The sequence below is a fragment of the Pararge aegeria genome, chromosome 14 (assembly GCF_905163445.1).
Source record: "Pararge aegeria chromosome 14, ilParAegt1.1, whole genome shotgun sequence".
NCBI classification, from domain to species: domain Eukaryota; kingdom Metazoa; phylum Arthropoda; class Insecta; order Lepidoptera; family Nymphalidae; genus Pararge; species Pararge aegeria.
In genome coordinates, this window is record NC_053193.1 from 1,974,415 (window position 1) to 2,046,503 (window position 72,089).

The window sequence follows — 72,089 nt, forward strand, 5'->3', positions numbered from 1 at the left end:
TTACGTATTTTACATAATATAACAATTTTTTATTATACCTATATGTATTCCCAGATATTGGTTATGTATATTAATGGATAAATCTATTGTTATTTGTGTTAACTTTTCGTGTTTCTTTTCCTTGCTTATTTTTTTTGGTGTACAGGGTGTAACCCTATACTTTGGAAATGAAGGCTTCTAACTTCTCTTGGACCACGCTTAAGTCCGCAGCTCGGGTTTTTTTTATCATAATACTCGTGCTAAAGATATAGTTTACTATTTTAATTTACAAATGTTTGCGCCTCGTGGTTCTCCTCGCGACGTACAATTTTGTTACGTAAAAAAATTAAAAGAATAAAGTAATAAAAATAAATGTAGATTTATTCGACGCGGCTGACACCTCAGGGTTACTAAGCTAATACTTGTTAACCTGCTTATGAATTCATTCATTATTGTGAGAAATATCGAACAATAACTAATATTATCGTACGACATTAGAATACACCACTCAACTAATATTGGATAAGTTAGTTTTTCGCCTGATTGGTGTACAGACGGGCCCCAATATATTGCATTGTTGGCCCGAATACTAATAGTACAGTGCGATTAAATATATGTTGCTATGACGGCAATCTTTCCCAATTCGGGGATGAAGCTATTCGTGACTTACAACATAATCAGACGGACCTTTTGTTTGCGATGAATGATAAATGTATCGGGCTTTAGTTTCTCTGTACGTAGTTTTAGTTACAGAAGACGGGAGAAAGTTTAAGGACTTCAGACAGGCAGGGACTACCCTTCCCTAGGGTGAAAGAAAGTTCTGACCGATGGTTCTGCGTTTAATTCCTACTTCAATCCTAATACTTGGAAGCACTCACTAATATTATAAATTATAAACTGTGTTTTTTTTATGTTTATAGACGAGCGCTTGACTGCAATAACACCTGATGTAAGCGAAGATGCAGCCTAAGGTGGAGCGCGCTTGCCTAGAATATGCCTATTCACTCTTGATTTGAAGGTACTCATATTGTAGGCGCGGGGGCAAATGGAAGCTGGAAGGGCATTCCAGATCCTAGCGGTGCGGATCAGAAACGAAGTTGCGAAGCGCTTCGTACGCGTCCGCGGTTTTCAACCACGTAGGGATGCAGATCCTTACGGTGCCTCGCGGTTCGATGGTAAAAAGGGGGAAACTAGATCAAACACCTCTTGAGCACACTCTCCGAAATATATCCTATGGAATACCGAAAGGTAGGCAACCTTGCGAAGATGTTCCAAGCTCTGCAGTTTTTTATTAGATAGGTCACCGATGAGCCTTCTAGCACGACGATCCACCGAATCTAAGGCATCAAGCTAGTGGGAACAGTGTTTATTTGCGTCTTTTTCCTGAGTAAATAATAATTCATGCCTTGTCTATCATTTGCCTTGTTACTTGCAGTTGTATACAATTTTGCCTATGTAGGACTTTAAAATGAACGATTGCTAAGGGACTTGCTGTTAGTACATTGCGAAGATCTGTTTGGTGTGGAGAATAAGTATTCAATTATAAATTACACCGTACAAATTCTCCTGCTTTTCGCGGAGTATACGTAATTAAGCTTTGAATTTATTGTGTATCATGGAATTCCGCAAAGCATTGCCTGCTTCTATCCAATAATTCCGTAAGGCTAAGTTAATCTAAATTAATGTAAACCTAACATGTTATTACAAATGATAATGTAAGCGTGCAGCTAAGTACAACACTAAAATGATTACCCAATTAACTACGAGATTAGGCTAACTAATTACAGAGACAAATGGAAATTAAATGGCCTCACAATTTGCTATAATATTGGATATTAGACCTTTATCTAGTTAATTATATTACAAAGCACAGATTACTTGGGTATGTTACCAGTTTCATAACCTAATTCAACAATATTAGTTAGCGCAGATAAAAGTTATTTAACCACAGAATTAGGAGCATACAGAATCCTCATTCAGTCATTTTTTGCAAGAAGCACATTGTGTCCAAAAACAGAGAAGATACCCCGAGAACGTCTCACTTTACAACCGCGGAATGTTACTAGCTCACAAACTTTTCCCATTTTCTCCATTTTATGGTAAACGCTTAGAATTCAACTTATATATGGAATTAAGTAACTAGCCGCCAGTTCGAGAACACTACTGAAGTGCAGTGGCTTTTGGTGCTTCAATATTCGTTAATATTCATAATTCGTGTACACAGTTTCTGTATATTCTTAATTCTGTGTAATATTTATAAGCTTCGGTTACCAAGTGGAATACTGTTCCCATAAATATAATATACAGCGTTCTTTTCTTAACTGCGGATTATTGTGCATAGTTTCTAACTTGTTGCAACAAGTTACGATGTAACTTTTGATTAAGTGCAGTTGAGTTTTATGGTAAAATAATTAATGTCAACTAAATATCAGCTAAATGAATGAACCGCTTATTCGAGAAACACCAATAAAGTGGATTAGTTTTTGATGCTTCTATATTAGTCGTATACACGGATTCTGTATGTTCTTAATTCTGTGAATTTAACTTATTTTAAAAACCGATTGTAAACGTTAGTTGTAGGCATACCAGTTGCTTTACATTTAGTTGCAGTTAAACACGTTTATTATCTAAAAAAATGAAATAAAAATCAAAATTATAACTTCATTTAATGAAAATATTTACAACAAATTTTTTTTTAGTTGGTAATATTTAAAGTCCTTCTGCTTTTATAGAGAAATAAACTGCAGAAGATTGTGATAAAAATATACCTATTCACTACTATAACATCGGGTTTCTTTACATTTTAGGTCAGGATTACTAGGACATCAGAAAAATCGGTATCCTAGATCTTATCCCTCCTAGATAATATATTCCATCATCATATCGACCCATTACCGGCCCATTACAGAGCACAGGTCTACTCCCACAATGATAAGGGGTTAAGGCCGTAGTCCACCACACTGGCCGATTGCGAAGTGGTACTGCTAAGGGTATACCCTCCTATTTTTCTATTTTCCGTTTGATTTTTCGGAGTTATGGTATTACGTTTTTATTTTAATTCGACGGCCGACTGGCGCAGTGGGCAGCGACCCTGCTTTCTGAGTCCAAGGCTGTGGGTTCGATTCCCACAACTGGAAAATGTTTGTGTGATGAGCATGAATGTTTTTCAGTGTCTGGGTGTTAATATGTATACTATAAGTATTTATGTATTATATTCATAAAAATATTCAACAGCTAACTTAGTACCCATAACACAAGCTACGCTTACTTTGGGGCTAGATGGCGATGTGTGTATTGTCGTAGTATATATTTTTTTTTTAAATTAAATATCGGATGATTTAACTGTGAAGGAAAACATCGTGAGGAAAGCTGCATGCCTGAGAGTTTTCCATTATTTTCTCAGGAGCGTGTGAAGTCTACAAATCTGCACTTGGCCAGCGTTGTGTCAGCGATTACAGCCTTAAACCTCCTTATTCTGCGAGGAGAACCGTGCCCAGCAGTGGGCCGGTAATAAGGCAATGATGATGATAATTAAAGTCACACACACACTTTTTAAATATTTTTTAAGAACTTTTGTGTGGGTTGCCAGGTTTATAAATTCGATTATATTTTTCAAATTACGATTTTTGAAAATTGAATTTATATTCATCGCTCTAAATAGAGTATTTGTTATTGCTGGTTTCCTAGTACTTATAATCGTAACTACGGTAAAAGCTTATTGAATTACTCCCTGCAAACTCATAACTGCTTTCAGGTCGGACGTACAAAGGGCTTTAAAACTTTCATTACTTTGACAAAACCGCAGCTTTACTACACAAAATGTACTCGGAGATATCACGGCAGTTAATTTCGCGGTTCGAATAGGGGGACCAACATTATGAGTTTTATCGAAAAGTTTAAACACTCGTTAGTTCAAATAACAACACTAAAATTACAACGTAAAATTTAGCACTGAAATTCATTAGCTTTCAGGCAAAAACTAACCGAAAAATTATCGGTGAATTTTTCTCCATAGTAATGTTTAAATTCAAATTCAAATTCAAATTCATTTATTGCATATTACAGGTCAGGTTGGATAGAATTATAAGTATGAAGTCCCAATGTATATTGCCTCTTTGGGCGTGCAACAATTACAGAGTAGGTATTATATTTTACAGACTAAAGTAAATTATTTAGAACTAGTACATTAAATGTCATATTTAAACTAATAATAAAATTCATTAATTTTATAAAATGTATTGTTAACTAAAAATTTAAAACACTCTTTTTTAAAATTAATTAAATTATTTTCCCTTACGATCTTTGGTAACTTATTATATATTTGTATAGCCATCACACAGACACTTTTGTTAAAGAACGCGGTTTTGTGAGGGGGTTCTTGGAAATAAAGCAAGTTGAAATATATATAAGGATGGGACAGTGAGAATATTAAGTTTCTTAATTGTTTAGTTATTTAATTGTCTTAGTGACTTATTGACTTTAAGCTTCATAAGCATACTTCCAAAGAAAGTTTAAACGCTAATATTATGCCTATCATCTTTTAATGTGTTAATTATTTTTATGTTTTTTTTTTTTACTTAATTTTTTTTGTCAAATTAAGTTTATATGACGTTTTGTCTATGCTATCTATACTTGTAAATGACGTGCGTCTCAGTATTTAAGTAGGCACCGATTAAGGGTATGGACTTAATTTATGTTGTAGGAAAAGAGCAACTGCTGAGTTTATTAATTGTATATAAATATTCTATTATATTTTGTTTCAATGAAGTATGTATATTTTTGTAATTTATGTTTATTATTTAAGTATTATTTTGTATACACCCTAACCCTTCTTCTAAACTTCATGTACTCAATTTGATTTCGTAGATCGCTTTTAAGCGATAAGGCCGCCTATTGTACCTTTTTTCTTTTTTTTTTTCCTCATGCTTGTTTTTTTTTATTTATTTTTTATTTGGTGTACAATAAAGTGTATTTCATTCATTCATTCATTCATTTCTTGCCGGCTTCTTCTCGGTAGAATCTGCCTTCCGAACCGGTGGTAGAGTCACTACAAACAGACATACTTGACGTTTCAAAAGTGCTTATATTAGGCCTACTAATGAAATAAATGAATTTTGATTTTTTTTTTAATTGCCATCCCACTATAAGGTTAGTGAGATTGCAGTCAAGGGCTAACTTGCACCGGAAAAAAAAGGCATTAATACTATGTCCCGATTTTCAATTGAACCTGATGGCGATCACACGTTCACACGAGTCCCAGTAGACGGAACGATGTAACAAGTTCATTCGAGTTATGATAACAGTAAGACCATCAGAAAGTATAAAGCAAACCAAACTTCCTACTTCTGCTTAAGGCTAACATAGGCTAAGAGTCAAAAATATATATTTTTAATTTGTGTGATAAATACATAATAATAATAGTAGTTTACTTTATAACGCGCAAAGAAACATGTACAACTATATTGGTATCCAAAATAACACATTTGTTATCTGTTAGGTAAATGAGCTTAACATTTACAGCAATCTGTAGTTATATCAAATTCCACCGAGACATGTTAGGTGAATAAATTCTGCCCCTATACTAGGGTTCAACCTGAATATACAGATTACAGACATCCATGCACATTACACAAAAAAATTCCCATAGTGGGAATCGAACTCAGGGCCCTGGACTCAGAAAGCAGAGTGGCTGTCCACTGCACCAATCAATGATACTCAAAAAATTATTTAGAAAAATAAGTTGGTCAGACTTGAAATATTAAGCTTTACACAAATAAGGATTTCAAAGCGATAAAGGTGTTTGTTTTTATGTTATTGTTACAATGAAATGACTTTATACAATTTGATGACTGCCTCGTTTGTCTAGTGGTTAGCATGTTCAACTACAGATCACAAAATCCTGGGTTGAAATCCCGGTTGATGCCAAAATGTATAGGTTTTGTTTATTTTATGTCAAAAAAATTACAGTACCAGCCCGAAGTAAGGAAATTGGCGGAGCAAACCCCCTTAGCCTCGGGGAGCACGTTAAGCTGTCGGTCCCGGCTATTATCATTTGTGATAATAGTTGCAAAACCCCACCAACCCGCATTGTAGCAGCGTAGTGAGTTTATGATCTACAAACGTATCTCGTTGGCCCAGAAGTGAGACGTTAATATGTTGTATATTGCTAATGAATGAATGAATGAATACACTTTTATTGTACACCAAAGAAAAAAGTAGTTACAGAGATATAAATACATATCAAGAGAGTAAAATTTGGTGGCCTTATCGCTACATAGCGATTTCTTCCAGGCAACCAATGGCGTAAAAGGAAAAAACAATAAATAATATTTAAAATTATACAAATATATAAATAAAATATATATATATATATATATAACATAAATACATAGATAATTAAAATTACACACTTAAAATGATCCGCTTCAGCGATGTTCGGCTGATAGAGACAAATAATGATCCTTCACTAGTTTCTTGAAGGTCCCAATCGATTAGTGATTAATATGAGTATATCTCGCATTAAACACCACTAGCTCCTAGACTATGAAGTATCGGTGTCCCGGGAAATCTTTTATCGAGTTGCTCCATTATCCCGACTCCCGCGAGTTCCAGCGAGTGTACTGTGAATATGAAAAGAATTTTTCGTCTCTACAATCATACAGGAAATTGATTTAGTTTTCTATTCATTTTCATTTGGCACTGACCTCGATTCAGTTGCTTTTGTAAGTTAAACTAAAATTGGCACACCTAACAGCTATGTGAAAGCCAAAACGTGTATATAATGGAAAAGAAGAGTACCTATCTATTATTATATATCTATTTCCTATTGCTATTATTTATTTCTTCGTCTCCTTGCAGTTTTGTCTCCTATCGGCGGTTGGCAACTATTAAGGCTACCCGGACTTAAGACGCACCGAACAACGATCGGGTACTTTTTCCGAACCTCGGACTTCTTTGGCCAGGAAGTCTTTTGCCGCCTATTTTCCACTGGATGAGGAGCTGACGGAGGTCATATTTCTTATTTCTCATAATATGACCAAAATACCAATATGATAATTTATTTATCATTAATTAATTTATCGACGTCAAAGTCAAAAAAAAAACTTTATTCAAGTAGGCCCGACCCATAGGTAGCACATATGTGGTGGCGATAACCAAATTCGTAATTTTAAGACTAAAGCTTCGAGGGTTCCAAACGCGTCCTGGTCTAAGAAAAAGCCCACAACAAACTTAGCCGAGTGTTTTTTTTTTATATCTCCATCTCACATTGTCATTTCAAATTATTAGAAGAACAACCTGGCTAGAGCAATAATTCACACCCAAACTTTCTTATCAATTACGTAGTCCTTTATACTATAATAGGACTTTTCTATAAGCTTACGTTTAATACGAACTTTGAACTTTTTAAAAGACGTCTACGAGATGTCGATGGGTAGTTTATTGAATTAATTATATTCATGAGCCGTGTGGTGATGGCGGATCAGAATACAGTTGACACCACCTCTCCTGTACCCGCGGGTCTCGTACGAGGCGACTAAGGGCATGCTATAACAGAGAATTAGCAGCATTATCCCCAGTGCTAATACCATCATCTATTGTGATCACAAGCCTCTCCGCCCAAGGTGGTGATTAAAGGCAAACTCTTCTGTTTGGTAGGACTTTAGTCCAGGAGGCTTTTACAGGCTCACTTTAGATTCACAGCTATTTGAAAATTTAGATATTCTGTTTCCTTTACATATTTCCTTATAAGTATTTTTACCTACGAGTCAATATCAAATTTATAAATTTTTAAAATGCATACAAATAGCAGAAGCTTCATATAAATTAAAAAAAATTTATCACTCCAATTGAAGGTAAAATACTAATAAGGAAATGTGGTAGAGAGCTAGAGTCACCAAAATAGCAAATTTTTTTAAAGAGTTGTGAATCTAACGTGGCTATTGGCGAGGCACATAGCTCTGAGAACCGTTGACGTTGGGGTCCTAAGATAATGGAATGGAGACCTACCAAACTACCAACCTACCAACTTTACGTTTACCGCTGTAAATGTAAAGTTGGTAGACCCCACGAGGTGGACGGATGACATCAGGCAAGTCGCGGGGAGCCGCTGGACTCAAAGCACAAGACCGTGACATATGGAACTTCCTACAAAAGACATTTTTCAACATGGTGATGATGATGATGATGATGAAAGAAGGACAAACAAACAAGCAAACATACATTCATTTATAATATTACTAAATGTAACCTGTAACACTATAATGAATAAAATTGTATTAGCGCTTCAAAAGAGTCCATGATTGGTTTGTTTAAATAAAGAAGTTTCAAGTTTGCGTTTGAGGTTCGTCGAAAATTTTCGATGTCACGCAATTATCGGTCGATATTTTTAATCTCCAATCCCAATTTACCGCAAATTTAATCCAGCGTCACTAGCCGGAAATTCGATTGACAGGCAAGAATTGAAAAACCGGCGGATTTTTCTAACCGAGTTTCGCAATATCACCCTTTGGCGTTTCGCTGGAAGTGAACATTTCGCAGGTAGTAACGTCCGAAATTATTTCAATAGACCTCCACTTTTTCACCTCTTGACGTCCTCCGATGAATTTTAAGCGGCTTAAAATGGAGACCTGCGCAACGTATATATTCTGTATATCTAGCTTCTGCGACTTCGTCTGCGTGGACTTCAGAATTGTTTCTAAAGCTGCGTTCATTAAGAATCTTTAATCCTACTACGGGAACTATTTGAGATATCGGTATAGAAAGTACATGTTCTTTTCCATACCATAGGTGACATGCATACCAAATTTCAAAGCTGTCTGCCCGCGGTTTAAACCATTTTCAATTTCTCCTCGGGAACTACTTAAGGAATTGGAATGAAAGATAGCCTGTTCTTTTCCATGTCAAAGGCTGCATGCATAAAATTTCATCCAAACCCGTTCAGCCGTTTTTGCGTGATTGAGTAACAATCATCCACACTTTCACATTTATAATATACTAGCTGTTGCCCGTGACTTCGTCTGCGTTTGATTTTATTTTTAAAGCATTCAGTATCGCTAAGCCAAAGGGTTTGCTGCCGTCCGCTGATGGGTTCTGTCCTCTATCTCCAACCACATTCATCAGATCTACACAAAGTTTGGGAAAATTAAACACATATTATAACCTCTATAATACAAAAATAATTATTTAAATCGGTTATGATTTGTCGGAGTTATGGTGAAAAAAGGAACCGAGCTTAATGTCGGGATAAAAAGTATCCTATATTACTTCTAACACTTCCAAGAATATGTGTACAAAGTTTAATGAGGATCGGTTAAGTAGTTTTTGCGTGAAAGCGTAACAAACAAACTTACATTGGCATTTATAATATTCAAAGGGCATGCATGGAGTACGTCCTGCAACATGCTGCCGATGTGCTAGTGCCTGTAATTACACCGGCAACCACGCCCGCACGCTCAGCGGCAGAAATAAGTATGGCGATAGTACTTCCCAGGACGAGGTCTGTCACAATAAGCTGTACTACTAATTTATTGTGGTTTTAGTCTTCATGAACCAATTTATGCCACAGCTTGAAATACATTATCCCAAATATTTAAAAACGCATTAACCAAAAGTATAAATAACGGTAACAGATGTTACCCACTGAATTTAGCGCCAGAGAATAAAAACTCAACTGCACTTTATCAAAAGTTACATCGTAACTTGTCGCAACAAGTTAGAAACTTTGCACAATGGATATTGGAATTTTACACGGGTAATCCGCAGTTAAGAAAAGAACGCTGTATATTATTTTTATGGGTACAGTATTCCACTTGGTAACCGAAGCTTTTATGTATATTACACAGAATTATGAACATACAAAAACCGTGTACACGAATAATATTGAAGCATCAAAAACCACACAACTTTAGTAGTGTTTATCGAACTGGCGGTTAGTCACCCTAATCCATATACCCAGTAGTTGACAGTAATTATCTTACCATAAAATGGTGAAAATGGGAAATGTTTGTGAGCTAACATTCCGCCGGTTTGAAGAGAGAATTGTTCGGGACTTTTTCACTGCTTTTGGACACAATTAACTGCATGCATTAAGAGCTGAATGAGGGTGCTGAATCTTCTTAACTCTGTGGTATAGAATTATCTTAATAAGATAATTTTGCGACTCATATATGCTACTAGCCCTGCGATGACCAACCCGCCTGCCCAGCGTGGTCATTATCGGGCATATCTTTAATGGGAAGGAGAAAAAAACCAACTTGGAACTCCCTACAAAAGACCTATGTCCAGCAGTGGACGTCTATCGGTTGATGTGATGATGATGATGATATGCTACTAGATATAAACAGTTTCTCTGACGCATATTCGGCCAGGGTAGTCCGTCTCCGGTATTTTCCATCTATGCGGGAGACGTTAGTGCAGCGTGAGCGCCAATAGAGGTGCGTTTCTATACCCCCAATCTCATAGTCCGATGACACATACTCATAACTCCGGATCGAACTCGGTCTCCACGAAAAGAAAGCCGAAGCTTTACCCACTAGGCTATTACCGTTTTTTTAGTATAGTACCGCAATTATAAGTATTCATGAATATTATTGATAAAAAAATATTGATCAGTTATCTTAGGAGCCATAGCTTAAGCTACGCTTACTTTACGCTACACTACTTACGTTCCTATTTGATTTCATAGATAGTTTATGAAGAAAAATAATAAGAAAAGAAGAAGAAGAAGAAGAAGAATAAAAGCTACTTTTTATAGTTTGAAAACAGTACCATGTCAAAATAATCTCGTGCAGCAGCTAAATATTAGTAACATTACAAACGGATGACATTGTAGCGAAATTTATATTCAAAAGTACTTGAATATACGTTATTACATATCAAATAACATTTAAGTTAGCATAACTCCTCAAACGAGGAAACTATTCTAACCGAAACTTAACCAAGTAGCTCGCGTCAAACGAATGTCGCCGGAGTTCGCGCTCGTATTTACTGCAACTGCGACTAACAACTTACAACTCATGTACGTTATGAAACTGCACAATGTGTTTATGGCTTTGTTGTTTACATAACCACCCGTTTATATATAATCGGCATTATCATCGTTATTAAACCATTACTAGTCCACTACAAGGCACGTGAACTCTTTTATAATAATTATAATAATAAAGCTTCATTTACATTCCTTACAACTAAGTACCTTACTGGCTAAACAACGGAGAAGCTCTCCAATATGAACATTGTACATCAAAATATACAGAGCTTAACCGGCAAAGAAATTGAAATAGAACTGTTTGTGGAAAAACTCAATATACACATTCTGTGTATTACTGAGCATTGGCTCACTGGTGCACATCCAGCAGTTATCTTAAGGAATTTCAAAATGTCAAGTGTGTTCTTCAGAAGGACTGCAATTCATGGTGGGTCCTTAATTTTTGTACACAATAATATAACTTGTAAGGAGCGAAAAGACATAGTTAGTCTTTCTGTTGAACGCACTGTAGAACTATCTTGTGTGGAGCTGGAGCGATTTATAATAGTGTGTGTATATCGTCCCCCCTCAGGTGATTTTAGCCTTTTTGAGGATGTAATGGAAGATGTGCTTAAGCGATTGTCTGTATCCACAAAAAAAGCAATAGTATGCGGGGATTTTAATGTTGATATTTTACTTAGTAATGCAACTACGACTAGGTTGCTAAACTTATTTAAATGTTTTAATTTAAATTATGCTTTTAGTGAACCTACTAGAATCACAGCAACCTCAGCATCGTGTTTAGATAATATTTTTCTCAACTGTGATATCTTAGGTAAATCGATAATAACCAACTTAAGATCAGATCATTGTGGCCAACAAATTACTTTTTTGAATAATATAAACAAAGATAAACATATCGTCAAGTGTAGGCCGATAACTAAGAGCAAATTGACGCGATTCAAAGGTGAAATATCATCCAAAATTCCTGCCCTTGTCTTTAAGAACGGTCATCCTGACAGCATTTATGGTACGCTCTTTAATATTATAGAAAATGAATTTAACAAAATATTCAATTTCAAACATATAGATTTCAATAAAAAAATAAAGTTTAGCGATTGGGCAACTATTGGCATATACAAAAGTAGAGATAATTTGTATGAGCTCTATGGTGAAAAACAATATAACCATACTCCAGCTTTCCTACAACACGTAAAAATGTACTCTAAAACGTTTAAGAACGTTTGCTTTCATGCTAAGTCGCTATACTTTAAGGATCAAATCATAAAATCGGATAACAAAGTACAAACAACCTGGAAAATTGTTAATAATGAAACTGGGAAAGCTAAATCTCGCAACGTAAACTTTGAATTAATTATTAATGATAATAAAGTTACCGCTGACAGTGAGGTTGCAAGTACCTTTGAAAACTTTTTTCAGAGTGTTCCTATTTTGTTGACTGATTCACTTAATTCTTCACCTACTGCAGCTCAGAGTTTATTGAGGAACAACGTTAATGAGTGCAACGTTTTATTTAATTTTAAACATATATCTGCATATGATATAATAAAGAATTTTAAGTTGTTGAAACAGAAAAAAACCGGTGATTTATGAGGTATGTCTGTAATGGTAATATCTAACATTATAGACGTTATTGCCCCTTACTTAGCCATACTTTTTAATGAATGTGTTGATAGAGGTACTTTTCCAAATTTAATGAAACATAGTAAACTTATACCTCTATTTAAATCTGGCAATAAAAACGACATTAACAATTACAGACCCATTTAAATCTTACCAGCTCTTAGTAAGGTCTTTGAAAAAATTATATTAAATCAACTTTTGAATCACTTCAATGTAAATAACTTACTACATCCGGAGCAGTACGGTTTTACTAAAGGTCGTAGCACCACGGATGCAGGCGCTAAACTTTTAAAACATGTGTACGATGCCTGGGAACGTTCGCAGAATGCCATTGGTGTTTTTTGTGATCTATCCAAAGCATTCGATTGTGTCGATCATAAAACCTTGCTTCTTAAACTAGCCCATTATGGTATCAAAAACGTTGCACTAAATTTGGTTGCCTCTTATCTCAGTGACAGAACCCAAAGGGTTTGCATAAAAGACATTAAGTCGCAGGGGTCGGCTACGTCAATGGGTGTCCCACAGGGTTCAATCTTGGGTCCCTTTCTATTTTTGGTGTATATAAATGATCTACCACACCATGTCAGTGAAACCTGTGACATTGTACTGTTTGCTGATGATACATCTCTAATTTTTAAAACTGATAGAGGTAGAGACAACTCTGGCGATGTAAGCCGTGCTATGTCGCATGTGTCGCACTGGTTTACTGTCAATAATTTACTTTTAAATGCAAAAAAAACTAAGTGTGTGGAATTTATTTTACCAAATGTAAAGAAAGTTAATAAAAATATAATAATAAATGGAGAATCACTAAAAATGGAAGATTCCACAGTTTTTCTGGGCATGACCTTGGATTGTAAGCTTCAGTGGGGTACCCATATAGATACATGGCTGCCTACGCCGTCAGGAAAATTAGACAGATTACTGACGTAGAAACAGCAAGACTTGTTTACTTCGCGTACTTTCATAGTGTAATGTCTTACGGGATCTTATTATGGGGCAAAGCTGCTGATATTGAAACTATATTCATATTGCAGAAAAGAGCTGTACGGTCAATATATAAACTTAAATCACGTGAATCCCTCCGTGAAAAATTTAAAGAAATTGGTATACTTACGGTAGCCTCACAATACATTTATAACAATATAGTATTTGTAAGACAACATATTAGTCTTTATAAACAAAAAGTGGATATAAACAGTCGACTTACAAGAAATGGTCATATTAGTGACATCTGCATATCGTCTGCGAAAGGTGCAGAAGTCATTTGTGGGATTGAGTATACGCTTTTATAATATGATTCCTAAGGTAATTTTGGACCTACCAATCCATAAGTTTAAAGAATGTGTTAAAACACATTTATTACAGCGAGGTTATTATACAATTGATGAGTTTCTTAATGACAAGGTTGCTTGGAAGCATCCGGCTCCGCTTTCATCTCTCACAAGATAGAAAAATGAATGTTAAAATATAAAATGTAAATTTTTGATGTTGGAAAAGAGCAACTGCTGAGTTTCTTGCCGGCTTCTTCTCGGTAGAATCTGCCTTCCGAACCGGTGGTAGAGTCACTACACACGGACAGACTTGACGTTTCAAAAGTGCTTGTATTAGGTCTACTTGAAATAAATGAATTTTTATTTTTGAATTTGAATTTTGAATTTAAATGTAATAGTTAAATACAATTTTTCTTAATCCTAATTTCTTATTTTCTATTTATAATGTTTTCTTAACTATGTTATATATTGCCCTCATTGTTCTTATACTATCTAATTTAGAATAATTATGTAAGGATCACCAGTGGCGGTAAAAGCCTCCTCCATATTTTTCCATTTGCACCTGTCCCTTGCAAGAGTACTCCATGTCTTACCCGCAACTTTCGCGATGTCGTCCTCCCATCTTTTCAATGGCCTACCGGGTCTTCTTTTCCAATCCATGGGACACTATCGTGCACTCTTTTACTTACAATTAATGTATAATGTACATAATTAAACTGCACAATGTGTTTATGGCTTTGTTTTTTACATAAACGCCCGTTTATATTCGATCAATATCAATTCATTACCGGCCCACTACAGGACACGGGTCTCCTCTTACTTACAACAAATTTACGTTTTGAAACTGCACAATGTTTTTATGGCTTTGCTGTTTACATTACTGCCTACTTATATTTCATTATCATCCCATTACTAGTCCACAGCAAAGCACATGTGTCTTCTTACTTACAATTAATGTACGTGTTTACATGACTTTGCTTACATAACCACCTATTTATATTCCATCGTCATCATCGTTATTAAATCGTTACTAGCCCTATATAAGACACGTGTACTCTCTTACTTACATTAAATGTACATAATTAAACTACACAATGTGTTCATGGCTTTGTTGTTTACATAACCACCCATTTATATTTGATCGTCATCATCGTTATTAAATCGTTACTAGCCCTATATAAGACACGTGTACTCTCTTATATACAATTAATGTACGTTATGAAACTGCACAATGTTTTTATGGCATTGCTGTTTACATTACTGCCTACTTGTATTTCATTATCATCCCATTACTAGTCCACAGCAAATCACGTGTGTCTTCTTACTTACAATTAATGTACGTGTTTACATGTTTTTTGTTTACATAACCACCTATTTATATTCCATCGTCATCATCGTTATTAAATCATTACTAGCCCTATATAAGACACGTGAACTCTCTTACAATTAATGTACGTTATGAAACTGCACAATGTTTTTATGGCATTGCTGTTTACATTACTGCCTACTTGTATTTCATTATTATCTTCCTTTTACTGGCTCACCGCAGGGCAAAGATTTCCTCTTACTTACAAATTATGTTAGCTATGAAACTGTAGAATGTGTTCATTCATGGTTTTGCTGCTTACATAAACGCCGGTTCCATCATTATCAATTAGTTACCTGCCAACTACACGGTACGGGTCTCCTCTTACGTACAACTAATGAACGTCATGAAACTGTAAAACTTATTACTTTGCTGTTTACATTACTACCTACTTATATTTCATTATCATCATCAGTATCATCCCATTCCTGGCCCACTACAGGGCACAGATTTCCTCTTACTTACAAATTATGTATGTTATAAAACTGTACAGTATGTTCAGGCTTTGCTGTTTACATAAACGCCCGTTTATATTCGATCAATATCAATTAATTACCGGCCTTCTACAGGGCACGGGTCTCTCTTACTTACAACAAATGTACGTTATGAAACTGCACAACGTATTTATAGCTGTTTACGTAATCGCCCATTTATTATTCGCCATTATCATCTTTATCCAACATGAATAGCCCACTACTTACTCAGAACTTATGTAGGTTATAAAACTGTAAAATGTGTTTATGGCTTTGGCGTTTACATAACTACGAGTAGCTATTTATGTTTCATATCAATCGCTATAATCGTATTGCATCACTATTAATGTTATGTCAAAATTGCTGCGAGAAAGAAAGGCGACGAAATAACTTTCAAAATAAGAGAGAAAGTGTGCGTGCCTTAACAATAAGGATGGTTAATCGAATCCATAGTATGTTAACAGAGAAACATTTCGCAGGGCATTCAAGCAACACGTCCTAAAAAGTCCTGTACTGTGTCCATCTATCTTCGTATCGGAATAAATCAATGCTGCTTGGCGAATGCTAATCCCTACCCCTATCCCTACTAAACTAATATTTTATTGTTGTATGTACATATTATATTTGTATATATAGGTTTATGCATGTTTATTTGCAACATAGTACAGTTAAATGCACCACCTACCTCTCTTCTTGAGCTGTTTTTAACGCCTTTGGTTGCCTGGAAGAGATCGCTATGTAGCGATAAGGCCGCCAAATTGTATACCTTTTGTTAAATTTTTACTGTTAATTTGTTATGGTTATGTGGTGTACAATAAAAGTGTATTCATTCATTCATTCATTCATTCATTTTATAAATGTCAACGTAAGTTTGCTTGTTACGCTTTCACGCAAAAACTACTAAACCGATCCTCATGAAACTTTGTACACATATTATTGGAAGTGTTAGAAATAATATAGGATACTTTTTATACCGACATTAAGCTCGGTTCCTTTGGGAGGGAGATGAAAGTGTTTGACGATTTTCACCATAACTCCGACAAATTATAACCGATTTAAATAATTATTTTTGAACTATAGAGGTTATAACATGTGTTTAATTTTGCCCAAACTTTGTGTAGATCTGATGAATGTGGTTGGAGATAGAGGACAGAACTCCTCAGCGGACAGCAGCAAGCCCCTCATTTAAGGCTTAGCGATACTGAATACTTTACATTTTTTAGAACTACAACTAAATTGAATACCACATCAAAAAACAAAACCAAACACAGACAAAGTCGCGGGCAACAGCTAGTATGATATATATAAATAAATAAACAATAAATACAGTTACAGTTACCTTGTTGTTACAGGGCAGTTACCTTGGCCAACGAATTAGTTTGGCCATCCAGAGGGGCAATGCTGACAGCATCTTAGGAACTGTGCCTCGCTGCGGTGGTTTCGAGGACGTTTTAGATTTTATTTAGTTTTTAAATAGTTTATTTTAGGTTATAGTTATGTATTAATAAAAATTATATTTTAGTGATAATCAAATAAATATACTACATAAAAAAAAAAATATATATATATATAGTTACTACAACAATACACACATCGCAATGAAGCCCCAAAGTAAGCGGTAATAAGATGACTGATGAATAATTTACATAAATACCTATAATATACATATGAACACACAGACGCTGAAAATCAGTCATGTTCATCACACACACACACATTTTCCAGTTGTAGGAATCGAACCCACGAGGACGGCAGACTGCCAATCGGCAGTTATATGTATATTAGCCTAAATGTATATGATATCATTTTTATGTATTTTGAATTTCAAAAACTTCAATGTAAAATTTGCGTCCAGTTCCATAAAGTGCGATCAGCAACATTCAAAATTTCATAAATATAAACCTTTAGATCTGCACTACTGGCGAACATCAAAATGGATTATTAAGTGCTTGCCAACTAGAAAGTTCAAAGGGGCAAAATAATTCGGATTCAAAAGTGTACGGCCTAATGTCGTGAGAGTTGGTGGCCATACTCTCTTCTGACCTTTCAGTAGCTTTTGGGAATAATTATTCCTTTAAACGAAGTAGAGGTGGTGCACAAGTCGACTCCTATTTTTTGGCGGTTATATTTATTTCCGTTTTCGCTATATTTTAATATACCCAGCTGTATCTCTTAAATACCCAAGTCTGCATTTCTTAACAGCTGTTAAAAAATCCATCTTCTAATTCATCGCAATAAAAATCTACGGCTGTTTAACCCGCATATTATTTTAATCTCATGAATGAATTATGAAGAATAATTATTATAAAACTGTTTAGCTGAAGTAAAAATTATCATGACTTTTTTTTGATTAAATTCCCGTGGTACGAACTAGTTTAGATGAAACGCGTGTGTTAGACCGACTCGCATTTAACCGGTTTTTTTTATCAAAAAGAGTACTATTAATAATAATATATATATTAAATGTTTTTGGGGAAACAATGTAATACGCCATTTTATGGTGGCGGCTATGGGACTCAATATTTCTTATAGTGAATAGTATTGTACTAGTCAATCCTTTTTATTTGATATCCATATTGAGTTGTAAAAAAAATTACCGAGGTCCGATTTTCATCAAACATAGCTAAAAACACTTCCGAACAATAATTCACCTTTCGGTTAATCCTTGTGGAAAATACGATATTACAGACAAACACGTTAAACCGAAGAAAAAATTGTTACAGAGCCCATCAATAGAGAAAAGTACAGAAATCCTTTCCTTTGTTCCCAGGAAAGGATTTCTGTACTTTTCTCAGACGATATGCAGATATCCCTAATTTACGTCCACTTCAAGTAGGTAAGTCTTGTTTTATAAAGATTATGTTATTATAACTAGACTATTTTTATACGCATCTTGTATAAAAAAATTACGAAATGGTTTTTATTGAGGTTTTAAAGAAAATCACGTCAGATGTAGGGATTACTTGTTATTTATACTTTGGAGACTATTCTCAGAAATTATACGATCTCGTACCATCTACAATTTGGTGGCCTTATCGATAAATAAATAAATATGTAGCGATAAGGCCACCAAATTGTACTCTCTTGACCTGTGTGTATATCTCTGTAACTAATTTTTTCTTCGGGGTACACTAAAATTGTATTCATTCATTCATTCGCGGTGAATGTATAAATGAATACAATTTTAGTGTACCTGTCGTGTTTGCGTCTAAGAACACGTTAACTGAAAATGGTTGGCCCAGGTAGCTACTGGTAATTTAAAAAGAATGATAGTCGAATATGAAGTCAATTATATCGTTTCGTTGAACCTTTTATTTAGAAGCGGTGATAGCCCAGTAGAGCTCGACTTCACTTTCGGGGGGCCGAGTTCGAATCTCGCACGCACCTTCAGTTTATCTAAGTTATGTGCGTTTTAATTAATTAAAATATCACGCTTCAACGGTGAAGGAAAACATCGTGAGGAAACCTGCATGCCTGAGAGTTCTACATAATATTCTCAAAGGTGTATGGAGTCCACCAATCCGCACGGGGCCAGCGTGGACTATGGCCTTAACCCCTTCTCATTATGGAAGGAGACCCGTGCCCTGTAGTGGGCCGGTAATAGTTTAAAATGAAGATGTTGATGAAATTGTAAAGTTTACTAAGCTGTGTGATTCTGAATCGTCCGACTTCAACAAATGTCCTGGATCGAAATCCGAACCCTTCAAATTCCGGCTCCGAACAACTATAATACATCAAAATGCGAATATAAAGTGCCCAAGTCGAGTTGGAAGTTGAGAGGATAAATTTTAGTTTAAAAGACTATTTATTATTCTAAAGTCATCACAGGGCGGTGCGCCGAAAACATGAGTTATGATGTACTGTTTAAGAGAATGAAATATTTTTAAAGTTTTCCTTTTAAGTTTTATTCTTATTTTAGTACTAATAATTGAGGTACCCCACAGATGGCCGATTGGCGCAGTGGGCAGCGGCCCTGCTTTCTGAGTCCAAGGCCGTGGGTTCGATTCCCACAGCTGGACAATGTTTGTTTGATGAACATGAATGTTTTTCAGTGTCTCGGTGTTTATCTATATATTATAAGTATTTATGTATATTGTCCATAAAAAAATTCATCAGTTATTTTAGTACCTATAACACAAGCTACGCTTATTTTGGGACTAGATGTCGATGTGTGTATTGGCGTAGTATATTAATATTTTATTATATTATTATTTTACATGGCCCAATTGATGGTATTTTAGTAGAAATAGGCATGGCGGTAGTCTCCAGGACGAGCTCCGTCACAAAAAGCTACCTACTACTGAAGATTTTCCTGACCGGATGTTTTTGTTAACCTCCCTGACGCAGCAGTGAGCACTTTTCAAGTTGGAGGTCCCGAGTTCGGTTCCCGGTAGGGGAGATTTAGGAATTTATTATATCCGAATTTTCTCTGGTCTAGTCTAGTGGGAGGCTTCGGCCGTGGCCAGTCACCACCCTACCAAAGACGTGCCGCTGTCTAAAATGATGCTGATTATAAGAGAGCTGATCCCGTAAACAACTGTTCCACATTTTAACGGAATATTTAATATAATATAATCTAAATCATTATGACCAAGGGTCACAAAATTCAAATACTTTACTTTATATAATGCTAAGCTAAATCAATAAAATATTGTCTTAGCAATTGTGTACAATGTAGTTTGAAATCTGATGTGACTTTCTGAGAATGCTCCGGTTTCAGAGCGTATTCGAATATCTATGGGGTCCCGGCTATTATCACTCAGGTATATGTATAAACTTTAAAGCCCACCACCCCTCATTTGAGCAGCGTGGTGGGTCTACGAGACCTGTGCCCAGCATTACGTTACTAGTCTTATAATGAAGAGGATGATGATACAACTACAACGCTACCGCAAGATGAAACAAAAAACCGCCATCTAACGGTAGGAAAGTGAAACACATACTTAAGATTGATTGAGTTGCTTGGGTATCATGTAACAGACGCATCAAAACACATACATAGCGGTCTAACTTACGAGTATGACACCCTCTTTTTGCGTAGGGGGTCAAAAACAATAGTTTCCCACTCGCTCACCATCATAACGCCATAAAAGCACAACCGACGTACAACCCTTAAAAGTTTGATATGCATCTAATTATAATTTAATACATATGACTACGACTTTCCTATACGATATGAAATCTTAACACAATTTAGTAAAATCCATTTTCCTTTGTCGATATCATTATTAAGTTTAAATTCGATGGAGTTGCAGCCGAATAAACATGAATCTTGTTAAAACGGGATAAGGTGTAAATTGGTTTGAGGTTTGTGTGCGGGGATTATAAATCGTGTGCGTCGCCGCTGGACGCCAGTTTCCAGTTCATTTCCAAATAAACTCTGGTAAAGTAATAACAAAGTTTGCTCCGAGTAATATTGGGAGCTGCGAGATAAGAATCGCATTGTGTGGATGTGGCAAACTGTGTTTAAAAGCTTCGGTGGGAAGTTTTGGCATTTTTGCTATAACATAACATAAAAGTTTAATACTAAGGTACCATCGCTTAAAAGCGTGGCGATTTCAGAACGAACTAAATGCTACGTAGCTGCTCTGTGGACATTTATTTTATTTTGCATTTTAAGTTAGTACTCAAGCAAACGAAAAAAAAGTACTCCCTACATATTACAAAATGCCCTCTCTGCATTTAATACGGTATTTTTTTTCACTTATAATAGTGGGGAGTTGAGTATTATAGTTTATATCAATAATTAAAAAACTTTTTTATAGGAGCGACAGGATCCTAAGGACCACCATGCTACGGCTCTCCGATGCCGAAATTAGTATATGCATTTATAGCAGTCTTATAGCGACTGTTACGCCATCTAGTAGGAAACATTTTAAATCAATTTAAAAAAAATTAAATTTACTTTTCAAAAGTCCATACCTATTACAATAAGACACTTTAAAACAAAGATGCGATATTGTTATTTGACAATGTCTCAGACAATGCGACTCTAAATATGAAAAAAGAATCAAAGGATTTCGTCATTTACGTAAAAAATAATCTCACTTAACGGTGAACTATAATGAAAGGTTGCAGATAATATATTATATCTTTAAAAAGTCTCACAGTAAATTTAATTTTTTAATGAAAAATACTTTTTGAACAAAATATAAAGGACAAACCAGCAACTTCGTTTGCGTAGAATTTCTCATGTCCCGTAAATGTGCAGAAAACAAACTACAAGCAAAGCTAAAAGCTAATAAATGTTAGCTTTTAAATTGTTTTTTTGAGCTAATAAATGTTAAATTTTATAGTTATCCTTATTTAGTTTATAATAATGTAATTGACTTAGCGCGACCGTTATTATCAGGTATATAAGTAAGTAATGCTGAAGTCTATGGTGATAGCTTTTCAATTTCTACGTGCTACGGACGGGGAACGAACCCGGCACCTCCCAACTAAATGACCACATCGCTTATCACTGTGCCAGAGAGGTCACCAAATACTATTTAATGTAAAATCATACCACATCCAATTCTAAATCCCTCAATTCTCATCAAACGTTATAACAAAAGATGGAGCATTGCAAAATTTTATACACGTAGATACCAAGGCTACGAGGTCTTGCCGTATACATTGAACGGATCATAATTCATGAACGATCTTCATTATAAAGTTAGCCCGCCTTCTTGACACAGAAAATTAAAAAGTTTCATAAGGTAGAAGACACACTGTTACGGAAAATTTCATCTTGTCAACGTAATAGCAATCATGCTCAGATTTTTTATCCCCTATCTACCCTCTCTCTTAACTTAACGCAAACGTAACCGAACATGTCATAATTTTATATTTTTTATTTTTATTCAACTTTCCATGTACATGAAAACCCCGTTGGGTTTTAACATTAGAATTATCGAAATATTATTATTAATTACTGAAACATGAAAAAACTAATTAATTATAATAACAATAGAAGACTATTATTATTATATTTTTTATGTATCGAAAAAAAGAATGAAGTATTATAGGTTTAGACAAGGGTCCTACCAAAGGCAGGTACGAACTCACATCCCGTACGAAAACTAATTTGTTGAAGCATAAAAAACCTCTCCACTTTAGTACTGCTTCTCGAACAGGCGTCACAGAGTAAATTTATGCCACTTAGCAGTTGACAGTAATAATTTTACCTCTAATGTTCTAAACATTTATTATATAATGGGGAAAACGGGATAAGTTTGTGGAGCTAGCAACATTCTGCGGATGTGAAGTGAGACGTAAGCGGGGCGTTTTCACTGTTTTTGGACACAATGCAATTAAAAAAGCTTGGGTGTGAATGATTCTCTAACCAGGTTGCTTTTCTAATATTTCTAAATGACATTGTAAGATGGTGATACCAAAAAAAAAAAAAAGACCCGGCTAAGTTTGTTGTCGGATTCTTCTTAGACCAGGACGCGTTTGGAACCCTCGTAGCTTTAGTTTTAAGTTCACGAATATGGTTATCGCCATCATCTCACTACCGTGTAATTCTCGTGTAATGTACGCATCAAAAGTGCCACCTATGGGCCTACTTGAAAAAAGACATTTTTGACTTTGACTTTGACTTATAAAATAATGCTTGAATCTGTATGCTCTTAATTGTGTGTACGAATTATACAAAATTAAACAAAAAACATCTTACAGCAAATGAAGTTACGTACTATAGAATCGAACTAAGAATCTTATATACTAGTAGTATTAGTAGATTGTTAGTTCGATTTTCATAAATATTTTTAAACCTCTATTTCACCCCTTTTGCGGTTAAAATTTGAAAAATAATGGAGAAGGGATATTTACTTTATCGAATTCACGAGGAAAGCAGTTAATAATATAATTTTTATAGTAAGAAAGCTTGTTTATCAGTTATGGCCACAAACAAATCTCTCCTTAATACGTTTTTACAGTTATCTACATATTATTTCTCTCTATTTACTAGTAGGTAATGGTAACTGGAGTTTCATAATAGTTCAGATACGACTTAGTTCGCGAACAAAGTTGCGGGCATCTGTTAATGCGCAACAAACAATAGGTATAATGAAACTATTTTCCTGAGATATCTCAGATATTACACAATTTTCTCGCTTAGGATGCTTTAGTTCCCTAATGAATTGGATGGAATTTTTCTTTTGCTTTTTATTGCTTAACGCAAATAGAACTTTGCCTGCATGTTTGTTATCATAATAATAAATAATAGTAATAAATCTTTATTTGGAACATTTAAAATGGCACTTAAAATACTAGAAAGTGTGTACTGTACTACTATAGTAAAAACTGTGCTGCATGTACCACCACCCACCTCCGAGTTACAGTACACCAATAATACAAATGTTCCACTACTTTTTTTTAAATATATAGACAAGTGCTTGACTGCAATCACACCTGATGGTAAGTGATGATGCAGCCTAAGATGAAGCGCGCTTGCTAGAAAATGCCTATTCATTCTTGATTTCAAGGTACCCAGATTATAGGTATCGGGGAAGTCGGAAGATGGGAGGGCATTCCAGGCCTTTGCGGTGCGGATCAGAAAGGAAGAAGCAAAACGCTTCGTACGTGTTGATGGTATTTCAACCACCATATATGTGAGTTGTTGTGTGTGTGTGTGTGTGTGTGTTTATATTATATATTACGTATATATAATATAAACACAACATGGCTAACTACAGGATGGCTGGGGATGTCTTATACTTGATTGAATAAACTCTTCCGTGTGATCATAGCTTATTTGCAGTAACAGTAGTAATTTTCGTTTTAGCTAGGTATTTAGTCATGGGATAGATATTTATTTTTTTATTGAACTAGTTATATATATATATATATAATAAGTTAAAACCAGTGATATAAATAAGAGCGGTGTCTGCCTAATCATAAGGACTTCAGCCGTCTTATCTGTGGGGACTAAATTAGATCCCGCATTTCGGGAATTTAAGCGGTGATTTTGAATCCCAGCACGTACCTCTAACTTTTCTAAGTTGTGTACGTTTTTTAAGCAACTAAAATATAATTTGCTTCAACGGTAAAGGAAAACCTCGTGAGGAAACCTGCATGCCTGGGAGTTCTACATAATGTTCTTAAAGGCGTGTGGAGTCCACCAATTCACACTAAGCCAGCGTAGTGGACTACGGCCTTACCCCCTTCTCATTGTGGGAGGAGACGCGTGCCCTGTTGTGGGCTTGTAGTGAGTTGATATATTGATGATGATGCACATATTACTTTTGGCGCTATGCGCGTTTTAAGCAGCTTTTTATGACATAATTTTTATGGCGAAGCTGAAGTGGCAAAGGGCAGGGCAGATTGCTCGGAGAACCGATGGGTGTGGGGGTCTTAACGTGCTGGATTGGCGACCGATAAACATAGCGTAGGTCGGCCTTCAACGCGGTGGACAGATGACAACAGGCGAGTCGCTGGGAGCCGCTGGAGGCAAGCGGCCCAGGACCGTGGATTGTGGAACTCCCTACAAAAGACCTATGTGCAGCAGTGGACGTCCATTGGTTGAAATAATGATGATGATGACGAAACCAAAGTAAATGTAATTTTAATGGGATTTCGTCGAGGGCATTTGCCACTATAATAACAGACTACAAAGGAACTTTAGTAAATCACCCAAGAAACTGTGAAAAAGTTGGCATGCTATACGCTTCCATAAAAGCGCACCGTTTTAAGGAGATCCGCCTATCTTGCAATTTAGTTGAAAAATTACTTTATGACTTATTTTATTTATTTATCTGCGAACGGATTAAAAATCGCAAGTAAAACATCATTTGAGCATGAAAAATAGAGTACATTAGTTCACAAACGGGTACCAGGGAGGTATGCGTCAACCGAAAGCAATATTTTAAACCCGACCGAGCAGAAACGTGACCGTCCTTTTTAATGTAAGCACAGATGATAAACGCGGGTAGTGAGAATTTATCTATAGTACCTTACAACTAAATAATAAAAAAAAAATTTTAGAAGCATTTGTTATGAAAATTATGATAAAAAAAATGTATAAGTAACATAATTTATTAATCCATGATAAAATATTGCATTTTTGTTATAGATAAATGCATTTTTTTTTGATTAATATTCGTCCAATGAGAATACAAACATTATCAACCGTCTGTAGAAATATAATGTAGGTATGATTCCGAGATTATAACGAATGTAGTGCTCCGACCCGGGAATCGAAACCAGGACCTCGTGTTTTATAGTAGGTTAGGATCTGTTACATACCAGAAAAAAAAGAAAATTCAATGATGCCGTATTATTTATAGATCCAACAACGGAACAGTTTGTTTAAAACTGTATTTTCAGTTAATAAAAGACAGAAAAGTACATAGCTACGTCATGTTCAAGAAAATTCATAGCTCGTTTTACTAAGCCATATTTACAGCGTCAATAAAGGCAACTTCTAAAGAATAATAAAACAGGATAAATACAAGAGATAAACGTAAAACATGATATATACAGGTATGAAAGAGCTATAAAACGTAGTAGGCATTAAGGTCACCTGTCCCACGTATATGAAAATAAAATGTCATATTTGTGCTCATATAAAATTGCAGTTCTCTTGTACGTTGGGGGTGATATTTCAACTTGTTTTTTTTGCTTTTGTTCGTGATTTATGAAGGGGGATGATGTGCTGTGGTTTAAAAAGCGTATGCCCGCGTGGACTGAAAATAATTTTCATTTAAACCACGCAAGTAAAGGTTGCCTTATTTAGAGCTTACTGCCAATCATTTTTCACGTGCAGTCTGTGGACACACTATACGCAGCGAACATACAGCGCCCTGCGAGTTCACTACTACAATGTGCTAAGGGCGGTGTTGAAGAAGCCACGACGCTGAAGCGCGTCAGAGATGTTTGCGGAAGCGCGGGTAGATGATTTCTACGCGATCATCCGCAAGCGTGCTGCTTCAATGATGAGCAGGCTCGTGAGCAGCACCAACACCCTCCTCAGTACACTGGCATTCAGGCTGGACAGCTCTCTCTGGGGAAGCTGGGATGGTGTGCACACGCGCTATAGGGGGGGCTCAGTTAGACTATAAGGAATTTTGTCTATAGAATGAGGTTGTTTTTAGTTGTTAAGTACTAACATAGTTTTAACTACATTGTTTTACTAACACGATATGGACAAATGTCCGAAATAAAGATAATTATTATTAAACAAGTGCATGTCGTGTACGTGAAGTATATTTTGGTGCCTTATGGTGTGGTTGATAGGAATACAGTTGTTACCACCCATCTTCTTCCCACGAGTGCTTTACGAGGCGACTAGGGGAATATAAATGAAAATAGGCAGAAGCGTCCTGCGTGCTACTACTACCACCATCTACTGCGATCTGCGATTAATTTATGCAGGAGGTCCCAGGTTCGATTTCCGGCAGGGGCAATTTGGGAATGATTTCACTCAACGGTTAATTTGTAGTGGATTAAAAAAAACTCGTCCGCCCAAAGTGGCGATTATGGGCAAAAGCTCCCGCTGAATATTGAAGGCTATTGATGATGTTATGGACATCGGGGTGCCTTACGATTTTCTAAAAATGGCGTTACTGAGACAGTAAAATAAAATTATAAGATTTTTTAAATTAAATAGATTTCTCTCTCTTTAGTGGGTCCCTCATGACTGAGGATCGTGAACACTGGTATGGCGAGTAATCTTGTCATATAAGATCTCTTTCCATCGGGTCCTCTCTTTGGCCATTTGTATCGCTACATAGAAGGTACGGGCACCAGTTTCTCTTAGTTGGTCTGACCACCGGGTCGGAGATCTGCCACGGGGACGTTTGCCTTCTACATTTCCAACCACTATCAACTTTTCAATGCTCTCCTTTCCGCGTCGTGTGATATGTCCAAAATAACTAAGAATGCGCTGAAGGCAGATGGTAGAAAGACGTGTTTTAATTTTGAGTTGTGAAAGAATTAATACATTTGTGCGCTTGGCAGTCCACGGTATGCGTCGCGTTCGCCTAATAAATTAAATAGATTTATGACATTCCATATTATTTCCCTTGTATTATAATTTTGATTTGATAATAGCATAGTTGGAAGCGGTGATAGCCTAATCATAAGGGCTGCGGTTTCACTTTAAGGGGACCGAGTTCGAATCCCAGCACGTTCCTCTAACTTTTCTACGTTATTTGTATTTTTAAGCAATTAAAATGTCACCTGCTTCAATGCCAGAGAATTCTCCATAATGTCTTAAAGGCGTGTGGAAACGAATTTGATATTTAAAATTAACAATTATTTTATTTAAAGTAAAAAAAATTCAATTACAAAAATATTGGAGGACGCCCGGATGTCTGTCGTATGGATTTGGCACTCTCACGACGACTCAAGAATTAACATACTAAAGTTTTTTTTTTTATAGCTCCATTAAACTAAAAAAATTAATCAGTCTCTCTTTAGTGTGTCTCTTATGAAAATTGGGTTCGTTCACAATGTTTGCGAGCTATTGTGTTGCTTTACGTCGAGAACGGCGCGAAATGTTGTAGGTTTTTTTTTTTTTAATTCCATTTACGTCATTAATTAATAGTAAATAATAAAAATAATAAAATAAAAAAGAATAGATGACTTGAAGCACCCACATACCTACGGTGAAAAGTTTAAGGTATTTTTTTAGTGAAAAATGAGATTATGAGGCGTGCACATTTGGATTTTTCGAACTTTTTGATAATTGTTTATGATAGCAATGCTGGTCTAAGAAGGAGCCCATAACAAACTTAGCCAGGTTTTCCTTTCTTTTTTTATCATCATCTCACATTGTCATTTATAATTATTAGAAGAGCAACCTGGTTGCTTCACATCCAAGCTTTTTTATCGGTTACGTAGTCCTTTACACTATTATAGGACTTCCTATAAGCTTACGTTTGATTCTATTATTTTTAATTTAAAGAGTTTTGCTAAAAAGTCGTACAGATAAATAATAATCCCAATTACTTCCGTTTCTTAGATGTTGCTCTAAAATAAGGTGCTTATGTCCAGCCAGAATAATAACGAAATATCCCATTCAATTCCACAAACAATCGCAACAATATGAAAAGGTAATTTATTCGCCGGGAGGAGCGAAGTGAGTTATTGTAATAAAACAATATCCCAGTTCCCGCAGACTAAATAATGGAACTCCTCTACTCATTAGGCGACGCAATAAAATACTGAATGCTGTAGCAATCTGTGAGAGGCCGGTGGCACAAGATTTTTAATAACTGCTGATTAAAAACTAGCTTTTACTGCCGCTTTTTCTGATTTTTTTAATACAGTGATAAATTACAGACCAAGCAGATGCAATGATGGCTGGTGGCCATTGTTTATAAACAGAGCAACACTTCGCAGGACATGCATAAATGCTAAATAAATAATATGGAACTGAAGAATCAATTTGACGTTGTCATTAATTAAATTAGTAGTCATCAAATCTGTCACTAAATCGTCTGATAATGCAAGTAACGTTTAAAGTACGCTTCAAACTCGTGGCTTTAATTTACGAATTAAAATATAGTTATTGTATTAAACATAAGCTTATAGAAAACTAAACGACAAAAAGCTTGAGCGTAAATTATTAAATGTCAATTTCAAATTCTGGAAAGGCTCCTTCGTAGGCATGCATGTTTCCTCATTAAGTTTTCCTTCGCTATAAAATAAATTAATATTTTAATTTATAAATTGAAAAAAACGCACATAACTATGGATCAAATTCCAGCCGCCAAAAAGGAAGTTGAAGCCCTAACCTAGGCTATCACTGCTTTGTATAAGAAACAGTATTAAAAAAAAACATTATTAAAAAAACTTTTTGTAAACGTATCACATTTATCTTATTTTTAAATCAAAGATTATTCTAGCGAAACTGTGAAACCGGGCCTTAAAATAGCGGTAATGAGAAGCCGAGTTAACCTCGCTACATTGAAAATATTATTTGGAAGAATATAATTTAAAAACGAGACGACAGTTCCTTGTATAAGGGCAAAGCTCCACCGAATAATGACCATTGTATTTAGCTGACTATTTTTGTTTTCATTAATAAACGTGAAGTTTTCTTTATTTCACCACAGGTTAGCCCTTGACTGCAGTCTCACCTGCTGTTATGCGATGATGCAGTCTAAGATGGTATAGGGCCAACCGGTTAGGGGTATAGCAGTTATATCAAATCCATACTTTTATGTTTATTGTTTTTATTTACCTGCCTATACTACTCTATCCGCCTAATAATAGGTAGAAATAATTTAAAATAAAAGAAAATGATAACTACGTTATTCCGTAAGCTGATCCCATCATCAAACTTTTATTTATCAAACTGTAATTAATGATTAATTAATCGGTTTCTAAGCGTACCGGTACGCAAAATGACGACACCTCTTTATCGATATGGTGTCGATAAAGAGGTGTCAGCTGTAGCTAGCTACAGCTGAGGCCTCCCACCAGACAAATGATTGTGATGAAATCCCTGATGGTAATTGAAAAACCATCGCCCGTAAACATTTCGCAGTTCATACAAGGAACCAAATAATTAAGAATATACAGAAACCGTACCGTACACGACTTATATTGAAGCATCCAGAACCACTCTACTTTAGAATGGTTTGAAAAAACGGTGAGTCACTTCATACCATGTAGCACATATCAGTAATTATTTCACCTTTAACGTTCTAAGCGTTCATAAAATATGAAAATGGGAAAAAGTTTGTGAGCCGGCATCATTCTGCAGGTGTAAAGTGAGACGTGCGCGGGGGGATGTTTTAACCACCTTTAGTTCAGCAGTGGACTGTTACAGGCTATTTACAAAATTATTTTATACAGCTGTACCCTGCCACGCTTCGCTGTGGCACATTGTGATTGAATGGTTGAGAAAAATAGATAAAAACAATCCTTGATGTGTATTATAAATCGTGCTAAAATTTCAGCTCGATCGGTGCAGAACTTTTTGAGTTTTTGAAGCGTACACAAACCAACATAACATTTTTATATATATAGACTAATTCTTGTCAACAACTTCGTTCGCGTAGAAATTTTCATGTGTATGCCCATATTATTCTCTGACCACTGAACTACCACTATGTTAAAAAACAACAAAAAAGCAGAATTTACTTCTATTCCAGACTATTATATTTCTTTCTGCAAAATTTAATCATTTAACGAGTGTTTAAGTAGGTGGATATGATATTTAAAAAGTGGCAGGAACAATTTGGAAGAGGAAAGCAAGGGATAGATCTTTGTGGAGAACGCTTGGGGAGGCCTATGCTGGACCAAGACATTCAAATAACCGGTGTCTAGTATACAACGTAATTTTGTACCAAAACAGTTGTTACTTTGGAAATACTAAGTTGAAATGTAATTTATAAAATTGTTAATAAAGGCATTTATTATTATTATTAGTTGGTATGGCGGTCCGCATAGCTAGGTTAACCATAGAGAACCACATAGAGTGGTAAACGCAGGGTTGGTAGACCCCGACAAGGTGTACAGATAAAATAAATAAAGTATAAATAAATATACTACGACAATACACACATCAGATAAAATGAAAACACCGTATCCAATACCAGTAAATAATATATATTTTAGTTCACTTTACAGACAAGCTAAATTAATATACAACTCATTAACACCACCTCTCGGTTCCGAAGTTCCAATCAAAGTGTTTTCAAAATAAGGAAGCCGCTTCGAACATCGCGTTCTCCGCTCGGTCTCTCTAATCCCTCCCCAGCACTGACCCGAATGAATACCGAACAAACCACGCGAACTCAGACGAAATCCTTTTATTTTTAAAAGTCAATATACAAATATTTTTAATCAAACTACTTACTTAATCATTTTAAAATTACAATAACATCTTAATATATTTGAAACCAGACAAACTTAATAATATATTTAAAATCATGACACCATCTAGCCCCAAAGTAAGCGTAGCTTGTGTTATGGGTACTGATATAGCACTGAAAAACATTTCATGTTCATCACACAAACATTTTCCAGTTGTGGGAATCGAACCCACGACCAAGATGACATTAAACGAGTCGCAGGGATCAAGAAGCACGATTTTGTTACTAATAAAAATATAATATTATGTCAGCTTGTCCCCACAGGACGTGTAGCCTTAGATTTGATTGTTTTATTTAGAGTCAAGTATTTTATTTCGACCATTATGTTTTTGGTTTTGTTGTTGAGTTAGAATTACGAATTCTTGACTCCATCTTGTTTCCCTTTGTAATGAAACCTTTCTTTGAACAATAGGTTTACTTTTAATAAAGTTCTATTTATGAAATGAAAACGTCAGTACCTACCAATAAGTACCCACTGTAAACAAAAACTTTTGTTATTTTTAATTCCTCCGAATTAAAATCACTTCAAATCGAGTTTCCTGCTATTAGGTACCTACCAGATGCTTCTCGTGACTTTCTCCACTCATAACGTCTGGCATGTTATTATTTTCCATACAATCTTTCACTCGCTATTCTACTCATTTTACACCGACCGACCGTGTCACATCACTCGCCTGCATTATAGCGGTGATCGTATATAACCTATAGCCGTCCTTAGGAATATCAAAAAAGTTTTTCAGATATACACTTTCAGGCATAAAAAGGAAGAACTATAATTTTAGGATTATTAATTGTTTACAGACTGATAAAAGTACAGAAAAATATAGATACAATTTTATTGCAATATTTTCTCAGTACGGGCCACATCAAAAAATAAAAAACATTTTCTGCTACTACACTTACGAGTGCATATCTACCAAAGACATAATAAACAAGTTCATTTTTTTTACTTAAATCTTTTCTGAAAGAGATCTCTCATTGATCTAAGCTTTCCTTTTTCTTACTTCATGTTTTTATGTTTGTAATCACAATTGTCGGTACATAAATTCTTCTTCTACTGTTCGAAATACCAGATCATTTCTACCGCGCACTTGCAAACTGTGGAACAATCTCCCATCTGATGTGTTTCCTCAAAAATACAATCTAGGGTTATTCAAGGGGCGGATAAACAAATTCCTTTAAAGCCGGCAACGCACCGGTGGCTCCTCTGGTGCTGCGGATGTTTATGGGCGGCGGTGATCACTTACCATCAGGTGACCCACTTGCTCGTTTGCCCGCTATTAATATATAAAAAAAAACATTAAATAAATGTAAAACGAAAACTGCCTTTATCGTGAGAGATCTTGAAATAAAATTAACAGATTCTAAATGAGGTACGTAAAAACAACAGCCAAAAGCCAGTTGGTATTAATATAACAAGATGACATAGATCAAATTTTCATCTTAGCAATAACAAAGTTACGAAGTAAACCCCTTTGTGAATACATAATAATAGAAGCTTAATATTCCTCAATTCAGGGCAAATAGTGATCAAGCAGATTAGCGGGGTACCGTCAAAACTCGGTAGAATAGCTACAATCAGTGGCGTGAACTTCATACAAGAACAAAAGCAATGCCTACTCTTGATTTTTTGTATATTACTCGTATAGGAGGAGAATTTTTATATTTTATACCACGTACCCGCTTTATGTCTACCCTGGTCTTTAAGACCAGACCAGAGTAAGAGCCAGTGAGGAGCACTGAGTTAAAAACCCAGTGGAAGTCACTGGCTACAATATTACATAAAAATAGAAGTTGTGGGAGCCAAGCAGATGTGTATGCGAGTTATAGTAGGATTCATTAAAACTAATAAAATAAACTCTCTAATTCCAGAGTCCGCGTTTTTCGCCTAGAAACCGTAAACTTGGCCAATTTATTAATTCTATGTCATCTGTCACGCACCTCTTACTTTACTAAGTTATGTGCGTTCCAAGTAATTAAAATATCACTTGCTTCAACGGTGAAGGAAAATGTGAAGAAATCTGCATGCCTGAGAGTTCTACATAATGTTCTCTAAGGTGTGTGGAGTCCACCAACCCGCACTGTGCCAGCGTGGTGGACTACGGCTTTAACCCCTTCTCACTGTGGGAGACCCGTGCTCTGTAGTGGGCCGCTAAAGGGTTGATGTGTCAAAGTGCTCATTCCGGTGATTTAATTGATTCCATTGTACAAAAATCTCAAATTCTAATGTTCAGTGAAACTTGGTGGTCACATGAGATAACTAGATAATGGATTATAATAAAACTTTCAATGTATTAAATATCTTTTTTCTATTGTTAGCGTCGTTTTCTCTACAAACGTAGTACTAGGCGATAATATATTGAAAATATCTTGTTACGCCAAAGAAGTATAATTTCTAATGCATTGACTTTCATAAGTACACACACTTTTTATTTCTTTTCTTATTTATTCTTAATTCTTATGGGCTAATGATATGGTTCCGGTACGATGTTGCGTAAGAACGATAAGGTTTATAACTTCCAAAGTTAACGTTAGCCCGCTACCATCTTAGACTGCATTATTAACTATAAGGTGAGATCGCAGTGAAGGGCTAACTTGTAGTGGATTAATAAAAATTGAATGAGTTTCGAGTTTTAGTTAAACTTTAGTTCGGAAAGATCGGAAGTGATGTAATTCTATATATAGCAGCCATATATAAAGCTCCTTAAAACTCCCTGACTTATATTCAATTTGAAATCCAGCTAACTGCATTACAGCTGCATAACCAACGATGTATGCTTCCCTCCGTTTAGTTTCCAGAACTTTGAAACTTCATGTATCGGTTGTGGCGAATGCAAAGTTTATTAGAATATATCACAAAGAGATCTCAGCGTAAAACATGATGCCAATAAAGTTGTTATCTTCTTATACTAACAATAATAATGAACTAAGGCTAATATATATAAGGCTATGATAACATACTTATATACTGTTTTTTTTATTGCACAACAAGTTAGCCCTAGACAGCAATCTAACCTGGTAGTAAGTTATGATTTAGTCTACGATGGTAGCGGGCTAACCTGTTAGGGAGTATGGTAGTCATACCAATCCCCGAAATCGCTAAGCGGCACATAGTTGGTTGGTGGGGTGGTAACTAGCCACGGGCAAAGCCCCCCACCAGACCAGAGCAGAGAAAATTCAGAAATTATAAATTCCTAAATTACCCCTGTCGGGAATATAGTAATATAATAAATATACTACGACAATACACACGTCGCGATCTAGTCTCAAAGTAAGCGTAGCTGGTGATATGGGTACTAAGATTACTGATGAATAATTTTATGAATAATATACATAAATACTTATAATAACCAGACACTGAAAAATATTGATGTTCATCTCACAAACATTCTCCAGTTGTGGGAATCGCATCCACGGCTTTTGACTCAGAAAGGAGGATCACTGCCCACTGCGCCAGTCGGCCGTCACTAGAACCCGGGACCTCCTGTTTAAATTCATAGCGCTCACCGTTGCGCCAGGGAGTTGAGTACTTAACTTGTTTATCTATTTTAAATATTTTTTTTTTTTTTTTTTATTAACGATAGGCCAGCGTTTGACGACAATCATGCCCGTTAGAAAGCAATGATGAGGTCTAGGTTGGAGCACGCTTGCCTAGAAAAAGCCTATTCACTCTAGCCTTGAAGGTACTTAAATTATACGTGGCAGGAAACACAGTTACCGGGAGGGCGTTCCACATCTTAGCGGCACGTATCAGAAACGTGGATAAAAACGTTTCGTGCGTGTTGATGGGATATCAACCACATAAGGATGCCACCGCTCTCGGTTTCTCGCTGTTCTGTGGTAAAACGGGGAAGGGGGAACAAGATTGTGAAGTTCCTGAGCACACTCACCGAAGTATATCCGGTAAAAAACCGATAAACAGGCAACATTGCGTCGGTGCTGGAGACTATATAGGTCATAGCTTAACCATTACTTTTAAAAAAGCGCGTCAATGACTCACGTATGTGTCCAACCTGCTTAAAGTCAATTTCAGGCTGTCGTTGCTACTCCGAAGTCTACGCGTTAGCGATCTACATCCTTTTCGCATTGTGGCATAGAAGCAGCCCACTCGCACCTTCATGAACAACATGCTTAAATAACAGGGCAGCCACAATACCAACCTAAAAGCGTTATAAAATTGCAGACAGCGGTTTCAGATTTTCGAGATTATTAAGGTTGCATGTATAGGGTTGTTCTTCAACAAATACATTTTACTATCACAAAAACTGAAGAGAAAATCACAAAAGGTTTATAAGTGGAGCCTAAATACTGTCCGCCATTTAAAAAACCGCAGAATTTCGACGGGTATAAAACAGAAGCTGATATTACTAAATAAGTATTAAGTACTAGGGTCAGATATTCGGGTAGAGATCTCATGAAAAGATAAGTGTTTTCACATCTTTGTCTGAATCTTTCTTGTTTATGATCATGTCACCTCCTTTAGTACCAATTGAAATTAATAAAAATTTTATGTGTAAAACGAAATCTTCTAAAGTATTATCCAGAATTATTAATCGCTTATATTAGTTAAAATGAAAATGAAACTTAACAATTGGCTCTAAAATACTGTTGTACCGATCATAAAGATATCGACCATTTTCCCCTACCTGTTAAAGCTTTAAGTTGTTATCATTTAGACAGATTTTCGTTTCGCCAGATTTTTGTTCCGACAGCGTGTCACTTGGTTATCTCAAACGTACCCACAGATATGTGCAAAAAAAATACTTTGTAGGCCATCATTTTGTTTTCATTTTAGTTATTATGTTAGTTTTAATAAGACACTAATGGTGCTACCAGTTTTGATAGTTTAGAATTCATAAACCTGCCAGTCTATGTTATATTTGCTTCTGCAATTTTTGTCTGTTTTGAGTCCGGTCGGCCATTTTTTTTACCTGATTTGTATTTCGCGTTAGCGCTATATTGGAAAAAAAGAAAGTAATGGTCCTAAAGACTCGCAAAACTATATACAAGATTTGATCCGGTCGATTTTGATCGATGTTGCATATAAATATAATCAGATATGCAGTAACATCTTATATATAAGCTCTCCTTTTCTAAGTAAGCTATGAATACCGTAATGTCGTGGCAGCATACCTACAATAGAACTATAGAAACTCCCGTTATAGTTCCTTCCTTCCTCGTAATATTAACATATGCGGATCCAGTAGAAAATCTCGCTCCAGTGACGCACCGCTCTCTTTGACAATCTTTTGTGTGAGAACCTATACTGGACGAGGGGCCAATGTCGAATACCGATTCTTTCACCCATCTTTTGTAGGAAACGATTGGTTGAAGATGGTATGGTTATGCATTAAACTTTATCGCTTTGAAAAGATTGAACGTATCTAAGAGTTTAAACGAATACTAAAATGTATTTCCTTATTTCCTCAACTTGTCTCAACAGTTTTGATTGAGGAATTTTATGATACTTTTCGAACGAAACTAGATACTAATTATTTTCAAATAATGAATGGCATTTTTTATTATAGAACTATCGTTGGTGGGAATAGGTAGAGAGTATAAAAGTGTCAGTGCAATATAATACCTCATGCGTACTTAGAAAATCTATATCTTTACCACCTTGGCCGAAATCGGTCGGGAAAGAAAGTGTTTGACATCTTAAACATGGTTTCTACTAACATTTTAAGGTCAAACGATCACTATGTTAAAGGTCATGCAAACTAAAGAAAGTACACTTGACCCGCACCCTCATTATCGTCACAATGCTGAGGGGTTCCCAGGAACCACGTGACACTATTATCGGGATGACTCGGTACTTCCCCTAAATGTCTCACCCGATTAAATTGGAAATTGTTCGTGTTAATGGAAGACATGGTGGATTTGAGATTATTATTATGCCAGTTATTAAATGGTAATAGCCCAGAGGGTAGGACTTCGATTTTCGAGGGGCTGAGTTCGAATCTCAGCAAGCACCTCGAACATTTTCTAAGTTATGTGCGTTTAAGGAATTAAAATATAATTTGCTTCAACGTTGAAGAAAAACATCGTGAGGGAATCTGCATGCCTGAGAGTTCTCCATAATGTTCTCAAAGGTGAGTGGAGTCCACCAATCCGCTCTGGGCCAGCGTGGTGGCCTTATCCCTTCTCACTGTGGGAAGAGACCCGTGCCCTGTAGTGGGCCGGTAATGGGTTGATATGATGACGATTATTATACTTGTACAAAGTATTCGTTACCAGTTATTTCTTGTGTCTTGAAATATAGTCGCGAACTATCGGCATCATAAGGTGACGTAGTTTTCTCAGTGCTGCATTTGACTTGACTACAATCTAACCTGATAAGTGGTGATGCAGTTTAAGATGATAGACGGGCTTACTGTTAGAGGTATAGCAGTTGAAAATAGTTGGAAATCCAAAAGTGCACGCCTCATAATCTCATTCATTACAATAAAATTGAGATTATTTGTAAATAATAATTTAACTACATCTATAAAATAAAACAACTCGTTAGGTGAAGTATTTCGCTCGTTATCGTGACCACAAGGTACGGGATCCGCATACACACGGACGTCGAAGACAGAACAATTTTAAACAATTTTTTATTTAGTTTAAATAATAAAAAAAGATTTAAAAATATCATGAGTGTTGTTAGTAGTTTTTTCTCAACATTTGTCTACATATACTCACTTATAAAAGCAATAAAGAATAAAAAAGTGACATTTTAAGTTGGAGAATCACTCGGTGTGCGTAAACTGATAGTAATACCCACCTCAACGCTTCGCTTATGAGGCGTGCAAAAGCCATACCTCTAATCGTTTTCTACGAGACAACGTAAATCGCTTAACGGCACGTCTTTGTCGGTAACTTGGTAGACAGCCAGAACAGAGAAAATTTGGAATATATCAACTCTCTAGCCGCTACCGGGGTTCAAACCGAACCCTACTTATACCATAACGCAGGGGAGGTCGTCAAAAATATTGTCTTCAAGAATACTCTTTTAAATCGAGAATGGGACACCAAAACTGTTGTTGCTGATAAAAAGACACCGCTGCTCTAAATAATGATTTTGTGCTTTAAAATCATTGTCGTAGGTGTTTGAGCCATGATATTCTTCTACGGCCAGACCTGCCACTTTACCTTGTAGATAAGAACTTAACTTATTTATTTATTTATCTTTACAAATATTTTTTTTACATATTATAAGTATATATTTAAGTAATGAAATATTTATTTTATGGCACCGATTTTCTGTATCTGTTTTTTATCGTCGACATTGGTTGCCAGGAAGAAATCGCTATGAAGCGATAAAGCCGCCAAATTGTATACGCTGTTTTGTTATACTTTTCTTTTTTTTCTATGTACTTTTTGTGGTGTGCAATAAAAGTATATTCATTCATTCATTCATTCATAAGCTGAAGAAGTTAATACTTTTTGGTGTTCCGCATGTTTTTCAGAATTTAGTCGCATATTTATAACAAAAAAAAAGATACATAAAAAAGGCAGAACTGAAAGGAAGGAAGGGTATCCTTATATTGCTCGCACCCTCATTATCGAGACGATGTTGAAGGGTTCGGAACATGGCGCAATTATAACGATGCCATTAGTGGGCTTTCCACTAGAGCAGTTTGCGGATGAGTTGCTCGCGAGGTGTTTGAGTTCTACCAATAGGATTGTTTTTTTTTATTACTTAGCTAAACTTGTACTAGTGGAAATTGTTTTTTTTTTTTACTACTCAACAGTTAAAAGCCTGTAACTGCAATCCAACCTGTTGGTAAGTTGTAGTGCAGTCTACATTGAATTAAGGACACACAGAACTCTCGTTCAGCCATTATTGTATGCGGTGGGTTTTTGACCAGGTTATTCATAAAGAAGGAAAATGGCATGAAATGGAATAATCCTTCGCTTTTATGAGTTATACAAAATTTTTTAGGCTAGGCAGTGCTTTTGTGCATGTATGCAGTGCACGTCACTGATTGTATGCAGTGCTTTGTGTCCAAGAACAGTGAAAACGCCCCGCGCAAGTCTCACTTTACACCCGCGGAATGTTACTAGTTCACAATTTTTTTCACATTTTCCCATTCTATGGAGAACCTTAGAGGTAAAATAAATACTGTCAACTGCTAAATGGTATGTAGTGACTAACCGTTTGTTCGGGAAACAAATCTGTCGTGTACACGGTTTCTGTTTCTCTTATTATATGGCAGTCTAAGATGGTAGCGGGCTATCCTGTAAGGAGTATGATAGCGTAATTATAAATAAATAATACGTATACTACGACAACACACACATCGCCATCTAAGTGTAGCTTGTGTTATGGGTACTACTATGGGTAATACATCTTGTATTACCCATAACACAAGCTACACTCACTGATGATTATTTTTATGAATTATTATTCATATATACCTACACAAATACTTATAATATACAGACAAACACCCAAACACTGAAACAGATTCATGTTCGTTAAACACTCTCCAGTAGTGGGAATCGTGACGACTGGCGCAGTGGGCAGCGAACCTGCTTTGTAAGTCCAAGGCCGTGGGTTCGATCGATCTTTATATTATATTATTATGTATAATATTCATAAAATTATTCATCAGTCATTGTAGTACCATAACACAAGCGACACTTACTTTGGGGCTAGATGGCGATGTGGGTACTGTCTGCTGCTGATATTTATTTGTTTAGTTATAAAAAAAAATAGGTTTATTAAACCGAAACCCCTAATCGGTTTCCACGCGGACCCCTATGTCGGTAGAGTGGTAACTGGCCGGAACCAGATATGAGTAGACCAAATTCATCATTCATCATTCATCAATATCAACCGCTTATCGGTCCACTACCCCTGTAGTGGACCGATAAGCGGACTTCACACATCTATATGAATGCCATAATGATAGTTTTAACTCAGGCATGCCAATTTCCTTACGATCGATTCGGTTCCCTCCACCGTTTAAGCTGATGATAATTTATTGCTTAAGTTAAGAGCAAATTCGGAAACCTTAAATTCCCATATTGCACCGAGATTCCAAAATTACCAATTTCAGCTGGAACTATTCGACAAAAGACAGATGATCTCACTCATCCAAATCGCACATCTTGAACGCATATTCCAAATGCAAATCCCTAGCGCACATCTCACGCCTCAATAAATCGCAATCGGACATTGTCTCGGTACGTACGATACGACCGACATTCACTTTTAGAACCACTAATATTAGAGTCTCCTTTTTTATTCATGTAGACCTTATCTCTGGCACTTATGAAGCTCTCATACATTTAACATGTTACCACTAATGTTATGTGATGGTTAACTACATTCGTTAACTTAAAACTAAATCTAGGAGGGTTTCCAAACGCGGGTCTAAGAAGAGCCCACAACAAACTTAGCCAGGTCTTTTTGTTATCACCATCTCACAGTCGAGTTAATGTTTAGCTATCAAGTTAGAGAAATTCATGCCCAAGCTTTTTTATCATACATGTAATCCTTAATATTCTAATAGGATTTTTCTATAAACTAACTTTTTTATTATGTTTATGTAATATGTTACAAAACTACTACCCTTAAATGAAGTAATTCTTTGCAGTTAATTTTATGCAGCTTAGTAAACTACACTACAAATTTATTTTTACTTCTAATATAAATAATGTAACAATGTCTTTTTTTACAATTTCTTTAACAATTTTGTTATAATTTTATGTACATTAATTAATGTTTCAAATATGTATTGATTATGCACCGTCATAATTTTACCTTCTTTTAATTTATCACTTAATCAGTCAATTTATCAGTTATTTTTCTCATAAACATTGTCTGTTGATTGTCTAAACATTTTACGCGTAGCTGTCTACAACAAACATCCGAGCTCGTTAAATAACTGTTAGGGTTTTAATTGGATATCATTGGATATTATTTATATATAAACAATCGACTTACTAGAAACGGTCATAAATTAGTGATATCGACATATCGTCTTAGGAAAGTACAGAAACCCTTTGTGGGGCTGAGTATATGCTTTTATAACATGATAAAGAAAGTAATATTAGATTTACCATTACATAAGTTTAAAGAATGTAGAAAAACACATTTAATGCGTCGAGGTTACTATACTATTGATAAATTTATTAATGACAAGGTTGCCTGGAAGCAAGCCGCTGCTTTCATCTCACACAAGATAGAACAATGATTGTTAAATTGTAAAATGTAAATTGTTGATGTTGGAAAAGAGCAACTGCTGAGTTTCTTGCCGGCTTCTTCTCGGTAGAATCTGCCTTCCGAACCAGTGGTAGTGTCACTACAAACAGACATACTTGACAAGAGAGCTTATATTAGGCCTACCTGAAATAAATGAATTTTTAATTTTTTAATTTTCAATTAAGCCATCGCAACTTATAAACAGAACAACATTTTGCAGGGCATGCAAGGAACATGTTCTACTGTTTTCATTAACCTGAGGTGCAGGTGTTAAGCTTTCTAACCCTGTAATGAAACCGGAAACCCCAGAAGAAGGGAATACACCAATGAATACCAGCTATGTCTCAAAAAGCTCTGATAGTACTAATACGAAAGTGATTACGAAATTACAGATAGACACTTCAATTGTGTGTGTTATAAGCAATAAAATGTCACTTATTTTGACGATCAAGGAAAATAACGTGATGAAAATCTGCATGACTAAGGTGTTTGAAGTCCACCAATCCACACTTGGTCCGCAGGGTAGTTTAGGGTTTTATCCCTTGTCGTTCCAGGAGGAAAACCGTTCCTCTGTTAGAGGAACTATTCCTTCTCTAGTGGTAACGAGTTGATACTGATGAAGATGCTATTATTATTAATTATTAATAAACTCTTTATTTGTATACCACAACATTAACATATATAAAATATAATAAAAACAGAAACATATCGAAAGAAGTAGAATACAAAAGGCCGCCTTATCGCTTAATAGGGATCTCTGCCAAGCAACCTTTGAATTAGGAAACAAAAGAAGAAGAGGAAAGACTGCTGGTGGTACAAATTTTAAAATACATACATGCGAATAACTACATACTAATACATAAACTAGTGTACACAAATACATCAAAAGTACATAAAATAAATAAAAATAAACTAATATATATAATAACAACACTTACATATTTAAATACATTAACATACAATAAATGAGTAGATATATACATGCTATTAATAGTCGTTGACAATATAATGTGCCTTGACTGCTTTTTTAAATATCGCCAGTGATTTGGATCGTGCTTATGTGTGAATGAGCTTTTTTTCTTACAGTAATAATGGACGGACCCAGCAGACTTCCCACCTGATGGTAAGAAGAAGAAGAAGAAGAAAAAGTCTTTATTGCAGTTAAAACAAAAAAAACGATAATATACGTATGCACAAAGGCGGCCTTATCGCTTGAAGCGATCTCCTCCAGACAACCTTTGGTTGAAGATACATATTAGAGAAAACGGGATAGTGCAATACTTAAATTGTGCTAATTATAAAGGTAAGTGATAAACCATCGCCGATAGACAGAGCAATAACTTCACAGGGCATGCAAGGAGCACGTCCTGGAACAGCTGCCCAATGTTGATAAATTTTAGGCGTAGGTTTTAAACCTCCTGTTCCTGTAATTACATCGGCAACGACATGCTTCAGACCGGAACACAGCATTGCAACAATGCTGTGTTCCGGTCTGAAGCTTAGCGGCAGAATTAATCATGGTGAAAGTCCTTCCCCGGACGTTGTCATCTAGCCCCGAAGTAAGCGTGGCTTATGTTATAATAATAATAATAATAAAGTTTTTTATTAGAGGCATATAAACCCATATATCAGCTTTTATATACAAAGAAATCTATAATTATATGTATACATTAAAACTTACATCTAACCGAAATAGTTAATAAACTTATTTCAGATGTCATAGGTTCCTATTTTATTTTTTGTTCCAGTCTCGATGAACAGACAGCCAATAGTCTGAAATAGGACTCGGCATACCCTCACAGGCGACCCTAAGTATTCTATTGTTAGAGTTCCTGATCCTTTCCCAATATGTTATGGGTACTAGATGACTGATGAATATTTTTATGAATAATATACATAAATACTCAGAATATTTTCCAGCTGTGGGAATCGAACCCACGGAGTCAGAAAGCAGGGTCGCTGCAAACGGCGCCAATTGGCCGCCAAATGACGCTTAAACAATAACACTTTGTCAATTCTTTGTGCACTTCCAAATGACATATCAGTGCATATGTTATTATGTGTGTGCTTTATTTCCAAACGTGTTACATGTACTCGTATGTTGTTAGTGCGCTAATAAATAAATAAATATATAAATAAAAGACATTTAGCCAAAATCCTTTGCACCATTTTGAATGAATACACTTTTATTGTACACCACATAACGATGCAGAAAAATTGTAATAATTAGATAAGTTATAAGTTTTGATTTAAAATTGCCAATACGAACGGTAAAACTATTCAAAAAGGAAAATTCAGTAAACACAATTGTTTATATACAGTTAGTGATAAAATCCACTCGGTAACTAAACAAACAGCATTCATATATATTGTTGCTTCAAATGCCATCATCACAATTCACCCGAATCACGTTTAATCGATTCCCAATATTCGATTCGTGTTGCGTGTACCTATATCAATCAATTCCCAATTGGATAAAAGATTTGTTTTATTGCCTGAACGCTGAATCCATGCGATTTATAGTCAACTCTTGATTTGAATGATAAATGGCATTTTAGGTATTTCCTAGATTAAAAATGAGCTGTCCTACTTCGTTTTAAAAAATATAATTATAACTTCTAAGTTTTCATTTTCTATCATTTATTCTTGTCATTTTTTTTTAACAATGCTTTAAAATAAAATAAAAAACACTATTAAACATTTATAAAAAAAAAATTATAAAAAAATAATCCACCCTCCACTTGCAGGGCTTTTGAATGCCCAAGCAACCGGCGGTCAGGGCTCCAGGTCGAAGAACCTCCTCACAATACGCGCCGTTTAGAGGGCTACTGCCTTCTGTATGCGACCCTTGATCCAACAACCAAGCGAAAGCTTCTTAAGATGTTGGTCGAAGCTTTTCGCGAGAAGACCATTGATTGAAACGACGATCGGAACAATAACGGTCGACTGAACATTCTTATTCTTATTCTTATTATTTCTTATTCTTATTCTTTACTAGCTGTTGCCAGCGACTTCGTCCGTTTTTGTTTTTCGAAAGACATGTAAGACATGTGCCTCATAAATGTGGCAGCACTTTATGTATTTAGGATAGCTAAGCCAGGTATAAATCGTCAAACACTTTCGTCCCCTCTCCCGTAAGAACTGAGCTTAATTTCGAGATAAAAAGCATCCTATATTAATTCTAACACCTTCAAGAACATGTGTACAAAGTTTCGTGATGATCGGTTTAGTAGTTTTTGCGTGAAAGCGTAACAAACAAACTTACATTCACATTTATAATATTAGTTGGGAAGTAGGGATGAGTATTCCTTCTCAGCTAGAGCTTTTTGTGACAAAGATCGTCCGGGGAAGGACTTTCACCATGATTAATTCTGCCGCTAAGCTTCAGACCGGAACACAGCATTGTTGCAATGCTGTGTTCCGGTCAGCATTGCAACAGCATTGTTGCAATGCTGTGTTAGAATTAATATAGGATGCTTTTTATCTCGAAATTAAGCTCAGTTCTCACGGGAGAGGGGACGAAAGTGTTTGACGATTTATACCAGGCTTAGCTATCCTAAATACATAAAGTGCTGCCACATTTATGAGGCACATGTCTTACATGTCTTTCGAAAAACAAAAACGGACGAAGTCGCTGGCAACAGCTAGTAAAGAATAAGAATAAGAAATAATAAGAATAAGAATAAGAATGTTCAGTCGACCGTTATTGTTCCGATCGTCGTTTCAATCAATGGTCTTCTCGCGAAAAGCTTCGACCAACATCTTAAGAAGCTTTCGCTTGGTTGTTGGATCAAGGGTCGCATACGGAAGGCAGTAGCCCTCTAAACGGCGCGTATTGTGAGGAGGTTCTTCGACCTGGAGCCCTGACCGCCGGTTGCTTGGGCATTCAAAAGCCCTGCAAGTGGAGGGTGGATTATTTTTTTATAATTTTTTTTTTATAAATGTTTAATAGTGTTTTTTATTTTATTTTAAAGCATTGTTAAAAAAAAATGACAAGAATAAATGATAGAAAATGAAAACTTAGAAGTTATAATTATATTTTTTAAAACGAAGTAGGACAGCTCATTTTTAATCTAGGAAATACCTAAAATGCCATTTATCATTCAAATCAAGAGTTGACTATAAATCGCATGGATTCAGCGTTCAGGCAATAAAACAAATCTTTTATCCAATAGGGAATTGATTGATATAGGTACACGCAACACGAATCGAATATTGGGAATCGATTAAACGTGATTCGGGTGAATTGTGATGATGGCATTTGAAGCAACAATATATATGAATGCTGTTTGTTTAGTTACCGAGTGGATTTTATCACTAACTGTATATAAACAATTGTGTTTACTGAATTTTCCTTTTTGAATAGTTTTACCGTTCGTATTGGCAATTTTAAATCAAAACTTATAACTTATCTAATTATTACAATTTTTCTGCATCGTTATGTGGTGTACAATAAAAGTGTATTCATTCAAAATGGTGCAAAGGATTTTGGCTAAATGTCTTTTATTTATATATTTATTTATTTATTAGCGCACTAACAACATACGAGTACATGTAACACGTTTGGAAATAAAGCACACACATAATAACATATGCACTGATATGTCATTTGGAAGTGCACAAAGAATTGACAAAGTCGTATTGTTTAAGCGTCATTTGGCGGCCAATTGGCGCCGTTTGCAGCGACCCTGCTTTCTGACTCCGTGGGTTCGATTCCCACAGCTGGAAAATATTCTGAGTATTTATGTATATTATTCATAAAAATATTCATCAGTCATCTAGTACCCATAACATATTGGGAAAGGATTAGGAACTCTAACAATAGAATACTTAGGGTCGTCTGTGAAGGTATGCCGAGTCCTATTTCAGACTATTGGCTGTCTGTTCATCGAGACTGGAACAAAAAATAAAATAAGAACCTATGACATCTGAAATAAGTTTATTAACTATTTCGGTTAGATGTAAGTTTTAATGTATACATTTAATTATAGATTTCTTTGTATATAAAGCTGATATATGGGTTTATATGTCTCTAATAAAAAACTTTATTATTATTATTATTATTATAACATAAGCCACGCTTACTTTGGGGATAGATGGCAACGTTTGCATCGTCGTAGTATATTTATTATTATTATTTATTGTGTGCGTCGTCAAGTGATATTTAAATCACTAAAAATGCACATAACTTAGAAAAATCATAGGTGCTCGCTGGGATTCGAACTCGACGTCGACGACGAAGTGAAGTCGAAGTTTTACCCTTGCTATACCTTTTTGTCACTGCTTTTTCTTTAGATTTAATATAGTATAATAATCAGTAACCTTTTATGTGGCCTTCACTTGTTACCTTGACAAACTCTACCAGATTAATGCTTCGTCGTAAAGGTCTAAAGGAATTTATAATTAGGAACTAATATTCATGCAAGGCTTATATATTACTTTAGTTTGAAATACAAAGCTTATAAACGCTTTGATGGCTTTTTGTTAATCTATGTAGATTGTTTGTCTGTGTAGAATATCATGAAAATTTAATGAAGGTGTACCTACTTGTGTGTATTTTAAATATGAATGCATATACTACGGCAATACACACATCGCCATCAAGCACCAAAGTGAGCGTAGTTTGTGATATGAGTACTAAGATGACTGATGAATATTTTTATGAATAATATACATAAATACTTAGAACATACATATAAACAGACCCTGAAAAACATTCATGCTCATCACACAAACATTTACCAGTAGTGGGAATCGAACTGCGCCAGTCGGCCATCAAACGATAACATAGAAAAGTTATATTATGGGGTGATAGATAATATAAATAATAGAAAGGCTTGGCTTGAAAACTTTTTTCAGAATGTTCCTATTTTGTTAACAGATTCACTAAATTCCTCACCTACTGCAGCTCAGAATTTATTAAGAGGCAACATTAATGAGTGCAAAGTTTTATTTCATTTCAAACATATAGATGCATCGGATATCAGTAAAAACTTCAAGTTGTTAAAATTAAAGAAAACAGGTGATATATGGGGAATGTCGGTAAAGGTAATATCTCAAATTATTGACGTTATTGCTCCTCTTTTAGCCATAATTTTCAATGAATGTGTTGATTTAGGTACTTTCCCGAACCTAATGAAACATAGTAAACTCATTCCTCTATTTAAATCTGGTAATAAAAATGATATAAACAATTACAGACCTATCTCAATCTTACCAGCTCTTAGTAAGATATTTGAAAAAATTATATTAAATCAACTCTTATATCATTTTAATGTAAATAACTTACTACACCCTGAGCAGTATGGCTTCACTAAAGGTCGTAGCACAACGGACGCAGGCGCTAAACTTATAAAACATGTTTATGATGCCTGGGAATGTTCACAGAACGCCATGGGTGTTTTTTGTGATCTATCTAAAGCTTTCGATTGTGTTGATCATAAAACCTTGCTTCTTAAGCTAAGCCACTATGGTATCCAAAACGTTGCACTAAATTTGGTTGCCTCTTATCTCAGCAATAGAACCCAAAGAGTTTGCATAAATGATGCAAAGTCTCAGGGTTCAAATACCTCAATGGGTGTCCCACAAGGCTCGATTTTGGGTCCTTTTCTATTTTTAGTGTATATAAATGATCTACCGTACCATGTCAGTGGAACATGCGACATTGTATTGTTTGCAGATGATACATCTCTAATTTTTAAGACTGATAGGAGTAAAGATAACTCTGACGAAGTAAACCGTGTTATGTCGCATGTGTCGCACTGGTTTACAGTTAACAACTTACTTTTAAATGCAAAAAAAAACAAAGTGTGTCGAATTTATCTTACCAAATGTAAAGAAAATTGATAAAAATATAATGATAAATGGTGAATCACTAAAAATAGAGACTTCCACAGTTTTTCTGGGCGTGACCTTGGATAATAAGCTACAGTGGGGTGCCCATATAGATTCACTAGCGGGTAAACTAAGCTCGGCTGCCTACGCAGTCAGAAAAATTAGACAGATTACTGACGTTGAAATAGCTAGGCTAGTTTATTTTGCGTACTTTCATAGTGTTATGTCCTATGGAATCTTGTTATGGGGTAAAGCAGCTGATATCGAAACTATATTTATATTGCAGAAAAGAGCTGTACGGTCAATATATAAACTTAAATCACGCGAATCCCTCCGTGAGAAGTTTAAAGAAATAGGCATACTTACTGTAGCTTCACAATATATTTATAACAATATAGTATTTGTAAGACAACATATTAGTCTTTATACACAAAAAGTGGACATAAACAGTCGACTTACAAGAAATGGTCATAAATTAGTGTCATCTGCATATCGTCTGCGTAAGGTACAGGGATCATTTGTGGGATTGAGTATACGCTTTTATAATATGATTCCTAAGGTGATTTTGGACCTGCCAATGCACAAGTTTAAAGAATTTGTTAAAACACATTTATTAGAGCGAGGTAGTAACCTCGCTCTAATAAATGTGTTATGTCTATAGTAATACAATTGATGAATTTTTTAATGACAAGGTTGCTTGGAAGCATCCGGCTCCGCTTTCAGCTCTCACAAGATAGAAAAATGAATGTTAAAATACAAAATGTAAATTGTTGATGTTGGAAAAGAGCAACTGCTGAGTTTCTTGCCGGCTTCTTCTCGGTAGAATGTGCCTTCCGAACCGGTGGTAGAATCACTACAAACAGACAGACTTGACGTTTCAAAAGTGCTTATATTAGGCCTACTTGAAATAAATGAATTTTGAATTTTGAATTTATAAATTATTGGTCTTTATATAGTTTAAAGCAACACTGTGCTGTGGTGATAAGAAAATGAACACCTGGCTAAGTTTGTTGTGGGATTCTTCTTAAACCAGAGTGCGTTCTGAACTCTCGTAGCTTTCGTTTAAAGTTTATGAATAAAAAAACTAAAAATGAAAAGAAAACTTTATTTGGATATACACACACTAGAATTTAAATACAACCTAATAGTCTACACAACAATTATAGGAACGGTGTGATCCCAAAATGGTCTTCACTCAGCATGTTTGCAGTGCCTGTTAAGACACAGTGCTGATCTTCCGTGAAGCCAGACGTGATGTTTGGACGGTAGGCACTGTCAGAGCGACGCTTAAAAACTATGGGTAAAATAAAACAATTTAAAAGTATTATATAATTAAAAAATAAGAAAAAAAAGTGTAATAATAAATAAAAAATAATATAAAAGATTTGTATACATATATAATATTCGAACCGATAAAAAAAAAAAAAAGTTATTGCTACATAAAAGTTTGCATGTGCTCATCAAGAGAAGGATATTGTAATTTTATTAGTGTTTTTACCTACACTTGGAGAAGTTATCAATTTTTATTAATTTAAAATGCATATAAAAAATTTCGATGTCGAAATTAGTACATACCTTTTACATCAGTCTTACAGTGACTGTAGCGTCATCTAGTAGGAAACGTTGCAGTTAGTGGCAGTAGTAGCACAGAGATCGCTCGCGTGAGCGAACATGCGGCGTGCGATTGTGCGGATGAAAACCGACACCAGGACGCCTACCGTGGAGGTTTTCGTCCGCACAATCGCACGCCGCATGTTCGCTCACGCAGACTACGGGCCGTGCGAACACCTCCACGGAATAGCCCCAGCGCTGGACAGACCTATAACAGGGCGTTCACTACCTCGAGAGCTCCTCCAATCACCCCCGCCAGCGCGACAACGCGGAGGCACAAATGGTGACATCGATGACTCAAGGCCCATCGGAATTAATAACATCCCCGCGCGCGCCGACGACGACTACGCTGACAGTGACGCCGACATTTCACGGACAAGACAAACCAACAGGCCCAAAGCCAATGATGGCGGGCCCTAGCCCCTAGACAGGGGCTAAAACAACAATTACCAGGGCAGCATAGCTGCCCTGCGAATATGACCCGGGTAAGGAGGCGTTGCCTCGAGGCCCGTACCCCCGACCGGCCTATTGGCCGCTTGGAGATGACCCACACGCGAGAGGTCGCTGCTGCCCGTTCTTAGTGATATTCCCTTAGTCGCCTCGTACGACACCCGCGGGAAGATGAGTTGGCAACAACTGTATTCTGATCTGATCGTCACCGCACATCAATTCATGATGTTTTTCAATTACAACTACAGATTCTAAAAGCGTAGTTTCATTCCAGAATACTGGCCTGACTCAGGAATGTTAAGGTGCCAGCTTCCGTACCCTGGAGAGTAAGTCCGAAGGTAAACCTTCGGTCTCGATGTGATGTGATGATGTGATTACAATTGTTTAAAGTATAGAATAATAATTAAAGTAGCGTGGTAGGTTCAAGCAAAGTCCTGTCAACAAGGTTGCTTCTCAGAGATTTCTTGCGGCAATAAGGCTGCCTTAGCATACCTGCACAACGGTGCAGGTAAAGAACACTTTACACTCATATTACACTCATATATAGTAAGGTTTTAGCATACCTGCAATGTTCTTTACATTCCTACTGTGTTTTTTTTTCTTGTATGTTTTGCGTGCAATGAACTATTTCTTTTACTTTCTCCACGTTCCCTCTCTCCTATTCGATAAGAGTCCTGTTTTTTTTTTATTCCACTACAAAGCCCTTGACTGCAATTTAACTTGGTGGTAACTGATGATGCAGTCTAATATGGTAGCGGGCTAGCCTGTTTGTACGCGACATCGTACCGGAACGTAAAATCGCTTAGCGGTCTCTGTCGGTAGGGTGGCAACTAGCCACGGGCAATGCCACCACACAAATAACAGTTTAGGGACGAGCAGAGTATGATGTAGTTTTTTTAATTCAGTTCAGTAAGATACAGACTGTTAGGGGTATGTCAGTTATATTTAACCCATAACCTCATAAATAAGATGTTGATATTCCATAATTGAAAAGTTACTGGGGTCTGTCAAGGACGGATAAATTCACCCAAATTACCTCCGCGACCTCACTTCGCCAAGTCGATTGTGAAGTAAACAGAATAAATTTTTATTATTCCATCGACATGGATCTGGTATTTACGTAAAACAGAATGTTTTCTTAACTCGCCCCTCGACAATATGTCGCGAAAGTTTCTTTTATAAATAAACTCGTGTTTTCTTTTCATTTTGCACCAACTTTGGGGTGAGATGCGGGCAAAAAGTGTACAAGTGTGCGATAGCAAGAGGAAAGGATGTCAAGAAACTTCGTAACTCGTCTTCATGTAGTATTTTGTTTCATTTTCATACTTCCATTCTTCCGGTATTTAATCAGGGTATTTTTGGATATCTTCTGTACTAAATAAGGAATGCTGTTTCAATATTTCTGTTTTTAATTCCCGAAGCAAAAACAACGGCATGTTTTAAACAAACGCGCGCGGGCGCGTGCGTTTGTGTGTGTGTGTGCGTGTGTGTATGTGTGGTGTGTGTGTGTGTGTGTGTGTGCTTGTGCGTGTGTATGTAAACGGATAACCAGTCATTAATTCCAGTATTTAAATCTTTATATTACATAAAGATTAAAAAAAGATTTGTTTAAGTTCTAATTTCAAGCCTTATTACATCCGGGCAAGTTCTAAATACCTTGTCATTTGAAGTTAGTTAAAAGGGTTCAAATCCCATGGTACAGGCTCAAGTATCTGTGAAAGGCAATTAGAATCAGAGGAAATTTCCCAATAAATTGGAGAGTAATCTCGCATCGACCTTGCGTTTCATTACTGAAGCAGTAATGGCCACTATATTCCAAATCGAAGCTTAATGCGTTCACGATGCTTAGTGTTCAAAGTTACGCGACTGTAAATTTTGATTTCACGCAATAAGGAAACCAACGTGTCCATTTAAGTGATTTAAACACCACCTTATACAAAACAAAATGGCCGTGCGAGTGCCAGTTGGGATTTAATGCCAATTTTGTTGATATAGAACCTAATGGGAGTGAGCTTTCAAAGAGTTCCAGTCAGTGCCAAGAGGAAATTGGCGAAACGGGTACCTACTAAAATTAAACATAAATAAAACTTCAACATCTTGTTTATACCAAAGTCCGGTATATAACGTATCGACTTCGAAAGTAGAGGTCGATACGTTCTTAATTCAAAAGTTAGTTTCCTACGCTTAGGTAGATAGGTATATACAACAGAAATGGAGCGAGGTGATAATACTGCATTCGTAAATTTAAAGCCAAAGCTAATTATTTTATTTTATTTATTGATACTCTTTATTTTTACTCCGCAACAGTTATGATATACCTACATATGAACACCCAGACACGGAAAAACATTCATGTTCATCACACAAATATTTTCCATACACAGACCCACCACGCTGCTCCTATGAAGTTGTCTCCGATTGGCGGGGATTTACACCGCCAATTTCCCCCTCTTCTTTCTTCTTAAGGTGCCTCGCCAACTAGTGAAGGTTGGCTGTCAGTTTTTGATAAATCGCCTTTTCTATCGCGAGGCTAAATAGCTGGGCGGAACTCGCGACCGAGTCAACTCTCTAATGTTCCTTACTCTGCGCTGATATTAAATTTTTTCAAGGGTAGAAAAATACAATACCTTTCAACTTTTGGCCTGACCCGGAATTGAACCTAGGACCTCGTGATTCGTAGTTGAATATGCTAAGCCAACGAGGATGCCATTCCATTTCACGAATACCTTTTATAGTAGTGTAGTAGTAGTGACGTCAAGAGACGCAATAGCACTTCCAGGTTAGAACGATGAACCAGGCAATACCTTAATAACGCCTAATCTAATAAAAACTCCTAATCATACATCAACTATTCACCAATAGTAATCACCTAGGAGAAACGTTATTTTCTATAGACATCGCGACATTCGATTTAGGCCATTCCTAGTTTAAGTGAACACGGGCATAAGCCATTGCAATTAATCGAGCGTTAACTTCTTACCAAACAAAAAAATTAAAACCTAAACTTAGCAGATATTTGCGTCGAATTTCCCTCAGTAGTAAATATATAACAAAATCTGGGAGAAAATCCTTATCAATCATACGAATTCAATATAAAGTTGGAATTTGAGCCACTTTTACCAAGATCTCGAAAGTAGGTTTGGAAACTTATATTGTACGGGAACTCGGTTAAGTAGCTGTAGAATTATCTTGAAATCATTGGCCGGAGAAGTCTACAATTTTTTTTACTTACGCAACTTCAATCTTATATATCTTATATATATTTACACTTTATCTATATTTACTAAAAATACATGAAGCAGTGATAGCCCAGTGGGTAAGGGCCCGGTACGAATTACTGACTTCTCGGAGTTATGTGCGTTTTTAATTTAAGCAATTTAAATGTCGCTAGCTTTAAACGGAAGGAGAACAACGTGAGGAAACCTGCGTGCCTGAGAGTTCTCTTCATAACTTTCTCAAGGGCGTGTGAAGTCCACCAATCCGCACTGGGCCAGCGTGGTGGAATACGGCCTTAATCACTTCTGATTGGCGGGGGAGACCTTTGACCTGTAGTGGGCTGGTAAAGGATTGTTATGATGATGATAACGCCAGGGAGGTCATCCAAAATGCATGTAAGTAAACATTGTTAAATATATATAAAACATTGCTGCACGATCCAGTAGTGGTTCTACATCTTCGGTATTACCGCATACATTACGTAGTAAAATGTTACATTTAAAGTAACACGAGGGCCGCAAACTTTGCAATCATTTTATTAGCTTTTAAGGCGGATGAATATTAATCCCGGGGAAAGCATAAAGGACAAAGCTTTTACTGAGTTCAGCGGACGTCACCCCGGGGACCAGGGAAATATTCCTCCAGAAGCATTATGTGTCAGAATGTGTTCATGGATGTGTTATTTTTCAGGTTTACTTGTATACAGGTATTTTTTATCCGCTATCTTACGGGACAGGATGAGCGTTAGTTTTGGGTTGAACACTCTTATCTTGGATTCTCGGTGGCCCAACAAATAAAACAACACATATCTACTATTATTCGTTATTTATATTAAAAACGCGTTAATGGCAGATAATCATATAAAACTTATAAATCGAAATATTACTTCACAGTATATAGAGTAACATTATTTTCTGCCTTCTAACCGAAAAGCTAATAGTTTTTGAGTAAACCACTGCCAAAGTTTTTACTGTAAGAAATCAGATACAGCTCTAACATCACTTTAAAAATTTAAATCAAGTTAGTCCTGTCACCTTATTAGGCACGAGTCGCGTAGTGTAGGTACTATGCGCGTGTCGGCCGTTTGTCCTCAATAGAGTTGTTAAAAGTAAATTACAAACACTTAAAACTTAGAATGAAACCCTCCAACAGTATCTCGTAATTCACATTGTACATATAAAACTCACAGACAGACAAAAAAGATACAGACTAGGATATTGTTGGCCAAGAAGTCTTATTTTTGAAGACCGGTTGGCGCAGTGGGAAGCAACACTGTTTAAGGCTGTGGGTTCGATACCCGCTACCGGAAAAGGTGTATTGAACCTGAATGTTTTTCAGAGGCTGGGTGATTATCTATATATTATAAGTATTTATGTATATTAATCTAAAAATATTAATCAGTTATCTCAGTAATCATAACACAAGCTAAGCTTATTTTAGGGCTAGAGGGTGATGAGTTTATTGTCGTACTATATTTATTATTATTAGTAACAGCCTTCATTTCCACAGCTAACGACAAGGATTAATAAAAGAAGAAAACGTAACTGAAGTCTCCGACTAAAAGTAAGTACAAAAAATATTTAGGTCATTAATCTCCCTTTTAAAGAAATGAAGAAAAAAGGGAAAAAATTAAGCCCTACATTTCCTACTTTGAGTCACAGAAATTTTAATTCGAAAAATGCGGTGAAAAGTTTTTAATCATAGTAATGGTTGGATTTTTCATTCGCTCTTATATAATATCGGCATCGGAATTGATTACATTCAAACGTGAGTTGTATCTTGAATCTTTATTAGCATAATTTTAAGGTGCTGAGGTTTATCATCAACGACCCACTGAAGGACACGGGTCTCCCCCACAATGAGAAGGGTTGAGGCCGTAGTCAACCACGCTGCCCCAGTGCGGATTGGTGGCCACCACACGCCGTTGGGAACATTATGGAGGACTGTCAAGCATGAAGGTTTCCCCACGATGCTTTCACCGTTGAAGCAAGTGATATACTAATTGCTTGAAACACACATAACTTAGTAAAGTTAGAGAAAGAAGAAAAGAAGAAACACTTTATTGCACATACAGGAAAAGAAACAGTAAGGAGTATACAGTATACAATGTAGACATGGAAAGGCAGCCTTTTTGCTGCAAGCAATCTCTTACAGGCAACCTTTGTAGATAGGACTTACAGCAAGAGAACGGGATAGTGTTAGAGGTGCTTGGTGGGGTTTGAACTCCGACCCCCGAAAGTGAAGCTAAATTGATAGCCACTGAGCTATCACCGCTGAGGCCTGAAGTTTATATTTCCTAGTTTTTCAAGCGTAATCGTTGTGTTCGTTAACAAAGCAAAATATAGTTGATAGCTATACGCGTGTACTGCAGGGACGTGTGTGCCCGCTTGCGGTTAAAGACTTTATTACCATGGTCATAAGACACGAAATATCTTTTTATACCGCCACAAAAGCTAATCCACCTATGTGGTCACCCAAGAACTGACACTTACTTAGTCTAAAGAAAATAGTGGCAGCGTCTTAAACGCTACCCTAAGTGTTGCCATAAGGTATATTCTTTGCAAATATTTGTAGTATTGAAACACTTAACTAATATTATGTAAATAATAAATAATAAAATAAATAAATATACTACGCAATACACACATCGCCTTCTAGCCCCAAAGTAAACTTAGCTTCTGTTATGGGAACTAAGATGACTGACGAATATTTTTTTGAATAATATACATAAATAATTAGAATAAAAATTGTTTGTATGATTAGCGTGAATATTTTTCAGTGTCTGGGTGTTTATATGTATATTGTGTATATTATTCATAAAAGTAGTCAGTAAAAAAAAAGCAAAGTAGCATAGCCATATTACGACAATCGTTAGCTGGCACTTATTCAGAGCTAAAGTCGCATAAAGAAGGTCTCTGACACCATGTTCGAGTAGCTTCGACGTTTTCTTAGCTTTTTTTCGAACACCGTCCGAAACTAGTGAAAATATTTACAACAATACATAAACAAAACTGTTGAAAACATTGTTTTTGACATTAATTTTATCGTATATTTTCTTTGAATACCGAAACCCTCATCGCAAAAGCGATATATTATACTTAATGCTATGCGTTCTCGAAACTTTTTGTCCCAGGAGCAACGCCCTTTGTAAAAGCTTTTCTGTACGAACCTTTTACAGGATTACTTCTACACTTTTAATAAAGACCGATAAAATTTTACATATCCTTAATACATTTAAATTATCACTTTACATAACGGTCGAAATTTTCAAAAATCTAACTTCTGTGAGCCATTAGATTATATATAGTAGGAAATAGTATCAGAATGATTATAGCAGAAATACCTAAATGGTGGACTAAGGATCCATTCTCATTGAGGGAGAACCGTGCCCTGCAGTGGGCCAGTACTGGGTTAATATGATGAGAATAAAAAAGTCAGGAAGGGAGTATATCTTACTTACTACCACAGTCGCAATAGCAGCATTTGTGTTCTTAAAAAATCTTCTCCTAAAAAAATTTTCTTTAATAAATCGCCGGTGGAAACAAAGTGGGTTTTATGAGTATCGCAGTATTATTTCTTATTTAAATAAATAGTTTCATCATCAAGCGTATAACAGTAAAATACTTTTTAATTCATTCCAATTGGGCATTCAATTTAGAAGTGCGATCACTTACATTGAATGTCCAATAATAATAAAATTTAAAAAATTTAAGGACTACACCTAAACAAAACAGTTGAGAAACATATTTTTAGAGATACATTTAATTGAAAAAGTTCTTTTAAAACTGCACCTGACTTTAAAAGTAAGAACTTAAAAGTATCAGCAGAACTAGGTAAAGCCTAATTGAATGCCACGCATCTAAAAAATATACTGTTACGGGATGCTTTAAAAACAAAAATAAACGCAGACGAAGTCTTACAGCTACTTTTTAATATAATAATCCTTTTCATAGCCCAGAAATTTTAGATAAAATACTATATCTACAGAATACCAACTTTCAAGTGAGAGTTGAAGTAAGATATTAAACACAAGCCAGTCTACCGCGAATCGAATTACTTCACTAACTTCGGGCGTCCTTATTGCGGGCAACCTTGACGTTTCAGCATTTGGATGTAAATGTTTTTTTGACTCTCAAAAAGGCAGAGGCAAACGGATATCACACATAACGCTCCAAGCTTATCTCTCACAAGAAAAATTCTAAAGATTCTAAAACTGCAAAACGATGCTGAAAAAGAGCAATCTGCTGAGTTTCTCGCCGGCTTCTTTTCCGTAGAATTTGTCTTCCGAACCGGTGGTAGCGTCACTGTAGACAGACTGACTTGGTGTTTTAAAGTGATTATAAAGTCAGCCTACTTGCAAAAAAAAAAATATCCGCAATAACTGTTATCTTTGTGATATTGAATTTAGAATTATGTCACTTAGTTCTTGCATTATCACGCTGACCAAACGTGTATGGAAATTTGGAGATATCTGGTTCGATTTTGTCTTTTGTTGTAGTTGCAAGATTGCACTAAAACAAACAAACGTTGCAAGTTAAATGAAACGTCAGAAGCGTTATTCCAATTTGAGGTTATTAATGAAAAAGTGTTATTTTACTGACTATCGGACGTGGGCAACTAATAAGTGACAGCTAAGTAATGTTAAAGGTTACTTTTTTAAGACCAAAAGTCACAACATAAAACAGCAGAAACAGGGTAGTTTAAGATAAGTCGAAATTATTTTATGCGTGTCTGATTTTAGTCTTCTAAATAAATATAATTGAATATTATATATATATTTTTTACAGACTTTTTAAATAAATTTCTTAATCATTCTATACTGAGATGACCAGTCACAGCCTATTTTTAATCATAAATTGCTACGTAGCGGTAAAAAGTTGCATGTAACTTATGAAAATTAAGCTTAATTTGCAATACTCTGCGAAAAGCAGGAGAATCTATATGGTGTAATTTATAATCTTTTCAGTCCTTATTCTCCACACCAAACAGATCTTCGGCCATGTACTCTCTAAGCTCGTTTCGCTCCGAAACCGGAGCATCCTCAGGAGATGTTGACTTTTGAAGAAATTATAAATTGCAACTCCTGTTTTTGCCGAGCATAACATTATATGTTACATTAAGTTTAATTTACATAATATAACACACAATTCCGCAAAGTAACGCCTGCTTATATACAGCATTTAAGTTATTATAACGTTAAAAATTAAATTTGCCAAAACAATCTCGAATTTAATTCCACAATAAGGACGCCAGAGTACCGAGCTAAATAAAGTAGGTAAATACAAAGGGTCAGTCTAAACTGCTTAACTAAATAACAATGTTGAAAAGCCGCGGACTGTAACTAAATCAGTACTAATTTGTTGTACAAAGAGCATAATCAAAATAAGTTACTCAAACTATGAATAAACTGTGCGTTAGTTAAAATATATTGTTAATCACTTCAACAAATCTACATATAAAAATCGGAAGAATTTTAATTATCCTATAGCTTAAAGGCGTTTAATCTTCTTATTTTCTTTTAGGAAAATAAGTGTGGTTAATAAAGGTTTTATTTCCTTTATTTTCTATAACTATAACTATATGCGGAATAATTTGTCGCAACTGACGGACACACAACCTACAGCCCAATGAATGAACGTAGAAATATAATATTTTGAGAGATATAATAGGAGACAGAAGTTTTTTGAGTAGTATATCATTTTTCGATTAACTACATAAACTTGGTATTTGATTTTTTTTGTTTTAAGCTTCAACTGAAGCTAGTTTTCAGCAGGCAGGCATAAGTACCGCTAGAAATTTTCCTAACCTCATGGATTATTAGAAATTCTACGCATTCTAATTGCCGCCTTTTTCCACATCCTCAATAGCCTATAAAAGCCCACTGCTGGGCTAAAGCCTTTCCCAACGGGACAGTTTGACCATAATCACCACGCTGGGCAGATGAGCTGTGTTATGGGTACTAAAACGACTGATGCATATTTTTATGAATAATACACATAAATACTTTCAATATACAGATAAACAACTGAGTACTGGCACTGTGAGCCACCCTGCTTTCTGAGTCCAAGGCCGTGGGTTCAATTCCCACACCTGGAAAATGTTTGTGTGATGAACATGAATGTTTTACAGTGTCTGGGTGTCTATTTTTATATTATAAGTATTTACGTATATTATTCATAACAATATTCATCACTCATCTGAGTACCCATAACACAAGCTACGTTTACTTTGGGGCTAGATGGCGATGTGTCTATTGTCGTAGTATATTTATTTAATTATTAAATTAATATTATAGAGAAAATTTTATGCAAAAAAAACGTAAGGTAAATCCGACCATTATCAATTAAGATCAATTTATGTCAGCCCCACCATACTTGAAACACATTCGTGGATATCAATATCATACATTACAGGTGAAATTATTTTTATTGGGAAGTTCCCAGTAGAGTTGTCTATAAAATTATGCTAATCAGACCACCACTCACGTTTCAATATAATCAACTTCGAAGTTGATATACGAACGAAGAACTCCAATTACAATTATCGGAAAATTTCCATCGCTTTTTGCTGCATTTAAATTGCTTCAACTCGGAGCCTTCATTTTAGTGTTTTTATTGAGATACCTACTTAATGACTGATAACTAATAATTTAAATTCATTTAATTTATTTACTTCGGTAGGTATCCAAATGTTCCAATTATGAATTTTACAGCAGTATCGTATCTTGCTGCTGCTGTAAAATTCATAATTGTAACATTTCGATATCTAAGTCGCTTTCTATGGGCCTCATTAGAAGGATCACAATCACTCGGCGGGCTATGGAGAGGGCAATGTTGGGAGTATCTCTACGTCATCATATCAGGAATGAGAAAATCCGTAGAAGAACCAGAGTTACCGACATAGCTCAGCGTGTCGCAAAGCAGAACTGGAAAAGGGAGTGGCACATAGCTCGGAGAACCGATGGACGTTGGGTTTCCAAGGTGCTGGAATGGCGACCCCGGACTAGTAAACGCAGCGTTCGTCAGCCCCCGACGAGGTGAACCGATGACATCAAACGACTCGCTGGGAGTCACTGGAAACAAGCAGCCCAGGACAGGGTGGATTTTGGAACTCCCAACAAAAGACCAGCGGTGGACTTCAATCGGTTGAAATGATGATAATAATGATCGGATCTTAAAAAAATGAGGGCAAAGGTCGCTACCTATACTGTTATCTATACATACTATGCCATCGTCTAAAGCTCATCTGGCACCATAATCAATAAAAAAGAAAGAACAGAAAAGAATTTTATTGCTTACATTACGCATATAAATTGTGAATGAATGAACACACTTTTACTGTACATCAAAGAGTACAGCTACGAGACGAAAGTAGCTAAACATATAAGAACAAGAGGGTACAAAAAATAAACATACATACACATATATCTATAAATAATATAGTTTAAACTACTAATTTTATTGTTACAAAAAACTTCTGTACGGGCGTGGTTATTATTTCCCTTTATATATTTTGTATAAATAGGTAAGTATTTATTTGCGCGGCACAAGTATCTAAGTTCTTTAATTATTCCGTCCGACAAATAAGGCTGTGTCTTTATTTCCTCAGTCGGAAATACGTTTGACAAGGAAACAGCATTGACTGTAACACATACGCAATAAAGTTACTTTTACATTATAAATGTTACGAAAGCCGAAAACTTTTTAATCATGTTATTAGCTTTCAGAATATTATGGGCGCGGAGAGAGATTGTGTAAAAGACAAAGCTTTTACCGAGTTGAGCGCTCGTTGCCCAAGGGAGCAGGGTTCGAGAACATTCTGCCACTGGATACGCTTTTATCGTGGAAAACGAAATACTAAAACAATTAATTAGCACTTTTAAAGTGATCCCTACTTTTGAAAAGGAAGGAATAGTGCTAAAATGTATCGTATTCAAATTTTGAGATATCGAATTATTATTTTAACTATATTATTGACATATATGTAGACACATATTATATACACCAGGGGACACAGATAATATACACCAGGACCAGGACAACCAAGCTAGTTCGCTATATAGCAAAATAGTTCATCGCCGGTCTGGTATGTCGAGAGAGGTCGTCTGAAAATCAGCGCTGTAGCAGTAAACACTAGACTACTGCGTAACGCTGAGACACCACAGATATTTTAACGTAAAATAATTTTATGGTTCTGCATACATAGCATTCTATTATTTTATCTTTATTTTAGGTTTTTTGTGTATTTGTTTTTGGTCTATTTAATTTTATTTAGTTACCTAATTTAAAGATCTTCTGTTATGTAATCCCTGATATATTGTTTTGTTATATGAACTTTATATTATGTTGTTTTTATTCACAAATATAAGATGTATTATTTAATATTACTGTCCATTAATCGGCGTCTTCTAAGCATTGTGGCTAAATATGATTTTCCATCGGAGTCAAAAGTTTTTGGGATAGAGTGGTGAGTCTATGCTCTAAAACTGTCCTATAAGACAGGATGTCTAAGCCAAGTAGGCCATTAAAAAGGCTAACAAATGATGAAAAACATAAACATGATTGTTCTTAATCCAGATATATTCTGCTATAAAATCGGATACTCTTTGCTTCCAGTCGAATATGTGGAAAGGTATAAACTAAAATACGGAAGCTAAATTTACATATTTATCATCAACATTAAAAACCCATTTCCAGCTTACTACAAGGCAGGCCTTTTCTCAGAATCAGGGGCTGTAGTCCACCACGCTGGCCAAGTGCGGATTGGCGGACTTCACACGCCTTTGAGAATATTATGGAGATCTCTCAGGCATGCAGTCTTCCTTGCGTCCTCAATTAAAGCATTATTTTAATATTTAATTTCTTAAAACGCACTTACCTCCGAAAGTTAGCGGTTGCGTGCTGTATATGGAACTCGGTCTCTTCGAAGGAAAGCCAAAGTCTTACCTTCCTACCTTCCTTCTCAGACAATATTTCGAACAACCTAATCATCATCATCATATCAACCAATTACCGGTCCACTACAGGGCACGGGTCTCCTACCACAGTAAGGTGTTAAGGCCGTATCCCACCACGCTGGCGCAGTGTTGATTGGTGGAGTCCACACACATTTTAAATGAGTGAGCAACTGGTTTTGAAATTTATCTTAAAGCGCACATAACTTAGTGGGAGGAAAAGTTAGTGGAATTCGAAATATCAGACAACCTATTCTCAGTAAATGAAATCATTCTATAAAACACATAAGAAATACATGAGTGACGCTACATTTACCTCGAAAAAGGTGCACCCGATTTTAGAAAGTGCTGCTATATAAAAGTCGGATTTCCTTAGAATACACACAAAAGTTGCTTTTACATTTTTGCTGGGCATATTTTTGTGGCTGTGTGGAAATTCAACTCGAAAACTTTTAATCAGTTTATTTATTAGCTTTCAGAATATAATGGGCGGGAAGTGGGAGTGTATAAAGACAAAGCTTTTACTGAGTTCAGCGCACGGTACCCAAGAGAGTATAAAACGTTCCAGAATTTTTGCCACTGTACAATCTTTTATCTTAGAGAAAAGAAAAATGTTGAATTCACGTACTTTTTTCATCTTATGGTCTCATAAGAAGGCTCAGAGTCACTCAGCGGGCAATGGGGAAAGCTATGCTCGGAGTATGTCTACGTTATCGAATCAGGAATGAGGAGCTCCGTAGAAGAACCATACTTACAAAACCATAAACATAGTTAAAAGTTGTTTAAAAGTTGTTGTAGTTTTTTTTTTGTTGTAACTTTTTTTTACCATTTAAACCATAGTTAGTTTTACATAGCTCAATGAACGCCAAGATGAAGTGGCAACCTCGCACCGGTAAACGCTCCGTTGATGGACCACCGATTAGGTGGACACATGACAATACACGTGTCGTAGGTAGCCGCTGGAACCAATCGGCACAAAACCGTGGTATTTGGAACTCCCTACAGAAGACCTATGTCCAGCAGTGGACGTCAATCGGTTGATATGATGATAATGACCTTTTAATGAGGCGACATTTTGTTATGATTGTTTTGGCAACTTCTCTAGTGATATTATGCTATAAGGGGCGCTGGCAGGTTAATCAAAGTGGTGCCGGGGACAAAGTTCGGAGAAAGGATCTACGTTGGGGTCCCAAGATGCTGGAATGGCAGCCCCGCACTGGTAAGCGCAGAGTTGGCCGGCCCCCAACGAGGTGGACAGATGACATTAAGCGCGTCGCAAGTAGCCGCTGGATCCAAGCGGCATAGAACCGTGGAATTTGGAACTCGCTAAAAAAGACCTATGTCCAGCAGTGGACGTCTATCGGTTGATATGATGATGAAGATGATGGCATACCTTCTTCTTGATATCTGAATAGAAACCGATACCCTCTCATAATATGTTATCAATCCATTTATATTCGTTTTCCCAGGTACTCTTTCTCCGGTAAATTTGCAGTCCGCTATCAACGTTTTAAACTCTTACAGTAACTGTAAGTGACCATGAAACCCAACCTGCTATCCACTTAAATTATTTATAGTTTGAGATAAATCGATAGTTTCTCCATTATAATATATTATATAATGGTATATTATAATGGAGAAACCGTTGGAAAGCGCAACCATAAGATACTTATAAAATAGATGGCTTCGAAGGCATCAAAAATTCAAACCTCAATTTTATCGTATTTTCAATGTAACTTAACTTGTACGGTAGATATAAATCTGACTTATCAAAATACAACAATATGATATTTGATAGTATTCCGCTCGTATTGTGAAATGAAACCGTAATATCGCTTTATCAAACAAGATATCGCGTTCCGTAAAGTTGCTTTCGGTTCTACCCTTCCTTAACCGTTTCTATACTGTTATTTTTATAAAAGTCAATATGTAGTGGCATATTCATAAATGCTATAGAAACAGAACGGGGTAGTTACTTTCTGGACCCCGCAATATGATCCCAATCCCTGGCCCCATCCCCCCGGATTAGCGTGATATGTGTGAAACAAAAAGACCCTGATAAAGAAATTCCACACACTGACCACTTTCCGTTGGCCATTTTATAAATGGGACTTATTCTATTACAAGATACATTGCTAGTTTTAAACATAACATAAAGCTGAACTTTTTATCTTTTGTATATAAATGGAAAATACGAAAAAATAAGATTTTTTATATTTCTTCGCCAGACCCAGTTATCAATCAACTATAAATAAATAATAATAATGTTTATTCCAAAAAATCCTAAGTCTGAACAATAAAGTAAAAGTTTTTCTTATTTTTTGATCCATGACACCTTAAATAATTATTTTAGTACAAGCTTCTGAGGCTAAACTAAGATACCTTGTATTTCAGCTTCAGTAATTAAGGAAAAAATTTAGTTTTATGCCCGTTTTCACTGACGACCAACAAGTCAATGAGTAAGTAAATAACGCTTGATCAAAGAAGATTCCTAGGACTACACATTTAGGAGTACTTTTCATCAATCGATTTTCAATAGGCAACTCATATAACCTAACTTGTCTATAGTTCTGGCCACAAGGTGTGGTATTTTGTGTTTGTATTATCATATTTTTCATTTTTCTAATGATTATTAAAAAAAACAAATTAATATATTTTCCATCTGTCAAGTATCAGTTTACGAGTCACTTAAACGTTACGATCCGCCGAATCGGTGTCGTAAGTTTCGTTGGCGCCTAAGAGTCCATACCCACTTATACGATCAGTCTTTTTGGCCTGAAACCGGACGCCGGACGTGAGTGTTCACATTATATCCGATCAGTCTGTTTTGCCAAAAGGTCGGTGGTTCGACTCGCCGCTAGTTTACCTTTGTATTGCGTAAGCGATTGACGGCCACGATGATGTTCTTGTACTGTGGTGGTATTTGAGAGGAAAAGAAGTTGAATACGAAGACAACATTGGGTGCATCCTATTTTATATTACGTCATCACAAATTAAGAGTTCGTGAAACGTTTGTTTTCTATAGAAATCATTAAAATCAAAAGACATCCGATTAAGGCTATTCCTAGGTTAGTGAAAACGGGCTTAAAATATTAAACTCTTTATAAAAACTTTATCTATTTTAATTGATTACAGAAAATGTTCCTGTACCTGTATCCTCAAGACAATATAGTCACAAGTTTCCACGTGGTACCGTACCTGAACCATGAGTTAACTACGAACGAAGAAAATTCAGAAAATAGAAATTTCTAAATTTCTATTTTCCGGCCATATTTGTTTATTTATTTATTCATATCTTTAGTATACTAACAGCTAGCCAAAACGTATATAAAGTCAGTTATCTTATCAGTTTATTTAAATAAATAAATAAATAAATATGTATATAAATAATTTATCTGAACATAATTTGTGAACTTAGCTAAACTTATAATATTAAATGTGTCAATTTTTTCATGTTGTGCGATCAGATATTGTATTTGATCTCCCATTTCTACGAAGCCAGCATTCACTACGGCAATGGGGAGTTCGACACGGAACGAATCTCGAAATTTATTTTGTTCAATGCGCTTTTCTGAGGAGCTACTGATTCGGATTGGAAAATCTTTTTATATTAGATATTTTATAATATTATATGACTATGACCAAGAAGAGTAGTACCAATGAGACATATTGCAAAAACGGGATAGGTTGAGAGCTTCCGTAGTCGTAAAAACTTACGCCAAAATAATTTGTGACGGAATTGTGCCTCTTAATACATTTTAAATAACGTCCTTGGCAGCATGTGTTTATCTTTCAAAGTAGACTAATACGCGAACGAAGTCACGGAACTCTTATCTGGAAAGTAGAGAAGTCCATAAAATGCCCTTAAAAGTTTGAACTTTCCCTGCGCAGCAATGTACGGCGTACAAATAACTTGAGTGTGCGGTAAACATATAAGTAAACGCGTATAGAGGGTTAGTCCGTGCGAACGAGGTGTTGCCATACTGTGGTAAAATGTGCGGTCGCTTAAGTGGACTGTAATTTTGGCGCGTGCTTCTCTTATCCTTCTTATCCTTTTATTGTCGCGTGCTTTTCAGGATACGCACACACTCTCACACCCTACCACCCACAGGCACACACACACACACACACACACACGCACGTACGCATACACGCAAACATATAGATACAAACACACGATCTTTTACACAACACACCTCATGCATGTTCCATACTTATTTAGAAACTTATTTTAGCTTCATCATATCAGCCCATTACCGGCCCACTATAGAGCACAGGTCTCCTCCTTCAATGAGGGGGGGACTCCTAAGAGTCCACCAAGCTGGCCCAGTGCGGATAGGTGGACTCCACACCTTTGAGAACATTATGTAGGACTTCTCAGGCATACAGGTTTCCTTCACCGTTAAGCTGAGTCAGAACCTTTCTATTGGCACATCATAGACTTAAGACTATTAATAATTACGTATTAAATTACTCCGTATGTAAGTCTTTTTGTGTTGTTCTATTAAATAAACATATTCTATTCTATTCTAAAAAAAAAAAAATGTAAACAGAAAGCTTTTGGATACATTTTTTGAAAAAATATCATCATATGGCTGGGCTCACCATAACGGCAGGAATGAAGTCAAAACCATATATTAACTTGAACCGGAAATCGAACAAGAGACCTCAATCGCAAATACTAAAGCGCTCCATTAAAGAGGTCGTCACAAATTAAATAGATAAGATTTTATCATAGATTAAAAGACGAGTCAAACGCAGACAAGTATCTACTTTCATGGAGACATCCGCAATATTCTTATCAGGCACTCAGCGGGGCATAAATCTAGACGTCATCCAATTACGTGTGACCCTCATTGAACTCTATATGCCCGTTGTGAAAGCTCAAGTTGCATTTGACGTAATTCGCTTGTCATTCACTAGATTTGGCGTCCCATTACTGGAGTTATTTGTTTTCTGCTCGGAATGACGGTCAAAGATTATGTTTGTTCAGGCAGCACTCAGATGTGTCAGTTGGCTTTTATGCCATGCCTTCAACATATTTTTGAGTCTACTAATATTTTTGAATAAAAATTGTCCAAAGATTGATTTTTTTGTGTGAATTAGTGTAAAAGTGTGAAGTTTTTAAATTGAAATTATGATGATATTTATACGAATAAATATTCTCTACAAAATAAATAGGTGCCTATTGCAGGTAAAAAATAAATGACAATAAAAAGGAATCTTGATCAATCCTGTTGTTCCGAAGTAAGCTTGCAGAGATATTCATAAAGGAGCTAAAGTGAACAAGAATTTAGGTCAACATCCCCAAAAGTTGCACGTGTAACAGAGCCGCTTGAGCTTTGATAGTTGAATGGCATTTAACTGACAGTGACAGGTGCCAGACATAGTATTTAAATACAGGTTGTAGTGTTAAATGCGTCAAATATTTTCTACGAACGATAAATTTAATTTATACATTAAAAAATTGCTAATTTTAAAATAGTATTAAATGGTTTGTAAATTCGTTTTTTTTTTCTTTTAAAGTGATGGTACTTTTTTGGTTGGTTTGGATGGTTTTTGTTAAATTACATTCTTCAGACTGAACTGGGACTTGTTTCTTGGTGACTCGTTTATGGGTGTTTATTGTGGTGTTTACGAGTACATCTCTAACCGTATTTTTTACCTAACTGTGAATGATTTCTTGTTGGATCCATGAAATTATTTTATTAGTACTTAAAGAAGTTACGAAGGGTGAATTCTTCCTAATAGCCCTTATAAATACTAGCTGGCTTAATACGATTACAATAAACATAAGGTTAAAATATATAACTCCAAAAACATGTTCATCTCCTTCTTGCCTTCATCCCACGTTATGTGGGATTTTTACCACTGACCGTAGTGACTGCCTTGGGAATGTTTTTGATGATGAAATAAACAACTTTCGGCTAATTATTATTACTTGTTCACCATTGTTATTTGTACACCAAATGAAGTGAAAGATATATACAAGAAAACAGAGATATAAAAATAGAAGCAGTATGCAAAACGCAGTCTTATCGCTTACTAGTGATCTCTGTCATTCAACCCTAGAATTAGGAAAAAAAGAGGAGAACAAACTGAAGGTGGTATAAAATATGATATACATACAGACAAATAACTAAATACAAATTCATAAACTAATAAACACAAAAGAATCTAGTATATAACAAATATTTCAAAAAAAACCTTTAAATATATATTTTACCATATCATATATAATGAAATAAGGGTAAATAAATACTATTAAACATCGTCTTCAGTTGGAAATATATTTGCAACGGCGTTTGACGGCCGATTGGCGCAGTGGGAAGTGACCCTGCTTTCTGAGTCAAGGCTGTGGGCTCGATTCCCACAACTGGAAAATAATTGTGTGATGAACTTGAATGTTTTTCAGTGTCTGGGTGTATATTTGTATATTATAAGTTTTTATGTAAATTATTCATAAAAATATTTATCAGTCATCTTAGTACCCATAACACGCTTACTTTGGGGCTAGATGGCGATGTTTGTATTGTCGTAGTATATTTATTTATTTATTATTATTATTATTATTAAACTCCTTTTTTAAATATCGCCAGTGTATTCGACTGGCGTATGCTCATAGGAAGCGCATTCCACAATTCGGCTTAAATGGGTAAGGTTGTTATCACCTTTTAAATACGAAGTCTGTCAGTCGTTTTGGATCTATCATTCCCGCATGATGTTAGGAACATGTAACGGCGAAAAAATTCTACTATTTAAAATATAAGAATAATAAATACTCTTTAAAGGCTCTGTGCAATGTCTGATATATTAACTTATTAGTCTTTGCCTTTATAATAGCTTCTCATGTTCTCAGTGAATGGAAGAAATTACACCATGATTCTGAGGTCTGAGTGGGGAAGACGAATAAACAAACCATCGTTTACTTGGTACCCTGACTTCTGACATAAGCCATTGCTGATACATGATAACGTTTTGATGCTGATACTATTTCTATTTCACTTTTATGTTACTTATTGCCAAAAACCTACGTGGCGCTGCGGTGAGTGCGGTGGTTTTGTACAAGACGATCCCCAGCGGGGCCAATTTGGGTTTTATTGGTTGGACACGTGGTTGGCTCAGGACATCGAGGTTCGTCGCTGATGTGTGCGAAAGCGTTCCGATGGCCCAGCCACCAGGCGACTGGTAGAAACACCGTGGGGTTTTAGTCAGTACGAGTCCGACATAATCACCGTGCCTACCCATCGCGCGGATGAGGAACCCCCACGTGAAAAAGAAAAAAAAAGGACATTGAGGTCCAGAGGTCAGGCCAAAATTCTAGATGCCATATGATACAGATGCCAGCCAGATGATTCTGTAAGGTTAAGCAAACCGGAAAATATCGTGAGGAAACCAGCAAGCTTGAGAGATCTCCATAATGTTCTTAGGGGCGCATGTAGTCTCCCAATCCGCAATCGACCAGCGTGGTGGACTATGGCCTAAACAATTCTCCCGTTAAGAAGAACCGTGCCTCGTTGTGGGCTATAGATTGGTTGAAATGACGATCCTGTAAAAAAATAATAAAAATTGACGTCCCGCCCGGAAGCCTCGAAGAGCCTTTTAAGTCGATCTGTGTTCCACATCCCTCACCCCTAAGAGAGCGTTGAACTGTGCCCAACAGTGGGATGTTAATTAGGCTAATGGTATCCATCACCACGCAAACATCCGATCTGAGTGGCGCGCATCACATTTAATGTTTCACACAAAAAACATTCAAATCAGTTCACCCAATAAAAGTTCACACGAAAATCGACGTAACATCTAGGAAGTGAACGGGTGCTCGAAAGTTAAGTATAATATGAAGTATCATTAAACATCTTCGAAAGTTGATAACTTTTTGAAGTAAAAATTTTAAGCATCGCTATTGCTCCAGGACTTCATGCAAGTCTCGAAAGTTGCCCGTTACATACACGTCCAAACATAATCGCCTCGACAATATCATGTTCCGGCTAAACTAGAAAACTGTACCTTGTACAAAATAACTTTGCTAATTTTAGTTAAAAATAATTTCGCAGGAAAGCAGCAGTTCGATTCCCACTACTGGAAAATGTTTGTGTGATGAGCATGAATGTTTTTCAGTGTCCGGGTGTTTATATGTATATTCTAAGTATTTATGTATATTATTCATAAAAATATTCATCAGTCATCTTAGTACCCATAACACAAGCCAGGCTTACTTTGGGGCTAGGCGATGTGTGTATTATATGTATTATAAAGTGGTACACTGCAGAACTCAGGCCTTTTTTCTCTTATGAGAAATTTTAGAGGAAAGTTTCAGCTGTATTGGACATATTTTGTACAGGAAGACAAATGGTTTGATCAATTGGTAAGGTAATACTTTCGGGATCATTTTAGAAGTTTTAGAGCACACGCTGCTCCAATGAGGAAACAAACTTATTTTAGGTACACCTTTTACTAGATCCAGGGATGACACAAACAGGACCTGATCTATGGAGGGGTTGATGCCCAGGGTGAAACAAAAATGAATGGCGGCAAAATTGAGGGCGTCGATACGTCAAACTGTTCTCATAATAATTACGTTCACACTTTTAAATAAGGTAAGTTTTGCAGTAAATAGTAGAACTTTTTGAGTCAGCTCGACCTGAGTATCCATAGTTTCGTAATTGCCGGAAGTAGAAGTAGAAAAGCTGGTCTGAAGTCGGGTGATTGCCGGTGTAATTACAAGCATTGTGTTTTTGCATACCCTACAGCGTATCTCGCGTTATAGGTATTATCTTTCATCCTACCACCAGGTGGGCTTAGACCTTTAATTATTATCCCTACTAATATTATAAATGTAAATGTAAGTTTTTTGTTACGTTTTCACGCAAAAACTACTTAACTCCTCATGAAACTTTGTACACATATTCTTGGAAGTGTTAAAAGTAATATAGGATCCTTTTTATCCCGTCATTAAGCTCGGACGATTTTACACCATAACTCCGACAAATTATAACCGATTTAAATCTTTATTTATTACTATAGAGGTTATAATATGTGTTTTTTTATTTCCTCAAACTTTGTGTAGATCTAAATGTGGTTGGATTGAATGCCACATCAGAAAACAAAATCAAACGGAGACGAAGTCGCGGGCAACAGCTAGTCTAATATAAGAAAATGAGAACTGAAATTTACGTATCTGACATGACCTGGAACGTAGCTGAACGTCGTTTCTCTAAATCAAGTGGGAGCATAAAATCCTATCTTTAGAATGGCTAGATTATATATAACCTATATGATATTACTGTAAAGTACAGGTAATAGTCATTATACC